Source organism: Dipteris shenzhenensis, chromosome 2, assembly GCF_047967505.1.
Source record: "Dipteris shenzhenensis isolate YYH24624 ecotype China chromosome 2, Dip_SZ_1.0, whole genome shotgun sequence".
Classification (NCBI taxonomy): Eukaryota; Viridiplantae; Streptophyta; class Polypodiopsida; order Gleicheniales; family Dipteridaceae; genus Dipteris; species Dipteris shenzhenensis.
The window spans coordinates 33677200-33740501 of record NC_141597.1 but is presented as its reverse complement, the minus strand read 5'-3'; the positions used below and the strand labels follow the sequence as shown (position 1 = coordinate 33740501).

At 40.8% G+C, this 63302-nt stretch overlaps 1 protein-coding gene across 4 annotated transcripts; it reads right to left on the bottom strand.

The window, feature by feature from the left end:
- Positions 1-24749: 24749 nt before the first annotated feature.
- Positions 24750-48701, bottom strand: LOC147904657 (Cysteine proteinases superfamily protein). Of its 4 annotated transcripts, none has more exons than XM_087395087.1 (8): positions 48359-48701; positions 43235-43394; positions 43052-43139; positions 42746-42809; positions 28411-28516; positions 28169-28240; positions 28025-28078; positions 24750-25420 (listed from the first exon to the last, which is right to left on the bottom strand). In XM_087395087.1, the coding sequence occupies exons 1-8, from the start codon at positions 48381-48383 to the stop codon at positions 25378-25380; spliced, it is 612 nt and encodes a 203-aa protein (XP_087251213.1). In that variant the 5' UTR covers positions 48384-48701; the 3' UTR covers positions 24750-25377. The 4 variants fall into 4 exon arrangements, with proteins under 4 accessions (XP_087251213.1, XP_087251220.1, XP_087251207.1 ...); XM_087395094.1 differs by having other exon boundaries at positions 28203-28240; XM_087395081.1 differs by lacking the exon at positions 48359-48701 and adding an exon at positions 48064-48236 and having other exon boundaries at positions 28186-28240.
- Positions 48702-63302: the final 14601 nt, after the last annotated feature.

The window sequence follows — 63302 nt, the reverse complement described above, 5'->3', positions numbered from 1 at the left end:
TGGGCAGTGGAAATCGTTGAAACTCTTGCTCCTAGATTTCTAGGAGGATGCCACCGTACTTTCATCTACACTGGGAGAAATCAGCTTTAGTCGGAGATCAAACGATGCTCTTCAAGATATACCCTTGGGAATTCACGTGTGAGAAAAATCAGCATGTCTTATTGTTGATACACCAGACACTCTACTTACAATTGTTTGGTGAATTAAACATGCCAAATCAGGCAATAGAAGACACAGGTACCTTGGGAAGATGCCAAGGGAAGGTCAAGGTGAGGGGGAGAGGGTGATTCGAGGTGAGGGGAGGGTGCAACAGCTTGCCCTCCCCTCTCCCACAACACATTGGCTTGGTGCTCCCTCCTTACCTTTCTCTCTCCCCTAGGCTCCTCTCTCTATCCTCCCTATTCCCCTTCCCTCGCTCGCTCTTACGTTTTGCTCTTTCTTTTCTATCCCTCTCCTCTCCTCTCCTCTCCCACCCTCCTATCCTCTTCCTCCCCTTTCCCACTCCTACCCTCCTCTACCCTTTCCTCTTTATTATACAAAATAATAATTGTGATATTATTATATTTATTTGGAAATTAATTTAATTCATTTGGGAGAAAATTTAGTGATATCTAAAAAAAGAAAGTTTCATCTGATATTAATTTTAAACTAAATTCACTTGTAATTGTTGTAGGACATGGGAAATGAAACTCAAGAAATGGCAACTTTAATCAAGAAAAACATTGATCATGATTGGTGCGTACTTATGAATAAACACACAAGCGGTTTTTTATTGTGGTTAACATAGAGAAGGTTACAAGACCAAACTAACTACATAGTTTGGAGAGTTTAGAAATGCTGTGGGATCTTAAACACCAAGGTGCACTTTCAAGGTCACACCTTGATGGCATTTTATAAAAACGGCATGTTTGACATGCACTTGAGATTGAGAACCAATGATCCAAAGTTTATCTTTTACAACTACTTAAGGATCCAACAAGTTTTCCACAAACATCTAATAGCTTAAATGATCTCAAAACTATATGGAAGGTAGTTCCAAGAGGCAAAAGTAGTGAAAATGCATGAGGATTGCAAGTAGTAAGGCATTGAAAAGCTAGAGATGGGCAAGACGCAAGAGCAATGGAAGCATTAACTTCTGGAGGTTGAAGACAAGGGTCATCAAAGCAATATGGTTATCAAGTAGCTATACCTCGACCTAAGAAAATTTCCAAAAGATAGCAAGTTCTACAAGTATACCTAATTGTCAGAGAATTAAGGGAAGGCAAGGAGTTGGATAATGATCTCCTCTCTCTGGGGTCTTTGTGGGGGTAAAAGACTCAAAGGATGAGGGGACATATGGAACGTGCTCAATTTTCTATACCATTGGTGCTTATAGGTCGAGCTTCTTTGTTCACCAATCAAAGAAAGCATGATGAATAATTTTCTCAAATAAGTATATCTTCCTTTCAAATTTGAAACTCATTCTTCCCAACAAGTACATGGTGTGGCCATTATGGGATCATCGACAATATCAAATATGCGCCGGCCTCTTTACTAGGCAACCCTTGAAACTGCATGCACTATACTGTCTACATAAAGCAAGATGGGTACCACCATATCATGCCTTCCCTCCCCAATAAATTTTGTCTCAAAGACCTCATCTATGCAAAGCCTTAAAGAGTGTTGGCGAGAGAAAGGGTAGCCTTGCCTATACTGAAAAGATCTTTATTGCAATAAGGGCACATTAAGAAGGTATGTTAAAGAAAATTTTTTACCATTTAATTAGGCAAAGAGAAGGTGAAAATCTTGATGGCATCGAAGGTACCAACACAATGAATGGCACTTTCACTCTTTGCAGAAGGACTAAACCGTGTGGACGAGTTAGAGGAGGAGGAGGAGAAGCAACTATTGGGCCGAACATTCTAGTTGGATTGGCTTTTTGGTTTGGATGTCAATATAATTGTGGAAACTATACTAACCCAATCCCTATTCTCATGTTGCAACTTGAGCTCATTGATGTTTCATGTGGCCATGGGTCAAGGCTCCATGTCACTTGTGCTTGACGAATGGGATCAAGTGAGCATGCCCGTTTGCAAGTCACAACCACCCTCATGCATGCCCCGCATGGGGGACACATGCAACCAGGGCCACATTGATCATGTCAAGTGCCATATCACATCGTCATATCTATCGCACTTTGAGGCCAAACTAAGAAGGGGCACGGATCGACACGGCCAATCACCCTTGCTAGAACACTAGCCCTGCCAGAGTAGCCGATGCCCCCTAAAGGTACATATGTATGCCCTTGGAGACACACCATTGTTAGATCATCTTGATGCTCAGGTGACTCAATCCCTTCATAATAATGATACAGGCTTTTGTCCATTGGATCCTCATCACCTACTAGGCCACCTCCATCACCCCTTTCACCTTGCCCTCTATAGATGGCTACACTTCTTAAGCTGCTATAGTACCACCAACAGTGGCATAGATTGTGGTTGACTTCGCTATGGGGCAAATGTATTCTAATGATCGAATCCTTGACTTGTGAAAATCCTTTGTCCATGAGCCATGTCTTATACTTTTCCAATGATCCATCAGATTTGTACTTGGCTTTGTGTTGATGACCATGCATTTTTGTGGATGATTGATGAGAATGCATTTTTGAGGATGATCCACTAGGTCCCAAGTATTATTCTTAATGATGGAGCCATATTCCAACTACATGGCTTCCATCCAATTCAAATTATGTTAACCACCACGTCAGTTAACAGCGAATGTAGGAGAGAGCGTGAGGAGTAGTAGGTGATAATCTCCTTGGAGGCGAATGGGCCAAGGTGGTTGTAAAATGAGAGAAGAGAGATAAAGAGAGTGCGAGGATTAGCCCTCCCTTCAAAAGGTGGATATGTATATAAGGCCAAAAGTTTGACTTTGGTCTTCATTGTGTACTTTCAAAAAATTGGAATAGAAGCTCTCTCTTCTTCTCATTCTCTTGTATTGAGTCTTCTTATTCTTTTTGTGAGTTGTCTTGTGATTGCCACTGTTCTCCTACCCCCATCTCCTCTCCCCCATTCTCTCATTCCCCTCTCCCTCCCTTCTCCCCTCTCTTCCCTCCCCTCCCCTCGTGGAATCACTTGGACACAATTTGGTAGATGCTTGGGTGACACAAGTGGACGGTTTGTGCATATGGAGCTCCCATAGGGAGTTGTTCGAGAGTAGAGGCATCAACAGCATTCCCCCAAGATCCCCATGACACATCACCCATTGTCGGAGAGTTCACATTTTTGGTGTTGTTGTTAGGGAGTTCGAGGTATGCTTCTGTATTGCAAAAGCTTTCTATTGTTATCCATCCATTGCACAATGCCTCTAGCTTATCTAGAGGTGTTGCTAGTGGAGTATAAGTTGGTTTGGAAGGAGAAAAGTGTGATTTTGGAGTAGGAAAAGTAGAAGCTGCCATTTCCATCCATAGAGAATATTTTGCTCATTTGAGCTTGTTTTTGGATGTTTTTGTTTACCACATTATAGGAGTAACTAGTAGAGATGATTGCCTAGGTGTATATGGAGTCACATTTCACTTGCAAACACCAAAAAATGAGGTTGAATCAGTTCAAGTTGGCATGGGAGTGTGTTTCTAGCCCCCACCTTCACAAATCATCATTTTGATTCTTTGAAGTGGTTTTTTTTTGTTTTTTTTTAAATTGGAGTAGGTAGAATAGGTAGTGTAGCTTCCATTTGTGCTCACTAATCTTGAACAAAAACTTCAAAATTCTCTGAGAGTACCAAAAACTAGTCGGTCGAATATGCCAGATTGGGAGTCACTGTATAAAATTAACCTAGCGACTTAGTCAATCACTGCTATATAACGCAACGACGACTGCCGACATGTCATTGGCCACCCACCTCACCTAACACCACATGGCAATCAATGAACTCACAACTATGGCTTTAGAGGCCAAGCCCTGCTTTAAAGCTAATGCAATGATTGGTGACTCGTCACATTATATCTAATGTAATGACTTGTGACCCGTTGCTTTAATCAATCGTTGCTATAACCACCCAGTTTCTTTGATCAATCATTGCTATAACTACCTGCTGCTGCTTTAATCAGTTGTACTGCTATGATTAATCATTACTATAATCACACTACTTTATTGGTCACTGCTTTATTTACCCTTTGCGTTATTTAGCCTCACTGCCATATTGCTACCGTAGTGACAACTCCTGCTTTATTGTTAATGCAATGACTTAAAACATAGCAACTCACTGAATCATTGCTTTACGGTTAATGCAACGACTACTGATTTAAGGGTAAAAAAGACACAGAGATTGATTCTGACTGGGCAGCTAGGCAAAGTAGGCAACACATGCACCTGAGGTCTAGAAGGGTGATAGGGGTTGAACTCGAGCCAGATAATATCACTTCCAACAACATCCTAACCGGTCCATCTAGTGTTAGACTAATTTTGATTGGGCAGCAAGGTAGAGTAGGCACCACATGCACCTGAGGTGTGATAGGTGTTGAACCTGAGCTAGAGGATATCGCTTCCAACAACATCCTAACCGGTCCATCTAGTGCTGCACTGCCAGTTCCATTCGAGATCTTGACCTTGAGCTTGTATTCGGTACACAGTCCTGTTGGAAAGCTCGCCTCCCCATCTGTAAGACCCCAAATGAGGAGAGCATGGGGGAGGAAGACCTAGGGCAGAAGATGCCCAAAGAAGAGAGAGAGAGAGAGAGGGGACTGCCACATGGGTAGCACCTCACAAAAAAAGAAGACCTACTAGCAATCAACCCCCATCGCACCAATTCTTTGATGATAGACAATCCTATGGGGATGGATTTGGACCCGGATTCTCACAAGGTGTAGAGGAGTAACCTCTATGGCCAACAATTAAGACCCTCCACCTTGGAAGCCCTTATGGTTCCTCCTTGGCAACAAAATATGAGAGACATTACCTACTCAAAACTGTCCCTTATAGGCCTATGCATGCAGGGAACATACCACTCCCTAGAGCTAGTCCAACCTATTCAACCCAACCCAATCCAAGTCACAATGCAAATGGCTAGTGGGTCAAGGCCCCCGAATCCCAACTTTTTTTCGTCAAATCCGTGGACCCCTTCGTTAGGACCACAAATGTACAGCACAGGGCCCACCATTCCTCAACGTCCTATACCATAAACAGTTCTTATGGACAAAGCTATGAGAATCCTAGTGCAAACACTAGGAAGGGGGGCAATCGCTCCACCACCAAAGTTTCCAGGAAGTGATACCAATGCCTCAAGGAGTAAGACTTTCACAATCTCCAAGATAATCACCAAGTTCGTAGGAGAAGGAGACCTAGTCTCCCATGTTGAGAGATTTGAACAAATCTATGAGACCTTTGGTGATATCAGAGACCTAGACAAGGTCAATGCTTTTGGCTTGAGTCTTAATGGCAAGGCTAGACAATGGTTCATAGCATTAAACCCTAAGGAGAAAATAAATTGGGACACATTGCATAAATCTTTCATTGTGGGATTTGTCCCCAGTGGTCCCAAGTGGAGTCCAATTAACTAGCTTTCTGAGGTGAAGCAGAAGGAGATCGAGTCCTTAAGAGACTATATCGCCAGGATTAAACATCTAAAATCGTGATGTGAACCCCATGAGAGGATGAGTGATGCATAACTTCTACCACACTTCCTCATTATTGTGCCCATTGTGTTTGTTGGGGAAATCATGATACATCCCAATGTCGTTATCCTAGGGTGATTCCTCAATCCATGTATTAACAAAGGCTGCATCTAACATTACCTGCACTACCCAATCTAGCCAATTAGTCACAATTAGAAATACAAGGAGCCACATCATCCAATCAAGGGCAATTTAGGGCTCAAAATATTCCATTACCCCTACCGATATTGGGGCCTCAACCACCACCACCACCACGAATTACTCCCCTAAAATCAAGTATTGGTGGAAGAGCTACCTAGTCATTGGGGAGACCCCAAACCTACCTTTAGTGGAAAAAACTATCCCCAATATGGTGACAATGCAAATTGGTCTAGCATTATAAGTCACTATGTCAGGAAAGATGACCAGCTTATACAAGTGCCACCATTCCTTAAAAATGGGATAAAAAATGGGATATATGAATAACCTGGACAAGACACAACCCATTCAATGCCATATGTGTCAAGGGCCACACCCAACTGATGAGTGTCCATATAAGGGGAAATCTAATCAGCCAATCACGTGTGCACCAGCATCTAATACACCACCGCCATTGTGCACTAGGTGTGGTGTGGACCATCTTTTTAATAAGGATTGTTTGATGAGAAGGTCATCTAATTCCAAAAGCCTTAACTTATTAAGTGTTGAGAGAGGCCAAGTGTCATCAGTATCCTTGAATGTAATCAATGTTTCCTTAAATTGTCTCTGTGAGCAATTGGAAATCCACTTGTACCCTGGCAAGGGCAATGTGAGATCCTCCATGGGGTTTAACCCTTTCATAGGCACCTTATATCTTATTAACTTTGCATTCTTTGCTTTAGCTTATAGAGCCCTAGCTTCCTCTATCACATGCTATCGCTTCATTTACGAGCAACTTCCCTCTTCATCTCCTTTTCACGATGGATGGCCTATAATGTCTGGAAGGTCAAGGGGCCATAATAGCATTTAAGCTCAGTACCTTCTAGGGTCGCAATTCTACATGACCCTTGTCGTGTTATTTCCACGACCCGATAAGGACCCATTCCTTGATATTTCAATTTGTCCTTCATTTTTCTCATGCTATATAATAGCGTAAGATCACCTTCCTTTAAACCATTGTTTTGTAGATTGCAGTCAAACCACCTTTGTGGCATAATTTCTCAACTTCTATGCCATAGGCCACTCTTAACCTGGTTTCATCCAGCTTTTCAAGATCAATCAACCTTTTTGGAATTGCCTCTTCGGATAATCGATCTCTAAGTGCAACTCTGAGGCTTAGAACAATAAATTCCATTGGCATGAGCTTCTCCACCCCAAACTCTACGCAAAAGGGCATGTAGTTAGTGGCGACCTTATACGCCATATGATAAGCCCACAGTGCCACGGTTAGGTTATTCTCCTAGTCGTTATGTTTGGCCTCGACCATGTATGTCATTGTGCAGCTCAAGATTTTGTTTGAGCTCTCAGCTTGGCCATTTGCTATGGGGTAATAGGTGTGGACTTCCTATGAATGATCAGCAACTCGCTCATTAAAAAGTGGATAGTATCATTAATAAAATGTGTTACTCGATCACTTACTATTTCTACTGGAAGGCCGAAACACAATCCTAGCATGATATCATGTTCTCATACAAGAACTTGGCAGTTGTCCATGCATCCTCCTTGGTGCCTTGGGCTTTTCCCACTTGGTGAAGTAATATGTGGCCAAAACTATGTATCGAGCCTGAGTCCCTTTAGCTACTAGGTTGATTCATTCCATGAAATCAATAACTTTTTGACCACATACACTATGGCGAGCCCTTCTCACTCCATCATGGTATGAATCATTTTGGCATCGTTTAGTTGGAGGCTTGCAAAATATATTGGGTAGTCCAAGTTGAACTCATCTAGTTATGCCAAAATGCACCCTATTGCAGATTTCAAAGCATTGATATGGACATGAAAGATTTGATCCCACTTAGGTGCTTGCAAGATCGAGACAAGCTTGAGGGTTTTGTAGGAGGATTGGAACTCTTTTGTCCAATAGAAGATGAATAACAATTTGTACAATGGTTGCCATAGTTGTATATGAATCTACAATAGTAGCCCATTTGCTCACTAAGCCTTTGTATACCTTTGCATTGGTGGGGGAGGTAACTCCAAGATAAGTTTGATTTTATGATAATCTGTGGAGACCTTGTTGTTGGACACCACATGTCCTTTCTTTGATCCAAAACTAGCACTTCAAGGGATTGAGGGAAATCTGGTAGAGATGGCATCTTTCAAAAACCACTCTCAGGTACTTCAAGGGATTGAGGGAAATCTAGTACAGATGGCATCTTTCAAAAACCAATCTCAGGTACTTGAGATGGTCATCCCATTTGAAATGAGCACCCAAATCGTCTAGGAAAACCTCTATGAGGTCCCTCAGGTATTCCTTGAATGCCGTAATCATAAGCCTTTCGAATGTCATGAGGGCATTAGTGAGCCCAAAAAGAATCACCTTCATCTAGTTGGAGAGGTTTCTCTAGAGGACAGGATTCCCCTTCAATAGGGCTGCTACATGCATCCTAACCTCTGTGGACAAGAAGGCAGCAAGCTCTGCTACATCTCAAGGTTGGGTGTGTGTTCTCAACCTTTTGATTTCAATTCCTCAAAGCCATAAAAGGATATAGGGTCCTCTTCCACAGCTCAATGCCACCTAGTGTCCTCCTCAAACAGCTTATGCCTTAAGAGCAACTTCCCTACCGACGTATAGCCCTCTTCCTATACCTACTATAGTGTATGGGTTGATTTAGGAGCTTTGTTTTGGGTTTGGTGGCTTGGGTGTATGGTATCCCTTACCTTACCGATCTTGAGCCTCTCCTCAAATCTTTCCTAGCATTCATGGACCAGTTGTTGTGGCTCCTCAAAGCGTTGCTTCTCAGTTATAGCGTCGGGGTATTCAATGCACACCATTGAGCCTATGCTTCCCTACTCTTGTGGCTATCCCCCATTTACATTACCCTCATTCTTGGTCCAAGGGTTGGCTTAGCCTAGCATCAATCGGGTACCTCCACAACGAGGTGGAAGTGGATACAGTGGGCGGTGTCCTCATCGGACCCACTCTAGATGATAACCTTGTCTAGTCCCTTTTTGATATTGATGGCTCTTGAACAAATATTTCCCTTAGATTGAGTCAAACCTTATCTCTCTAACCCTATTTTTTGAGTTCCCTACTCATGACCCTCGCTTGTGTCCTAGTGATCATATTCAATGATATTGACGAGACTTGGCCCCTTTCAATACCCAGCATATTAATATTGGCTTTAGGGTTAAGATTTGCGTTTGGGGCTCACCTCATTGGGCAATCCTTAAAGAGGTGATCCGCCCCCATAGCCTGCGCATAACATAGCATTTGTGCTAGATGATGTTGTCGGGGGCAGGAGTTGATTGTCCTTATAAGGGAAGTCTTTGAGGAAGTGAGGTACCTAACACTTGAAATAGGAGATTGGCTAGTTGGCTTGATTCTTATAGAGACATTAGCTAGCCTGATGTGGGCCTTGGCATGTACAGCATTGTATGGCTTTCCTTCTCATTAAGGTGTTCATGTCTCCAGCCCATTAAGGGGTGGGAGTCGTAGGGTACACCGGAATGTACTGTTCATCCTGAAGGACACAGTGACTTATTTGGCCTTGTTGGCATGAGGACCCTTTGTATGGTCCATAATCACCTACCGATGGGGCATAGTCCCGTTCAATCCCACTTGCTCAAGGGTTCATCAATAATTACTTGGTTCATAGGGGTGATTCGAGGTGGTAGGGGTTGAGGACCTAAAACTGATGGTGGGAATGGGAGATTTTGGGCCCTATACTACCCTTTGTTGGTAGGAGGACTCTTGTATTCAAGTTGATCTTGGTTGAATTGGTTAGGTGGGGTGGTTAAGGCTAGGGGTTGCCTTTGCTGATACACCTACAGGTTGACCCTCAGATAATGACACTAGGAGGTCTCATAATTCCCCCATTTGGCATAATGGGCACAATCAAGCGACAGCCTCACCCTAAGGCATGGGCACTCATTCGTAGGGTGGTTGCCCATGCACAACCCACACCACATAATGTCCTTTTGAGGAAATGGGTGAGGATTTCTGGGACCTTCTCTTCCTAATCCTCCCATGAGTTGGGGGGCCACTCTATTCAAAATATTGGTGGCCACCTCATCTATGTTTGCACCCTTAGGACTAGGGGTTGTCTCCTTAGACTCTCTTGGGCTAGTTGCCTTGCTAGCACGAGACACTTCTGAAGGGGTGAAATGATACTTTACAAGTTGGTCCTTATCCTTCATATTGTCATCCAAGATGCAGCATTCTGAAATTACTGTTTTATGCCTATTTGAGCACGTTACAGTGTGTCAGAAGGTACAGTAACTGGAGGGAAATTTTTCTGTTTTGCTGCAGATTTTTTGACAGTAAAAACAGCACTATTGTGAGTGCTCCTGGCTCTTGATAGAGCAGGTTTTTTCTGAGAAATCAGAATTTTATTCAGTCCTTTTTGACTTACAGGGAGTCAGGTACTTTCCTTATCTAGGTTGTACTCGTGCTACTGGAGCACGATGCTGAAGCAGCTATCTTCGTCTGTCATACCTACGAGCCATCCATAGAATGATGGATATTTCGCATTGAGTCTTTGAGGGCGAATCCTCCCAAGCAGGTTGTCCCCTTATATATTATTTATATATATATATAGAGAGAGAGAGAGAGAGAGAGAGAGAGAGAGAGAGACACACACACACACACACACACAGAGAAAGGGGGGAGGGAGGTTAAACTAGGTTAAATTTTTACACACACACACACACACAGAGAAAGGGGGGAAGGGAGGTTAAACTAGGTTAAATTTTTACACACACACACACACACAGAGAAAGGGGGGAAGGGAGGTTAAACTATCTTAAATTTCTAGTGCAATTTTTTAATTTATGCTAGTATATATATAAAGGAGGAGGTTTTATAGGTGAGGGAGTCTAAGTCATGGAAAAGGGGGGGGGGACGTGAGTTTGGGAAGGACAAATAGGACCAGTCGGGGGAGGGGGGTTTTTTGTTTAGGGAGAATAACTAGGGAACCAGGCAAAGTTAGAAAATTAGGAAGAGAAAATTAGCAAAATTTTAGAAAATTTAAATTTTAGAGAAAAAAAAGGAAAAAATTAGGAGAAATTTAGCAACAATTAAGAGAAATTAGAGAAACTGGTGGTAAGGAGATAAACATAAGAGTAGGAAGAATCAATGGAAACTTTCTTGAGCTCCTTATCATGAACCAGGCTCTGATACCATGTGAAGATAGTGGGAGAGAAGGAAGGAGCCTCACTTGCGGCTTTCTCACACACAATGGGGGAATACACACAAAGGTGGAGGCTGAAAACAGTTTTCCTCATCTTAGTTGTGAAAGCCAAAAGAACTCTAGTACAAAGAAATAGAAGAACCCTATATGTGGGTCTCAAACCAAACTCAGCTAATTAAGGTGGCATACTAACTGAGCCATAAACTAGAGTAGATAAGGATAGCTGTCATCCAGCTATTATTCATGGGCGGTGTACCAACCGCATCTGCAGCTAATAAGTTGGTGACATAAATGCACAACGGTCACCTTGGCATATCACGAGTGGAGCTCGATATCTCAACAAAGGATGCATAATTGCCTTGTTGCAATTTTCTAGTCATGATGTCATTCTGCTTTTTAAAGCAGCTCTTAACCATATGATCCATTTTACCACAGTAGTGGCATTCAACATTGCTGTTTGCATTTTAGCCTCTGCCATCCACCACAATCTCTTTGGCTCCCCCTGCCTCTAAAGTTACCACGTCCTCCTCCATAGGATTGGTTTTCTTGAATTTGCTGCATATTGTAATTTCTGCCACGGCCTCCAAATCGGCCTGCTCTACCTTTGTCTCTACCTCTTTCAGCATTTGAGTAGAAGACAGCTTCTTTTGAAGTTCCTCTTGAAGAAGATGCACCACCATTTCTCTACTCTTCAAAAATTAGAAGAGCAATCAACTCCTTAAAATCAGGAAAATTCTCACGGACGGCAATGGATGTCCGAAATTGTGCATAATTTTTTCCTAGACATTCAAGGGCACAGAAACTAAATCATCATCTTTCACTCGCGAACCAATAGAAGCAAGTGTATCTGCAATCTTCTTTACCTTCATATGGTAGTCATTGATGCTCATATTTTCTCTTTGCACATTATGCAACTCTTGCTTGAGCTGCATTTTCTTGGCTTGCGTCCACGGCGAGAAAATGTCTAGTGCCCACACTGCTTGGCAAGTCATACAGCAAATGAATGCCCAGTCCTAAGAGCAAGGATCACTGCACAAGCAAATCCACCGCCACGGTTGTGGTGCCATATCTGTGTCGTCGGTGGCCATATATATATATATATATATATACTAGCATGAATTAGAAAATTGCACTAGAAATTTAACCCAGTTTAACCTCCCTCCGTCCTATATATATATATATATATATATATATATATATAGACTAGCATAAATTAGAAAATTGCACTAGAAATTTAACCTAGTTTAACCTCCCTCCCTCCTTTCTCTGTGTGTGTGTGTGTGTGTGTGTGCGCCTCTCTCTCTCTCTCTCTCTATATATATATATATATATATATATATATTCAGGTTGTACTCGTGCTTTTGGAGCACGATGCTGAAGCATCTATCTCCGTCTGTCATACCTATGAGCCATTCGCAGCATGATGGATATTCCGCATTGAGTCTCTGATGGGAGGGCGACCCCTCCCCAGGCAGGTTGTCCCCTTATTTATTTATATATATACATATATACACACATATACATATACATATACACACACACACACACATATATATGTATGTATGTATACATACACACACACACACGCACGCATGCACGCATGCATGCACGCGCGCGCATGAACGATTAGATTAGATTAGATTAGATTAGCATAGCACTCAACAACACCCCTGGCGCACCCTTTCCTTCATCCTTTGAGGCTTGTATTCCATATCTATTTGGGTACTTTGTCCCATAGGCTCGCGAGGTCTTCTCTCTCTCTCTCTCTCTCTCTCCCCCTGGTTAGCTTTTCTTATTCTTATTTTTGCTTTATTTATTTCTTTAGCTATTGAAGTTTTCGTTGTTTGTTTGGCTTTCGAAACTTAGATGGCAGCTTATGCTTAGGTATTGATGAGAACATAAGCTTAGCTTTGCTTACTAAAGTTTTTTTATTTCTTATTCTTCGTTTACTCATAATTTTGTCTAAAGTTGCTTACAGGCTCCTGCGCTTGCTGTTGCAACTGAATTTCGAATTGCTCAGTTAAAAAAATTCAGATCACTATCAACGGTCTTCTACAAAAACTTGAACGACATGGGGTTCAGGGTGAACAGCTGTTGTTGTCATGCAATTTTGCATCCCTTAAATGGAGAAGAATCGAGGCAAAAGCCATTCACCACACATTCTCTGATGAATGGTGCACAATGCCATTCAATAAGGTGCACAATGCCATTCAATAAGATGCACAATGCCATGAATAGCTAAATACGCTTTACAATGATGGCATGTGTGTGTGAAATCAAATAATGTGCTATCTGCCCACTGAACAATGTGCCAATACCACTGAATACTACTCATCACTGAACTGATGAACGTCAAGTTTTAGGTAATGTGATGATGTGAAATCGTATGTGAGCATAAGGACTGACTCCAAGTAGGAACTAGTCGAAAATTTTGGGCATGGCTTAGATTTGCAACTTGGAGAAATTCAAATCGTCTCCTCTATCTCTCTTTTGTAAAGGAATAGACACTACTATGTCATGATAAATGACATTGGTAAGCCCTTCCTATTTTCATAAAATCAGATCTGGGAGCTTACGCCGCCGCGAATGGTGATCGTATACTCACAGGTATGATACCTCCAACAAGTGGGATGAACACAACATTCCAACAACACAACAAATACTCTGGCCAGCTTGACACAGATTAGGTTTTATGATACACTAGCGACTTCTGGGATGATACGTAGTCTATGGGGGAAGGAGAGTGAGGCAGACGAAACGATGCAGCAAAAGCTTCAATCGTTTCTATCAAAGGAAGGAGGCCGAGCAGGAGGAGGAGGAAACCCAAATGGATGGAGTGATGCATTAGAGGAATCGACATTTCTGGCAAACAGGTTTGAGACAGAGCAGCTGCAAGGCCTGGATTCGTTCAACCTTATGTGTTTCAATTTTTGTTTCGCAACAAAAATTCGTATGTTTAATCTTGGCAATGTATTCCCATAGGATTTCATGCTCCTTTTACTTAGCCTCATATAACTGGTTGATCGGACTCCATTTTGGTCAACTGGGAGCAAATCTTACACAGGCCTTCCTTAACATTTCCTAGTTGATTTTTTCATTAGCTCCTAAGGCCTTGTACCACTAGCCCGCCTTATGGTCAAGGCTTAGCCCAAATGCATTCACTTTATCCAGGTCATCGATGTCTCCAAAGGTCTCACAAATCTACTCAAACCATTCCACATGGGAGACAAGATCTCCTCCTAGAAACTTAGTGATAAGCTTGGATATGGTAACTGAACAGATTCGTGAAGCATTAGTGTCTCTCCCCATAACTACTTGCAACATGGACCCCCTTCCCAGTGCTTGCACTAGGATCCTCATTGCCTCATCGGTGAGTACTATATGTGGCACAGGCAAAGGTGCTTGAGGGAGTTGCATAGTACCATAGTTGGGTGGTCCTTGGGGTGGATTATAGTAGTTCGTCAGATGATTAGAAATTTTGTTTGCTAGTCTTAGCCTCACGGGACCTGGAGCCAACACATGTGGTGGGCTTGGGTTTACTGGCCTCACCCCAGTATAGCCCTTTACATCAGTATGTTTATGTTAGGCACTGGCCTATAAGGTGTAGTCATGGGGAAGGGAGTACCTTCTGGAGCGCCTCCTCGAATCACGTTCAAATTAGAATGAGAGGCCATTGAATGAGGCAAGGTGCTCTCCCCAAAGTCCATTTGATCAATACCAGGCCCTTTCAGATGAAATTGTAAATACTATTGCTCCATCAACAATTGATGCTGAAACTGTCCCATTGGGGCTTCATGATCAAAGTCATGCACAAACTAAGGTTTCTGTCTTGAGCCCTTACTCTACTAGATTGATACATATGTTAAACTTGGTCAAGAGGAAGTTGGAGTGGTCTTGCATCATGGTAAGGCCAATATCAACTATGGAAATGGCAAATAATTTCATAGTTTTTAATTCTCTCCTTTTGGCACAAAAAAGAAGTCGGAACTAAATTATGAACTATCAAATAAACTTGTTGTAGCCAAATTATGAATGGCCGAATTTCTATAGAGCAATTAGGTTCAAGCACCTTTAATTTCCCTACCACTAATACATAATTTTTCTATCGAGTCACTTCAACATTGAAGTCCACATCTCAATAATCTCCCCCATTGACATTCATTGCCTAAGCAAGGCTTGGATCTAGAATGTCCTAAGATGAAATTGAATCATTGTGAGAATTTTCAAATAAATAATCCAATGAGACGAATAGTGGATTGATGAGTTGAAGAACAATTCTAAAATGTAGGATGCAAGTGGGTTCACCATTTGCAGGATGTGAATGAGTTGGATCGCTTGATTCTGCTAGCATTGAATCGTTTTGCCAAAGACATTATTGATGAGAATGTTGAAAGAGTATGGAGATTACCATTTAAATAGATGTACTATCTTGGCCACTTCAAACTTCTCCTCCCAAAACAAGCATGTTCCCCCCTTCATTATTGAACTATGACTTAGAAGTACTTCTATTCATGCTTTGACCTACCTCTTAGATCGTGAATTAAATGAGTATGATTTTCGAGCTTTGAACTTCAGTGGCCAAGGTATTTTAATGCTTCAATGAGTATGATTTCCCAGCTTTGAACTTCAATGGCTAAGGCATTTTAATGCTTCAACCATTCAATTCAATTCGACTGTCTCACTCAAAAAATCAATTATTAGTTCTCCAAGCAATGACAAACAAAACTTCATTGGCGATGCACGAATGCAAAGGCCTGAAGGAGCTTTAGAAAGATAGAAAGTTCGAAGTTTGTGAGCAGCCACAAAAGCTTGAAGGAGAAAGAGTAGACATGAATGGAAGAAGTTGGAGGAGAGAAGCAATTCCTTCCAAATTGCCACCAAGCCATGAATTTCGACAAGAAAGTGTCAGTGGATGCAGTGTGAGCAGAGGGGAAGGGGGAGGGAAGAAGGGGACACAAGAATTAAGGGTGAGATGAAGGGGAAGGGGAAAAGGAAAGAGCCAAGGGAAGAAACAAGAAGAAGAATGAGGAGAATTTTTGGCACAAAAAGCGATGCTACAGATGGAGGGAAGGAGATTTCTTGGCATTGCAGGGAAGGAGAAAGGAGGAAGGATGAGAGACAGAAGATTTTTTGCCAGGCAATCAACCTTGCGTAATTTTCATTCAAGGGTACTGGGAAGTCTAATCAATGGGATGTCCCCACTATTTAACATCTGGGGGACATGCAGTATAATCGATCCGGATTTGTGGTAAGGTGGAACAACTAATTAATGCGAATTTCTTAATTTTCAACATTTGTGGGGACACACTCAATATCTCCTACCTTCATTCTTTTTTCTCTTTTTTTTTGGTATCGAAATCGATAGTACCAATAGCGTTCCCATACATGGTGACCAAGATAAATCCCTAAGCTCCCCTAGGGCTTGAACTTAGGAATGAACATGCACATTGTTGGTACTTCCTTTCATGGTTGATTGCTTGGGCTTGGTTGTAGTAGAATTTTTTGTGATTCAACTATGACTTGATTGAATGAGTGGGTATGACTCTTCATCAATGCTCCTTCAACCACAATATCTATGGGGCTTCACCATTGAATCCTAATTCATTTGAATCAATATCATGTCCTTAGACCCTTATCATACACTTTGTGCTGGACTATGGCACCTATTGAGTACATACCCCTTGACATTAAACTAGTAATGCATGACTAGATTGGCCATAATTAAACCTTGGTTTGTCTATTGGGAGAAGTGGGGTGCTAGAATTCAAAACATCATCAAAGAAAATTAGAAGAACAATTATAGTCATGAGAAACACTGAAGGAAAATAAGTTTTCAAAACTCATATGTACGGTTCATATAATATGCCGACATTTTAAGTAGTAATGTTTTTCTCACAAGGAGGGTGCCCTTTGATATTGTTATATCCTGTATTTCCAATCACATGATTGCTTTGTCTATGTTTTTGTTTTCGGTAGAATATCTAGATAAAAATTTTCCTCACAAAAGGTACATATTGTTCTACATCTGATTTCATCTTGACTGGCAGCTAACGTTTATGATTTCAAATTTGTGTCACCAAATTATTGGTGTGGTGAATGTCTTTTTTACTGTTCTGCTTGCAAGTTATGCAATAGATCACATGATTGTTTTCATTAACTGAAGCCATTTTGTCGGGCATACATCATTGTCCTCGATCATGGGTGGATCTATTGTTTGGACTGGCAAGGCAACAACAAAGAAGCACTTATGTCATGGTTGTTGTTTGAAAAATAAAAGAAAATAGTTAGGTTTTTGGGTACAATTACGCATTAGGTAGCAATAGTTTGTATACCTTTATTTTTTGGGCGAATGGATCCACCATCTCTGGTCCATGTAGCTCATCTGCTAGATCAACTACTACTAATTTGGCTACCTTTTTTTTATTGTCAAATGGTTTTTATTGTAGGAGTGCCCATATCCAAACTCATCCATGAATTTATTTAAAATGTCAATTTTCATCCTCCAATCCAATGCTATCAAGCAATCAATATAGAGACATTGAACCCATAGTGCAACAACTCGATGCAATAGCAAGATATGCCATTTGCTTTGCTATCGAGTAACTCTCACGCTTTGCCTCGCAGCATGTATAAACTATGCTCACCGATATTTATGTCTAGCTACAAGTTGTGGAAATCATTTGATTACATAATTGTTAGTAAAGACTTGTTGTTGTTGATTTGGAATGATAGTTTTAAACATTACCATTCCCAAATTGCTCGGTGTCCTTTTGTGTGATTCGTTACTTGCATTGTTGCATAAATTCATTCAACTTCCCACATGAAACCTAATTCTGGTATGTATACATCTGGCTCCTCACCTGCATTGTTAGCCAACTTCATCTGTGGTGTCATTAAGTAGCACATTTTCTATTTGCTTGGTTTGCTTGCTTTGTACTAACTTGCGACTCATACATCTCTAATAGCTGTAAGAGTATACGTACTAGTTATTTGTCAATTGAAATCTCCAAAAGGTAATTTTATTGAATGAGATGCTACAAGAAGGATAATTCTCATTGCTTACCTGGTTGGGGTCCATGGCTGATGATGTAGGTGGTATCTCATGTCTAGATGGTCGTGTATGTATGGAATTAAAGCTAGAAATTTGTGAAAAATATATCCACTTCTTCTACATGAGATGCAATACCTTCTAGAAGTTGATGGGCTCAAAATCATCTGGTGTTAATTGTCCTAAAAACACAAAGGTTGCATCGTGTTGTGACTCTAGATAGCATAACATATGCTAGGCCAGGCGTGAACGCTTCTCAAACGGCCACCATGGCTTTTGTTGAGATTGTGCACCCTTGTGCCTGATGGCCTGTGAGATAGCATAGGCGAGTGTGATCGAAAATGTTGTCTTGTGGTACCATTGGCCATTGATGGGTTTTCTCCGGTGTCTACTTCTGCGTAGGATGATTGGCTGCTGCTGTGACGTTATCTCCATGATTGCATCGATAGCTATGATTAGAGTTCTCTTGGGTTCAATTGTTGTTTATTGGTATAGGGTGTGTAGATCATATGGTCACAACAAGAGGTTTCTTGAGTCTCTATCATAAAATCTAGATGAAGGAATTTATTATTCACACCTCAAGAGATGCTGCTAGGAGCCTCAAACTCCAACACACCATTAAAGCACGAAGTTGTTAGATGCAATATGCTTAATCTTTATATCGTTGAGCGTGAAAACAGCCACTAAAATTGGCGATGACATGTGCAAGTCTAAGCCATGACTAGAACTTGTTAGTCAAGCATAGTTTAAGGGATGATCATAGAAAGATCAAGAAAAAATTCAATCTGCACTTTATGGTATGTAGAATTTCAAGTTTTCTTTATTCAAAGAAAAGCGAGAATCTAGATGCAAAAAATTTAAGGCTTAGGCCTGATGTGAGATTTGCAAGCCATTTCAACTAAGTTCCTTTTAAGGAAAATCTAACGCCTATCGAGCAAAACTAAAATATGTGCCACCTTGGTGATGCAAATCACTATCTCTCTCTCGCGACTAATTCAAATATGATTGTTCTAAGCAACCGACAGTATAGTGTGACAATATTAAATTGAACGCGCGTGCTCAACAAAAGTGCAAATGATACTTGGTTTTATCGTGAAGATTACTGAATAAGTCTTACCTATTGAGAGCTGCTAGCAGGTCTGATGTAGTGATCGTGAAGGTTAGATATTGAGCTTTGATGCACAGCTTCAAGATTGTGGTAGTTCAGAGTTGTTCGTGAAGTGGTTTCCTTACGTTGTTTTAGAGCTAAATCTACGTTAGGAGCATTGCTTTTGGTTTTTTAAAGCACAATATTTTTGGAAGTTGCTTTACTGGATTTATGGATACCCAATTCAATCGTGACAAATGGCTCAATATCTGCTTAGATAGGCCAAAGTTGTTCTGGGCTGATCATGTAAAAAATAAAAATCTCTATTAATTAGTTGTGGAGAAAAGAGGAGCAGTGAAAAGAAAGAGGGCAAGGCCATGACTAAACTAAGGGATAAAGAGGGGAGGGGAGGAGTTTCGATTAAAGAATAATGGAGGGTAGCATTGATGAAAGAAGCTAGCATGAAATCATTCAAGATATAGGGGAGAATGAGGCCTATCGTGTAGCATTTAATTTATAAACCACCATTGCCGGATTACTGAAAACTTTTCCACTAAATTAATAGTATAATCTCTAGAAGAATAGAGTCACATTTATAGAAGGAGCTAAATGGAGCGATCATATGCATGCTTTTACACAAAGTGCTTGATGCCTAATGTTGAGATGATGGTCCTCTTCCAATGCACAAAGGGGGTCTCGTGCAACCTCTTGCATTACTCATAAGCCATAGCCAGTTATGAGACCATTCACATAAGAAATTGATCGAATGATGGAAGTGTAACAAATGCTTTCTATTGGTTGGCTGAGAAATATCCACGTTCAAATAGGGAGAGATTGAGGATAACTGGTCGTTTATCTCTCCTCGTGCAAAGAACAAGTTCAGTATCGTAATCACAAATCTTGAATCATCATCTGACTCTCACCACCTTTGAAACTCAACATTGTTGGTAAGCATTAGGAAAGAAGGGAACTCATTTTGGGGCCCTCTAAGAAATTCACTATTTACCTATTTTTGTTGCACTCAAAATATGGGAAATGCCATAAAATACGGAAACCTACTGCAAAAATGTCAATCTAGTACTTAGGCTTCACATTAAATGCATATATAAGATCCTTGATTTTATGTGCAGTATTTGATGATTCTGACATCACCAGCGCATCTGGAGTGGGCTAAAACTCCCAAATCGACCCTGGAGACACTAAAAGCCCATGCCCGGAGGCCTGAAAAAGGGCCAAAATGCCTAAAATGGGAGATTTGCAACAAAACGTAGTTCTTGCTGGCCAAAACACGTTTTTGTGCAAATCCCCCATTCCGGGCATTTTTGCCCTTTTTTGAGCCTCTGAGCGTCGACTTTTGGTGTCTCTAGGGTCGATTTGGGGGTTTTGGCCCGCTTCGAACGTGCTGGTGATGCCAGAATCATCAAATAATGCATAGAAAAACATCTTTTGAAGGTCACGTATGTCAATCATAATAAAAGAAAAAGATTTTGAATATGACTTATTTTACATTTTTACATTGTTTTTGGTATTTTTCCAATGTTACATTGGCCCTCTTCTAATTGGTCGAGAGTTTATTCTTCTAAACCCTAAAAGGCCCCAAAATGAGCTCCATTTTCTCCTAATGTTTGTGGTCCTAATCCCCCTCATGGTAGCACCTTGGTAATATATATAAAAATTAAAGGGGTATTGAGGCCCCCTTGATGCGCAAGTGACACGTGGATATAAGAAAGAAATCCCATATACAATGGGATCATGGAGGAGGCTATGTGTGGCTAGGAGGCAGGGGAGTGGGACACCCCCGTACTCGGCACATTCAATGGTAGGCTGCCATGTGGCAGCTACCCTACACTGGTATCGGAGCAAGCAACTGGCCTGCAGACTGTGGCATGAACACGTGGCATTTGTGTGATTATGGTGGTGCAACTAACACTGACTGTGTAAGACTACGATGGTGGCTTGATGGCGGTTGGCATGGGAAGTAATGACCTACGTCAGCCCACGTGTTGTGAATTGTGATCTGTCCAGCGATTTGAGGGTTGACCCGGCCCTGTGTGGGTGGTCGCCATTATTAGTCTAATCCATCCTATTCGGGGGCGATCAGAGTTTGTTGGTTGGTCAGGTTTATTCATGGGGGTTAGGCCCATGGGAGAGTGTTGGTAGGTGTGTGGTCCTAACCCCCCTCATGGTGGCACCTTGGTAATTTATGTAAAAATTAGAGGGGTATTGAGGCCCCGTTGATGAGTAGGTGACACGTGGATATTTAAAAAAAGCCCATAAACAATGGGATCATGAAGGAAGCTATGCATGGCTAGGAGTTGGGGGAGTGGGACACCCCCATACTCAGCGCATCCAATGGTAGGTTGCCATGTGGTAGCTACCCTACAAGCATCCATTGCATTTAATCGGGGAATGCCATGCTTTGGTCTTCTCAATCTCAAAGTAAAGTCAGCAAGCCTTTGCACACAAGAGATGACTGCAATCTCGGTTGAGACTTTTTGATTCTTTTTTAGCGTCACTTCACACACGTCGTCACTTTCAACACACATCTTGTATTTCATCATGAACATGTAGTCTTTCTTGATTGCAACCCACTCACGGACATGCCATTTCCCTTGGTCATCTCCTTTTCTTTGATGCTGCTTCTTTTCTTAACTGGAAACACAAACCATTACTCCTCTCATTCCCACCATGATCCAACAAAATCTGCAAGCAAGGGAACTTGTTTGTAGCATGCGATGTGATGTTTTGCTGCTACTGGCAATGCTTGGAAAACCTCGTCAAATTCCTCCACGATTTCCTCGCTTCATCCTATATAAATTGTTGCCTCTTGGGCTGCCTCAGTTCAGAACATGCCATCTTCTTGATTGGTTGGTTCTAGTACAAGCTCTCTCTCGATCATTGTCATTAGGCTTGTCACCATTCTTCATATGTACTCACTGTTGGAATCCCTCAAAAGAGTTGTAAGATTCATGCTCAAACTCAACTTCAAACTTAGAAAAAATTTAATCCTCTTAGAGCCATGATATCCGTAGTATATAATAGTAAGGCCTATTGCTTTAGTTTGAGCTCAATGATCAAATATCACTATACATTCATACGTCTTACAGCATATTCTATTATTGAAAGTCATTTTGAGCATAGATATTCCAATCCGATCCACAATGTTCATGCTTTTTGCTCGTTTTGGATTGTTTTTCAAAAACTCTAGGTAATTTGAGAAAAAAATCACTACATTTTGTAGAACCAAGGAAATGATCCAATAGCGTACGTGGTGCATTAAGTTAAAGGCGTCGAAGTTCACACTCCTATGCTCACTCCACTCTTGATACATGCCACTCTCTCACATTATCTCTATGAGACCTAAAAGTCAACACGATCATCTGTAATGAAGGGCGAGAATGCATGCAAAGTCTATGCATGTAGTTGATTTGGAAGGCACCTCTTCTCTTAGTGCTTTGCAAGAGAGGCCCCATTGCAAGATGGTGAGGTCAATGATTTCATGGGTACCACTTCTCTTGACAAGGATCAAGCTAAAGCCTCCAACTCCACTTTCAAGGGAAGGGTATTTCCCTCTTAATTGATGGTGGGACCCTTGTGGCCATCAAGACTAGCAATCTGAGGAGAATTGCAATGGCTAAAAAGAAAAATGGGGCCACCTAAAGAAACTCAAAAAGTTGTTCAAATTTGACTTGATGGTATTTAGAGTAACATACTAACTTTGGAGAGCAATCGCGCTCTTTTAAACATGGAAACCTATGTATCTAGAAGGCCCTTTGTTGCTTGGGATGAGAGTTCTTTTTGGTTAAATAATGTTTGAAGACCAACACAACGAAATGGTCACCTTTTTTCTTTTAGAGCTGAAATGGTCTTGCCCATACCTTGAAAACCTCCTTTGTCCAACAATGAGTTCCTTCTCGAATATTGCCTTGTTTGGATCTCTTGTAGAGTTCTCTTTTGGCCTAAATATTCCCTTAAATATCTTGCCAGGAATATGGGCCAAATACTTATTGTGCCAAAGTTTGCAAAACCCGAGGTGTTAAACAAAGGAATATGGGCCAAATCCTTATTGTGCCAAAGTTTGCAAAACCCGAGGTGTTAAACAAGCTTGGATTCTCTAAAACATAACCGAAGAAGTGCCCAGCATAATTGATGTTTGATTCTTATTCTCTACTTTGTACTCAAATTTTTTTGTTACGTGCCGTTCCAAGGCAATGACACTTCACATAAAATTACTAATGTAGAGGCGCAAAACAAACCAACCAAATGCATGATCAAGAGAATCCTTTAAGTTTACTAGAAAGACAAAGATATGAATGAAAAACATTTGTCTAACGCCAAGAATCCAAAGCAAGCCCACCTTGGAAAGATAGTGTCAAAGAAAATTTGAGAAATTCCGCCTTGAGTAAACATCCCATCTAATTGCAAAATGGAAGGAAAGAACAAACCAATAGAGGTCCAGGCTCACAAAGCGGTTCAACATTTACCACACAGGCAACTTCCATTAAAGTGCTACTAGGGACCACATTCAGCTTTTTGTTTTGCCTATTGACTGTCAAAAATCTAAAGGAGAATAGAGAAGGCGATAATCAATGCCGACATGTCTATGTATTCCTCTCAAGAGGTAGCTATAAAGCTACCCTTCTTGCTGATAACAAAACGATGCCTTCCACTCTTGCTATTGTCTGTCCTTTTGTTTGTCAATGTTCTCAGCCATTCAAGAACCAAAAAGCTTTAAGAAATAGCGAGTGAGAGGTCATGAAACTAGTGTCATTATTAGCATGAAAAGGGTTGTTCCAAGATATGCGACCTTGCTGAGGGTAAATGGGGAGTTTTGATCAAAGAAAATCAAACGGACTCTGGCTACGCGAGTTATCTATTTGAAACTAATAACAATTGTGCTTTTTGTGAAATAACAACATTCTAACAAAGTTCCACTCTTCTATTATACCCCAAAGTCTATACTTAACAAGCAAATCTTCCCCCTGGCCCTATCAAACGTAAAATGGAAGGCCCATCAAAGCCACCCAAATCCAGTTTCGCACCATGGAACTTCCCTCATGAAGCAATGACACTTGGCCTGAATGCCTGTGATTCCTGATGGCTCTTCCACTTGATCTATGCACTACACACATTGCAAACCTAGAGAGACTTTTAAGAGCAGAGAAGGCAGCAGAAGGGACCGAAACTACTGTAAACAACTACATACCAGTCAACACAAACCCTGGACTATAATTTTACAGAAGTATATGGATTTAAAATTATATGAAAAAGGCCTCCCTCTTGTATGCCTTGGATGTCATCCAACATTCAACGTGCAAACAGATGTCTCGCACAAGCATCCTACTGCTGCTTAAAACGTCAGAGGCTGTAAGTAACAGAACTTCCAGCAGTAGCTTGAAGCTTGTCTCAAAGTCATTAGCTCTCTTGGTTTCTTGCCTCCGGTTAGCTACTAACTAAACCATGTCAAACCAGCAACATCTTTTCCTTTAACATCAGAATATAGCACGTGGAAAATATAGCGAGCGTGCTCTAAGTGTAGACCATATATTAATTATATATAAGGTGGTCACTCAGGGCAAAACATAGAAGCTGCCGATCAATGGAGAGGACAAGCTGACAGTAAGGAGCACATCACAGCTTCCGATGTTGACTGCATAAATAAGGTTTTTAGAACCTGCAATGGCATCCATGTGGACCTCTTCTTCCTCGCTTTCATTTTAAGACTTTCAAAGTTCAAACCATTAGATCTGTATACCCTCAACCAATGAATGATAAATTATGTATTGGTAAACAGATTGACCAGGTGTTTTGAAGTGGTTACAAACATAAGACTCCAAATGAGATGAAGGGAAACTGCTCCAAAAGCAATGTGTTCTCCTGGCCCAACATGGCTGCTACCACAAGAACTATGAACCTCATAGAAGTACAAATTATGTATGTGCATGAACAAGTTTCATAACATTGTAAGCTTGGTATAAGATCCAGGTGATCAGCTGATATCTTGGTCTCATGTATCAATCAACGCACATGCTAAGCTATACAACATCTACCTAGATGAATCCAGGAACATGCCCAAACTCATCCTCTAAAAACACGACATAGTGCAGTTTCAATCCATTAAAATTTGTACCGCTCAACCCTAGAGATCACAAGGTGTACATTACACTTCTTTTAGATTAGACCAGCAAATCATAGTGGCTACTCCCACTGTAAAGCAATCTGACTGGCTTGCGAGCCTGGCATTCTTTTGTAGCCTTCAAAAATTCGTATCCATACTCAGCTATTGGAACAAATCCAGTGCCCCATCTGCCTCCTCTTTTTGCCTGTTTACATCAAGGTATTCAGTCAATAAAACGAGGGGAACACAAAAAATTCAGTGAACAAAAGAGTGACTTCTGTAGTTGCACGTGTCCAAATACAATGTCTTTAAGTCTTGATATTCACCGTTCATTTTGCAAACTTTAGTCCAAAAGAAAATATATGACCTGAAACTACAGTTGGTGGTGTTGCTTGGTTCAAGGGACGGCCTCGGATTGACTATAATAAAGGTATTTGATGCAAGAGGTTCAGATAGTTGAGTCTCTTGGATTGACTCCATGTACTCAATGGAGTATACTTATTGTACAAGTAATATATTGCGATATCAATTTTCCAAGGTGCAATCAGAACAGAACTATGTTGGCAAAAAAAACTTTCGACATTATCGGCTAGAAAGAGGTGCTAAGAATTCATTGACAACCTACACCATAGGAAATACAAGAAAATATGGGCTAGAAAAATGACGCTAAGAGTCAACTAACAACCAACAACAGAAGATATTAAAAAACCATCATTCCATGAAGCTTTTCAGAAATCGAATGAGATCAGCCCTTGGCCATCCCTCTTTTTCTTCCAGAGAAAAGAACCATTTATTAGAAAACGATACAGATCAGCAACCCATGACCCTTGACCAATCAGAAAGACAACTAGCTGCCATGCAGCCTGCTTCTCACGATCCTAGCTCATTGCCTAGATATCCCAAAAAAATGCTAACAACCAGGGTGGAGGTCTATACCACCAGCAGATTCCTTGATCCGTGAGAGTGATGCCTTGCATATATACTCCTGCCTTTCAATGGTGTCCTGGACCCCTCTGCACTCCCAAGTTGTTCAATTGTTGACGAGAGTGGCTGTAGGTCAAGTCTAAACCCCCCTCCCCATCATCACTATGATGCTGGTGACCGTCTCCCGAATGCCATCCTCTAGAGAGAACTCCGGTTATTGTCAAGGGAGTGGGACCAAGTCCAATGAGGACCTGGCTGGAGTTGCCTACATAAAGAGCGGAGATCCCCCACACACACTCGTTCAAAAAACATAATCTAAGCATACAGTGCCCTCCAGGAAAGTTCAATCCAAGCCTTCTTGAAACCCATCAAGAGGACAATGAGAGCCTGGACCTCCTCCCGTGCCCAATCTATGGCCTCCTGAAAAGTGAAGATGTCTAGAATGCTCCTCTCCCTTAATCTGGGTCTCATGGATGATGTTAGGGAGGTGGGGACAAAGCCGCAAGCTAAAGACCTTGTCTAAGATGTTGTAGCTTGTGGCAATTCCGGGTCTCTTCACACACGCTTAGCATCGAGAGCGGCAAAGCAAAGCAACTACCCAGGGAGCGGCGCATATGCACACTATGTGACATACAGGAGGTTGAGACAAAGGAGCATATCATCTTCAGGTGTCCCGTGTACTATGAGATCCGAGGACGTTTCCACTGACTCTTCAGAGATAGTTATGGGATTTTAGCCCATTTCCTCTCCTACCCAGACCAGCGATGTTTGGCAGGTTTCATTCATGAGGCACTTAGACACCGCGAGAGGATACTCCGAGCATAGAGACAGGAGCAAACTTCTTCCTCGGTTGATCCCTCTCAGAGCTCTATCACGGAGTTCTTTCAGCTAGATCACATGGACCCCAACGAGATGAGGCCTCGACATGACGGTGACCCAGAGCCCGTGACTCGACAGCTCAGACAAAGGGTCGACACACAGACCACACTTGGAGACATCCCCTCCTTGTTTAGAGTTGGAGCCCGACCGACGGGGGTCACAGTAGCCCTAGTTAGACGCAGAGCTACGACCAGGAGACGTGCCAGGACCGCACCTCTGAGTGGCCGACAGCACTCTATTGCCGACTTCATGCCTCCACTGCCTCATCCATCTTGATATCTTGCTATTGCTGGGGATGATGATGATATTGATGATGACGCTGAGATTGATATATAGTCGACCATCGACATGACTATGTTGTACTTAGGACTTAGCACTGCCATTCTGCATTTTTGCATTTTTTGCATTTTGCATTTTGCATTGGTATGGACGCTCGTTTAGTAGCTCCACTACCACAACTCGTTGTATCAGGATTTTCACAGTCTCATAGACCCATCGGTCTTCCGAAGACTTTAATAAACTTTCTTTCTTTCTTTCTTTCTTATTCCTGTAGGATGTTGGTTTCAAGACAATACACCTTGAATCAAACCATGATAGCCATTAGCAACCTCAAAAAGTGTTGATGCACCAGTTACTTTAGGCACTATGACAAATGTCTCGTTGCCCCACTGGATCCCTGAGTTTATAATAGCACCTAGCACCTTAAAAATTTTAAGAGACATTGATGCCCTTAAATTTTCAAGAGGCATCAATGCCTACTCTAAATGATACACATAATGCAACCGTGCGACTTAATTTTACTTCCATGTTCTGGGACATTATGATGATTAAACTCTCAACTCAACTAACATGCCTGTTTTTCTTTTCTTCAAATGTCTCACCTTCCATGCATGAAATTACACATGCATATGCTGCATCAAAAATATCATTATATTGGTTATGTTGCAAACGTTCAAAAGCAAATTCCATTATCCTAGAGAGGTGTGCCCACTTGAGAAGGATATACCTCGGACTCGGGTATGTACACAATAATCGGTTGTGTGTACATCCTTGATAAGACCTGGCATAGATCCCATACACGTGATTAGAAATATGAAGCATGTCCCTTTTTCTGACCAACAAAAGTCATCTCACATGCAGCCCAAACAACCTTGAATGAAGGCTCACCAGAAGCTCAGACTCACCACCCCAGAAACTTGGATGTGTGATCCGTTTACAATACCTATGTTGCACAGAGAATGAGCATTGAGAACCTTATAGATGCTTGTTGACAGAAGTGAAACCTAATACAATCAAAATTCAATCCTTTAAAACTTATGTGAGCAATTGGTGTACTCCTTTGATGCATGGTGGGTTGGCCATTTAATCTCTGTTAGCATCAACAACACTCACCGATTTATGGACTCTTCAACTGTGATTGCAATAAGAGCTTCTTCATACATTCGGCGCTGTCTATCATTGTCACAAATAGCATTCATGACAGACACACGAAGCTCATCTAGAAAAAAATGCAAAACCTTATGAGAAAAAATCTTGATACATGTACCTTCACAGAACTAGAATATGTGCAATCTAAGAAATTGAGAAAACAAAGGTAAAAGAGGAGACACAAAGATTTTTAGGGCGAGCGGGAGTGGGGGGCGCCAGGTGGGCAGAAAAAAGAAAGAAAGATGTATTAACGTCTGCAAGAGGCCTCGCAGGCCTATGAGACAAAATGCAAAACCAAAAGGTAGCTCATACAAGCCACCAAGGGCTGAAGCAAAGGGCTCACTAAGGCCCTTGCTGAAAGCTAAAGCGCTAAGCTAGTGAACAAAATAGTAGAGTAGCAAAATATCAAAAGAGTATCGAGTGCTGAGAGCTAACACTCCAAGTACATGTCCAGGTTCCATATATCCAGGTAACGTAGTGGCTCTCTGATGAGATGTGAGGAGCTCTTGTATCTGTGTCTGTCGAGCTGTCTCCGGATGTGGTGAAGGGCGTGGTCTCCTCGATCTCTGTATCCGATGGGCTACGCCTAGGGTGACGCCTCGTCTCTGACGGTCACCTCTGAATAGACCGGACCTCGATCGTGCATGCCCTGGTCCCACTCCGTGTCGCATGTGGAGTGTGTCTCTCGTCTGGCAACATCATGGCAGAGACTCCCACTGTCAATCCATGATGCTCTCATCTCATCAAGCTCCTTTACCTCAGCCTCATCGGCAGCTGACTCACATGCATAGAAATCTGTAACAAGTGTCTGCTCTGTCCATGTCGGTGCCCTGTGGCATCAGTCCCTGCCGCTCTTTGGTCTGTCTCATCAGTATATCTCTCTGTCTTCGCACCTCAATCAGATAGAGCCCAACACAAACCTGATCGAGAAAATGGATCAGCCATGTAACTGGACCAAAGCCATGCCCCTCCTGAAAGAGGCTGTGATATCGCCCCCGGATCTCATAGTAGACTAGGCAGACACATAGAAAGTGCTCCTCTCTCTCGATCTCCCCCATCTGGCAAAGTGTGCAGATGCTCTCTGGGTATGCCTGCACCTTTCCCTGCCTCAATCCTCAGTTGATGTGAAGAGACTCGCGAGTCACAGCTAACCGATGGCGATCCTCAATGCATGTGAGACTGACGAGACCATGCTCCGAGACCCTCAAGAAGTGGCCATGGTAAAGCCTGATCTTGGTGGGGAACTCCTCTACCTCCCAAGCCCTCGCTGTATGGATCTGGAAGAGGTCCAACTGTATGACACGATTGATCTCATCTCGTGGGATCATCTTGGGTGGTGCATCCACGCTGCAATAAAGGTGAGAAGTCTGACCATCTGAATGCCGTGACTACCAAACCATGTGGATATCCGTGCGTACCATGCTGCATCAACACCGCTCTCTGCAAGTCGCCTAGAAGACTCCAATGCTAGCCTCGGTAGTCTCCACTGGGGTAAGGCCCAAACTCTTTGGAGGAAAGTCACTGTCTGAAAGATGGCATCAACTTGGAGAGGGGTCATGGCAAACTCTTCCTATATAATCTGATGGGGGACTGAGGGCTTGCTTCGAATCATCCTCAATCCCATAATCACTTGTAGCCTCTCAAATCTCTTCCACTCTATCATTGAAATATCACTCCCCGATTGCAGACAGGCGAGGATGATTTGGATGGGGGTGGCCAGGATTTTCAGTCACTTTGCCCAATCTCCATTTTTTATGACATGGGGCTCAGTGGCTTGTCTTTCTCTTACAGGACCTCAGGTTTTCTATGAGAGATTTGACTCCTCTCAGGCCATTTCGGTTCGACGTCAACGGACTGAGTCCTGTTCGTTGGATGTGGTACCACACCTTCCTTTTACAGCTGTACATGCCTCTGTGGATACTTCTTGGGAGATTCTAGCGAGCATAGCATCCTGGCATATCTGGAGAGCCAGATGCACTGAGGCTTTGGAGGGTACTCAAGTTCATCCCTCGCACACATTGGCTAGTATCTGGACAGACACCCTACATACTTTGATGGCCGTATGGACGGGTATGCAGGGAGACTCCCGTGCAGCCTCAGCTAGGAGGGCTTCTTTCTTCAGGGAATGGAAGGATTCTCCTTTCTTCTCTGAGACTACTACAGGGTTGAGGTGGCACTTTCAGCCTCAACCTTGGTTGTTTTCCACCTCACTCTGAGGGGATTTTTTATTTATCCTCATGATTTCATGATGTATTCCGCTTTGAGCTTGCTCTCGCGGGTTTTTTCTCTTACTTAATAGAAGTCTCTTTCTTGGAAAAAAAAAAGTATCACTCCCCCAGAAAGGTGTTGCATACATGGCAATCAGTCACCAGTACGTCAAAAAACCAACCCTTCATCGAAGGGTTTTGGAAGTGTGCCTGGAAGCACCATCTCTCTAGTCAGACCAGAGCACCCTGTCCTCGTGTGAGTCGTGCCATACCTACATGGGTCATCATGAAACTTGATCCTGTGAACACTACCCCAAATATGTGTAAGACTGCATTATCTCCACTGGTTCGTTTCGGTATGTGAAACTATGGCGACCGGACATTGCTCGCGAGGTGTTGGAAGATCATAACCTTGGTTTTCCCAAGGTTGACTCTCAAGTCTCTCTCTCTCTGCTAAACACCTCCACAGCCTCTAGATAATTCTGCAATCCCTCTACTGAGGATGATATGAGAACTATGTCATTTGCAAACGGCAGTATCTGCACCATCAGGTCAGCCAAGAGTGAACCCTCTCCACCTAGGCGATCTACAAAGGAAGTGATCTCATCAATATAGAGTCAGAAGAGAGTCGGTGAGAGGCCTTGTTTCACTCTGATAGTGCTCTCAATCCAGTTTGATAGACCTCTTGGGACACGTACCCTCCCTCTGACGGACTCATATAGACTCATGACCCCCCAAATCATGATCTCCGGGAGTTGCAACTCCTGTAAACTCCTGATCAAGCGAGAGCGTGGGACAATATCAAATGCCTTACGAAATCCTACGAAGCAAGTGTAGACTTTCTGATGTCTTGATTTCGCCTCCTCAATGATAGCCCTCAAGGTGAAAATGTGGTCTAGGGTGGAGTGTTGCCTTCGAAAACCTGTCTGCCCAAGAGCCCGCTGCCCGTGATCCTCTGTGTGGCTGCTTTGTGTGTGTGTGTGTGTGTGTGTGTGTGTGTGTGTGTGTGTTTGATATTGATAATGCATGGGATTCTTTTGCTTCCAAAATGCAAGTTGTAATTAGAGGTTATGGCAAGTCTTACATGAAGACTATGAGGGAAACTGTTGCTCAGGCTAAATTGACTTGCCAAGATCTCACTGAACTCAGTCAACTTCGTCCTTTGTTCTTGCATGAGCAAACAACACTATGCCAAGCTAAACATTGTCTCCAAATCAATGATCATAGGAAACTTGCCAAATGGGAGACCAAAGCAAGACAAAGACCTTTCATCGATAAAGGCTGTTCTTCCAAAAAAAAATTTAAAAGCTTGCATCAGAAGAGATTAAACACAAACATTTGCAGGGTGATTATGCCGGATGGTTCATGGACTACATCACGGTCACAGCTTGCTTCTGTTTGTATACATCATTTTTCTCAGCAGTTTGGTTATGCAGATCCTCCTTCACAGCAAGTTTTGTCTGCAAGAAATTTGCTTCTACAGCATGTTTCTCCTATTATCTCCACTACTCAGGCTTTGGAATTGGAGGAACCTTTTACTGAAAGGGAATTGTCAGATGCAATTAAATCATGTGGTAGATGGAAATCTCCAGGATGGGATGGTCTTACAGTTGAGTTTTTCTTAGAATATTGGCCTCTTTTGAAGCATACTTTGCTGCATATGGTGAATTCTGCTTGGCAAAATCAGAAAATGCCAAACACATGGAAGAGAGGTCTTGTTAAACTCCTTCAAAAAAGCAAATCTCTGAATCTTTGGATGACTGGAGACCTATCACACTTATGCCAGTTATTTACAAATTTACTACTAAAATGATAGTTGATCGCATAAAAGGTTTATGTGCATGATGGGTTGCATCCTGCGCAATATGGTTTAATTCCTCGTAGGCATATCACAGACAACATTGCTAATGCTTATGTTGGAATAGAATATGCCAAATATATGCAACAGGATGTTCTGCTATTGCAAGTTGCTATTGCCAAAGCTTTTGACACTGTTCAGTGGGACTTTATTTCACAAACAATGCAGGCCTTGGGATTTAGCAAAAAAATGCAGCATGTTATCAATTGGTTATATCAAGAAAGTAAAGCTACCTGCATACTTTCAGGGGATATTTCTACAACCTCGACTCTTGGTTTTTCTGTTCGGCAAGGCTGTGCCCTTAGTGCTTTACTATTTGCCATAGCCACTCATCCAATGCTTCAATATATGGACCATCTTTTGGACAATGGCATGTTGTATGGATGGAAATTCTTGGCAGTCACAGCATGATCGCTCAGGCATATGCTGATGATTCTTTCTTTACCCCAAAAAATGCTCAGAGTGATCTCTCCTTGATTATGTAGGCTCTTTGCACATATGGCTTGGCTGCTGGTTTTCATGTGAATTTTCAGAAATCCAAGCTCTTGCCGTTGCATGCTAAAGACTGGCATAGTCTTTTGTGGCCTGGGGAAATTGTTCCACCTTCTCAATTGATTCAACATCTTGGCTATCCTCTAGGTTGGGGGCTCGCTCATTCTCAACAAACTGATTGGGTGCTCACAAAGCTGAGGAAAAAACTTGAATATTGGAAGCTTGCAACTTGGCCATTACATGTTCGTTTGCGAATAACGCAATCCATTTTAGCATACATACAATTCTATCTACCCCTCATTATGTTTACTAAGGCAGATTTGGCTTCCTTTATGTATGCTATCATGGAGATTTTTTGGCGTTCAAAAAATGGCAAGAAAAGTCTCAGATTACTCTCTACGCATCGTCTCTGTTCTCCAAAAATGCACACGGGTTTGAACATACTCAATATTCAAGTGCATATACTTGCTCACAGAGGGAAAATGATGTTGCAGTTAATGCAAGGGGATCAACCTTGGGCTTTCATGATCTGCTCTCTTTTGTTACATATTGATACTTCTGCTTTTGGGCATTGGCAGCCTACACAGTGGGATTTTCTACTTGGCTCTATTCAAGGCAAGATCAGAGGGCTGCCCTTTTGTCTCTCGTTTGCTTCTTGATTGGAAGCATATTCTATCCCACTTAGAATGGAATGGCAAGGATTCTTTGTTGGGAAATTCCTTGAGGGCTGAGAATAGTTATTGGTCCAAAGTATTCCACCCTCCTTTGGCTATACAAGAACCCAGGCGTTCTTATTTTATATCTTTCAAAGGTATTGCTTCTCTAGTGGATGTACTTCAGGATGATGGCACTCTTTTATCTTTTTCTGCAGCTGCTAGCAAGTATGGTTTGGGAGCTCATTATCGTCCTTTATGGCACAAAATTTCAGAAATGCTTCAACCTTTCTCACTAGTACCTCGTTTGGAACTTCAAGATAGGCTTGAGGATTGGACTCTCCATTCTTCCTCTTCTTCAGCCCGTCCTTTGAAGTTGTCGCATATCACAATGCCTTCTCCGTATAAAGTGTTGTTACCTCCGTCTTGGGTTTCTGACAGTGCCAAATCTGTTTGGCATATGGATCGCCCATCAAAGTGGTGGAGAAAGCGGATGTGTCTCCTTTGGCATTATAAAGTCCCTCTTCGGCAACAGGTTTTCCTCTAGCGAGTCCTACTTGCATTTTTCCATCTAGGTAGTTACTCGCGCATAGACATATTGCCTCGGCTGTTTGCCACTGATGTCTACATTTTGCTGAATCTGTGCCTCATATTTTCTGGCACTGTCCACATACTTGTGATTTCCTCGCTCTCATTCGTCAGGGGCTTCGAGCGAGATTTCCTACTGTTACTTTTGGCAGGTTCTTCTCGTTATTTGATTTTCATCCAGCTAGAAAAGGTTTTGATTTATTTTTTGTTTGGGTGCACTACTGGGCACTTTGGACTCTGGACGGACAAAAATCAAAGTCTTTGGTGATCCTACTTTTCCATCTTTTGTTTTTTTCAAACAATCTCTACGGCAATCGTTTTATGATTGCTTTCAGACTCATCTGATTGACCATGATGTATATATGCCTTATACTGAGATTTTCGGTTGAGTACTAGTTACTCTATTTTTGGAGTACCTATGAATGTAATTATTTCATAGCAATAAAATTTTCTTCTCACAAAAAAAAAAAGAGTGTGTGTGTGTGTGTGTGTGTGTGTGTGTGTGTGTGTGTGTGTGTGTGAGAGAGACAGAGAGCTTTATTAAAGCCTGGTAAATAGCTCAAGGATCTATTAAACTCAAAAAGACGTACATGGAGAAACAAAAAAGGTAAGGAGTGCTAGACAACACAGCTCCCAAATGAGAAGACAAAATATACATGTGCGTTATATAACCATCACTCTGCCATTTGATGCATAAACACAGTTTTAAGTATCAAGGAGTGTAGCTCTTCAGCACTGGGGGTTCAAAGGACAAAAAAAAGAGCGTCAAAAGAGTTCGCATCATTAGATAACATGAAACAAAAACTAGGAAAGAGACATACCCTATAAGCAAAAAGATACACTTATGCTCTCATTAGCACTTGAGCATAAGCTGCCGTATGCTTACTACGATACAAAAAGAAAACAGGGGAGGGGGGAGGATGGGGGGGGTGGGGATTCTCTCTGACCAAATACACAACCCAAAGCCCAACACTCAAGGAGAATGTTTTGTCTTCGGCACCTGTGTCATGACAAGAGAAATCACTAATCCATGATTAGTAGACATTGAAAACATTAACGACAATCGTGTAACATGTATTTGTATTTATGATGGACACCGACCGATTTGTTATGGTGGTGGATCATCTCAGTAGATAGGACTAGTCGAGCTAGAGCCACTGCTTCAGACGGCATTGAATTTGGACGTGATACTTATTCTATTAATAAAAATGTGCACACACGTGTCTAGGTCCTAGGGGCAATAGGAAGGGAAGGGTGCATTGAATGGTAGATGCATTCATAGGCTAAGGGTAGGTGTAAATGGGAAGATGGAACTTGAGTGATCTCAAGGGACATTTATGAAAGGGTATCACCCTTTCATTGTGAATCTCACCTAGCATTCTTCATTCACATTGCATTCATCCACCATCTCTCTCCCACCTTGCATGTAGGTCGAAATAGAACCAAGTACTCTCACGAGGGCGCTCTTCCCCATTGGAGGGCCAATTGGCATTCAAATTCTACATGCATAGCACACATTTGCATTCTTGAGAAAGCTGGTTCTTCACATTTGGTATCAGAGCTGTGACAATCCATGGCCGAGACAGAAGAGTGTGCGGGACAGAGGTACGAACAGCAGGCACGAGCGTACTAGAAGGCTGGCTGCTGCAGGGAAGAGGGTCGTAAAAGGAGGCGACGCGCAAAAAAAACTGCACGCAAGGCACAGGTCAAGAGAGCAGCAGGAAGGCCACGTGCGGGTGGAAGAAAGGGCACGCGAAGCAGTGGGCCTACGTGGGCGCGGAAAGGTACGAGAGCCCGCAAATCTGTGTGCGAAACAGGCCTCCCACAAGCACCCATGTGGAAAATATGTTCGCGAAGAAGGCCTCCACACGGACCTTGTGCAACAAAATAGGCTTTTGCGAAGGCCTTCGCAAGGACCCCGTGCTGCAGTCCTGGAACCCATGATTCCTCAACTTTGGAAGCCCTAAGGCAAGGACTTTCTCTTATTTTTATGGTCTTTGGACAAGGAACGGGGTGACTCCCCCCCTGTGCGAATAGACCCTTAAAACCCTTAAACCGTGAGGAAAAGAGACCCCCCCCCCCCCCGTTCTCCCCAACAGAAAGTCGGATTGGAACAAGATTTTAAGGGGGTGATCCACCCATCAAGTACCCCCTATAACGGTATCTAGAGCACCATTCCACTCAAAACAAGAAGCCCAAATAGAGTATACCAGTTTACAGCATAAAAAGAAGGAAGAAAGACTAAAAGAGAAGGAAGAAGAGGTCAAATGAAGTAGTTTTTCGACACAAGCGAAGCGGGAGTCGGATAAGTACCACCAACTCTACAACACTTGACTTTTGTTGTAAAATAAACCCCTTTTCTGAAATTACAGCAAGCCATTTTCTCTTGTATTACTAAAAGGAAAGAATGGCAGGAGGAGGGATATTTAATAATGAACTTGTCCTTTTTCCTCCACTACCAAAAGGACATAGGGAGAGAACACCATCACCTCCTCCTGAAGAGGATAATGTAGATGAGAGTTACACACATATTGAGTATGATAACCCACGTATAGAATTACTTCATCTCTCCTTCAAAATCTCTTGATAGGGAGTTTTCCTTCAGAAATGAAAGGAGAAACGAGTTCATCCAAGAGCAAGGCATTGAGTTTACGCCTTTAATTCAAAATCCCATACACATGGATTATAATCCAAGTGCAAAAGGGAGAGAGGAGTCTCCCGTTGATAAGCCGGTTTCTCAGCTTAGCCGTATGATTGAACGGTCCATTATGACAAAATTAGGGACTAAGAGAGTGCTGAATTTTGGGGATGATGATTTAAGTACCCCCTCAAAGAGAGCTGAATTCCAACCTCGAGAGAGAATAGAATTCCCAAAGTATGATGGAGCAAGAGAGGCGGATAAAATCCTCAATTGGATTCGCTATTTTGAGCTATATTTTGCCCATGAAGATAAGACTGACCACGAGAAGCTTGCTCTTGCCACACTGCATCTACAGAAGGATGCTTTGATGTGGTGGTCCTTCTTACAAACGGAAAAGAGCCTATTCTTCGATGGTCCAAATTTGCAGAGCAACTTAAGGCCACTTTCATGCCTCCAAGGCATGAAGAAGAATTGACCTTCTGCTGGGAAAGGTTCACGCAATTCAAAAACAAGAGTAACACTGAATTTACAGCTAGGTTCTGGAAACTCTCTTTAGAGTTACCTGAGAAGAGTGAGGATGATAAAAGGGAGAAGTATTTAGCAACCCTAACCCTGAAAGTGAGGTGTGAGATTGAAATGTTCAACCCAACCACCTTGAAAGACCTCACTAAATTGGCTGAGATTGCTGAGAGGAAATTGAATCCTCGTAAACCGTTCAACAAAGGAAAGGAGAAAGCTATTGTACAAAATGTTAATAGCCAATCACGTCTTGGATGGATACCATTTCCTTCCATGACTGATGATGAGAAGAAAAAGCTAATTAAGGAGGGTAAATGTTTCGGATGTAAGAAACATAAGCCAGGGCATCCATGGCATAAATGTCCTACTCTATTAGCCAAAATTGTCAAAACCAATTCTGTAAAAGGGAAAGGCAAAGCATCCAAGCAGGAGGGTGAGGCTTCTACCTCCTCGTTCCAAGACTCTACAATGAACATAGAACCAAGAGTAAATGCTATCCATTCAGCCAACACTGGTGTATGGATGTGTGAACTGAATAGAGAGTAGGCATATTCATTGTAGAGGATGGACAGAGAATAAATATTTTTCTCCTCCGTGTAGGGCATCTGATAGGATAAATAGGGGAGTTGGAAAAAGAGATTGAAGGTCTATAGTTTCTATAGACTAAGTAACTCTCCATCGCAAAATCATCCATAGCCAAGGTCTACCTAGTTCAATGAAACATTTGGGTGAGAGAATCGTTTTAATACTGACCAGTTTGTTGAGAATGTGTTTCAGCTTATTGAGCAGAATACTGTAAAGGGATTTCAGCAGCTAAGTATTCAGAAGAGGATTCTGAGCTTGAAGAGATACTGAAGAGGCACTGCAGTGGTACTTCTGCATTTTGAATATTCAGCATCAAGAGGAATCAGAACTTGAAGATGGGATTTAAGTTCTGATTCAGAAGAGATAGTGTACTACCAAGAGAAGATTATTTGCAGATTATGACGAGGAGATGCAAATACAGAAGTAAAAGAGAAAAGCATACGCAAGAGAAAGAGACAAGAGAGGATCCAGAACAGGACTTCTGCCCATTCAAGCAGGAGGGAGTGTCATGACAAGAGAAATCGCTAATCTGTGATTAGTAGACATTGAAAAGATTATTATATATTATGCGCCAATGGTGTAACATGTATTTTGGACACCGACCGATTTGTTATGGCGATGGATCATCTCAGTAGATAGGACTAGTCGAGCTCGAGCCACTGCTTCAAACGGCATTGAATTTGGACATGATACTTATTCTATTAATAAAAATGTGCACACACAAGTCTAGGTCCTAGGGGCAATAGGAAGGGAAGGGTGCATTAAGGTGCATTGAATGGTAGATGCATGGGTCATAGGCTAAGGGTAGGTGTAAATGGGAAGATGGAACTTGAGTGATCTCGAGGAACATTAATGAAAGGGTATCACCCTTTCATTGTGAATCTCACGTAGCATTCTTCATTCACATTGCATTCATCCGCCATCTCTCTCCCACCTTGCATGTAGGTCGAAATAGAACCAAGTACTCTCACGAGGGCGCTCTTCCCCATTGGAGGGCCAATTGGCATTCAAATTCTGCATGCATTGCACACATTTGCATTCTTGAGAAGGCTGGTTCTTCACAACCTGATGGGTCCATAAAGTGCACAATTGGTGCATGTGTACCCCCTTGTGTCTTTAGAGTATGGCACCCGCTATCCAACAAACGTATTCGCGCCAACCCATCATGCAGGGAGGAGTTTGAGCATCAGCAACTTATCTGGCATCCAGAGGTCTGAGATGCGGAAGGACGTATGTTAGGTTAGAGGACGCACATCAGTTGGGCTTGGTGAGACAGTGGCCTAGCGAGATTGTTCAGAGCTTGGCAACGGCTTCCATGCGGTGAGACGGCTAGGACACAGGCGCTTGCTCATTTGAGAGGGGTAGGCACTAGGATGACAGAGATCGAGGCAACGATACCAGCTTCTTGGTGGGAGGGCCTGACATCACCCTGGACCCACATTGCTGGGATGGCCAGTTCTTTGCGGATAGGGTACCCCTTAGGGTTCGCTTCTACAGGGACACTCTCTTCTCTTTCTGCCATTGTTTCTACAAGGTGGGACCAAGTGGCCAGCTACAGGCGGAGTCGGAGAGTGATGGCGGGAGTGAGTGTGACTTGTGGGGGTTGGAGTCGCATTGATTTTCAGTCTAGGCAAGGCCTGGCACACCTTCTTTTCACACCCTGATTTTCAGCTTGATTGCGTATATTCTCAAAAGCATACTAGACTCGTTTTCAAGCCGCATATCTCTAAATGGAGCATTTCTTTTAATGACAAAGGGACTTCTAAGCCCAAATATTTGCAAGTGCCACTATCGCCGCTACTTTGTCCTTGTAAATGAGCATCGGTAGGTGAAACCCCCTTCTTGTTTTAAGCAGCCTTAGTTTAGTTTCATCTACATTGCCTATCAGCCGAATGTGTGCACAACAGGGCTTCAAATTTTACATTGGTTTGCGGGCATCCTCAATTGAGAGCAAAGAGCAAGATCACATCATCTGCTTGATGCAAGAGCAAGATGACCCTCAATCTGTTCCTGGACAGCATATTGCATAATCATTTTTTTCAATATATCAATGGATGCATGAAAGAGACAATGAGATACAAGGCAAGATGAAAAACTCCATAGGCCTAACAGAATATGTGAGAAGGCCAATCAACCAAAGAGTCCAGTTAGAGACTAGCCACGGGATAGAGTTAATCATCAAAAATCTCATGGTGAAATCAAAAGTCAAATTGGAGTGGTGTTGACCAGTTAGACAGCATATTTATGTTCAGCCAATTTAAAGAGTTGAGAAATCTCAGTCCTTCATTACAGCACATCATTATTTCAACTTCTACCACATGTTACATGCCAAGTGACATAACTGACACATGCCATCAGTGCCTTGTGGCAAGACATGTGGCCAGCTTAGGTTCACATGACAACCCTTATGACAAATGGCATGGCAACACACACGTGGCATCATATGACATGCCACACTACACATGGTAGCATGCCACATAGACTCCCATCCTTTGGCAAAGCCAATTGGCACATGGCACCCTTCGTCACCTTTGGGACCATGTGTCCATCTACCCACAAAGTATTAAGGGAATTCACCACAACTCTCTAATTGGGAAAGGCAAGTTTCCCAAAGCCATAGCCCACCACAATCAGGTCATAGTTCTAAACTAGAGGCCAGCGTGTGTATGTATGTATCTACACCCCCCCCCCCCCCCTTCACAAGACTAGAATATACCCATAATTACTGTTCCCATGACAGATCTAGAAGTACCTTCATATGGAATGAACCTCAAAAAAAGAGTTTTGAAAAATTAAAAATAGTTGTAGCTATCTTAAAGGTAATGGATCCGAATGACCCATTCGTGGTTGCAACAGATACCAGTAATTTTGCTATTGGGGTAGTACTTTTAGAAAAGGGTCGATTGGTAGCTTTTGAAAAAAAAAAGTTAGATTATGTTGAATGACATTGCTCGGCATATGATAATGAACTCTATGCTATAGTTTATGCTTTAAAAAAATGGAGGCACTATTTATATGGTGCTAAATTTGTGAATATGAATATGCTTTCTTGGATTTGTAATCGGCCAAAGCTTAGAGGTAGAAAAGCTAGGTGGGTTGAATTAATGCAAGAAACTGATATTCAATTGACATGTCCAAAGGGGAAATTGAATGTGGTAGCAAATTCCCTAAGTCGAATGCCAATGGTTGATAATTGAGTATTACTGAATTCCAAAATGATTTCCTTGAGTCCCTTAAAGGAAAATGTGAGTTTGAACCTCACTTTTCTGAAATATTATAAGGAGGGATCCAAAAGGTTGAGGAGCTTTCATTGAGGGGTCACATGGTAGTGGTGACACACCATAGGTTGGTGATAAGGGACTTAAGTGAAAAAATATAGTATTGAATATAGCCACTTGTTCTACGAAGATAGAGCATGTATCCTGGATAGTAATGACATTAAGCGCCAAATTCTTTTTGAGTGTAATGATCACCTCGGTGTAGGAGACCCAAGAATTCAAAAGACGTATGCACTTCTAAAAAGAAAATTGTTTTTTCCTGGAATAGATAAGGATGTCCAAGATTATGCATTAAAATGCAAAAAGTGCCATGTCAATAAAGCTGAACATCTTAAGGTAGGCGGTCTGCTACATCCTTTTGAGATCTCGTCTAGCAAAGTATCTCCATGGATTTTGTTGTTGGATTACCTAGGACACAAAGGGTCACAACTCTTGTGTGGATTATCTTGGATCGGTTAACTAAGACGGCTCAATTTATTCAAATCAGTGAAGAGATTAAAATTCATGAATTAGCAAAGCTATTTGTAGACTTTGTATGGGCTACCAACCATTATTGCTAATGATTGGGATTTTAAATTCGACAATCATTTTTTGAGGCTGTTTTATGAAGTTGGAAACTACTTTAAATGTGAGCATTGCGGATCATCCACAAAGTGATGATCACAAACTGAAAGGGTCTATCAGATCATTCAGGATATGCTTCAAGCATATGTAAGCAAAAGGCAAACTAATTATAAAATTGTCCATATTAGAATTTGCATATACTAGTACCAAACATTTAACCACGGGTTTTAGTCCATTCACAATGATTTATGGATTTCAACCTGTTGCAGTGGGGTTCGAAACCGAGAAGATTCAAGCAGCCAAAGACGTTCTTAAATATAAGAATTAAATGCTTAAATTAGCTAAGGAAAACATTAGAAAGGCTCGAGATAGAGCAAGAAGTTATGCAAACCCACACTGTAGAAAGGTGAGTCTGAAGAAAAAAAAGAGTCTGTTTTAGGGCGCCAAAATCTCCAAAAACCCTAAGATGGGTATATGTCCAACGTTACCTCCTAGGTATTGTGGACCATTCCTAATAGTTAAGAGAACTTGACATCCAGTTCTTTCATGTAAGTGGGGCCTAGGCTCAAAAGGAAATTAGGAGATGATGACAATCTCATTGGAAATGAAATCCTATTGAACCTGCATCTCTACCACATGAACCAGGAAAGATTTTAGACAAACAAATAAAAAGAGCAAGACATACAATATATCAAGAACCTATTTTTTAGAACGTTTCACTTTTCAGTGTGTATGTTTTACTCACGATGTGTACATCCTCAAAACTCATGTCATCCGTTAACATAGGATACTAAGTCATAGCGCACACATTTTTATATTTAATGGCATACAACCCTAGTTTCAAGGACTAAGACTATCATTTCTGTAAACATTCAGAAAATTGTGAAGAGCTAGCTGCTCAAGAGGAGACCCACCCGCTTTCTTCTGCTCTTCTCTTGGACTCAATATCAAGCCTTCATTGGTAGCCATTCCAAGTGCCTGTCAAAACTTCCTTCATATGAAAAACAAGATTTCTGGTAAAAGATCACACACTGACCAATAAAGCCTCTACATGGCACATGCTTTCAATGCAAAGAATGATCATGCTTAATAAAATGACTACTTTATAAGGATACCAGCTTTTAGGAAACCAAAGACCAGTTTCTGCATTGCAGTTGCTAATGCAAAACATCATAGACGTCCATGAGCAGCACATTATTTTCTACCATGCTTCACCTTACCAAAGCACGAAACATGCACCGGCCATCTCCAGTGACCTTGTGAACTGTAAAATGCTCTAATTTTTTCACAGCCGGTGAAGTTCCCTGCCTGCAAATACAGATTAGAAAACAAAGATGAGCCACAATAAACCTTGTGCGCTTCAAACCATTCAGCAGGATGAGTAGAGACATAACAATACATACTGTGCTGAGGCAATTCTTGCAAAGCATTGATCACTTCGCTTTGATTTCCCCAAAAAGGTCAGTGATGTAGAGGCAAAGGGTGTAGCAATCTTTTTCCCCTCATTTTGGTCTACCAGCTCAAAAGTTGCACTGCCAGTGGCAAGTTCTTGCATAAGCTTTTCTGCATGACAAAACCTTTCGAAATTGGATATTGCCTGACTTGAAACTTGATTTTAAGGGGAAAGGCACTGCCAGCATGGGTAACAAGAACATTAAAAATAAACAAATAGCATCCTCTATCCAGCCAGTGGCTAACACACATACAAATTACCATCGGTGAGGGACCATCCAAACCGCAGAACAAGAAAACTTAAGCATTGTCATCTAATGTTACTCTGGCATTGCAAGGCCTGGATTTACATTCTCCAAAATATATATAGGGAGGCATCCTCGTAGCTTGCTAGTAAGTCATGCCCTCTAGCAAGAAATTTAAGATATTTGTACACAAAATACAATGTTGCAGTTCTAAATTGTCAATAGATATCCCACCATTCTCTATTGTATCAGCAGGAGCCTTACTTGGAGAACCGACCGGAGCCAGAGATAGGCTGTTTGGAAGGATTTTTTGCTTGCTTTGAAGGCTGGTAAGAGACTCGTATTTGCTCCATTAACTTGAATATCCAATCTATGATTCTAGCATTTATCATTCTGTAATTTTTGCAAGCATCAAACTCCCCTAAGATACTTCAAGACAAACCTGACATTAAGGGCTTTTGTGATGCATAGATAAACATGTAATCCATGTTTAGAATAATCGGAACAGATTTAAAAGTTCAAAAGAATTCTTAATCGTCCTTCATTATTGAATTTCATCGGTGAAAGAACCCAAAGCTCAACCATTACCTTTACCTGTGGTACCAAAACTTTAAGGTACACTAGATGAAATATTGTGAATGCTTTCTGCATATCCTATTCACAGTACTTGTTACAAAGAGGTGCACACTCACACAGAGAAATGCTAATGTTATCCTTTCACATCTCAGTGCAATACATACAATAGAGCTAAACATTAATGGCTGGAAAGATGTTCAACGACTTCCTTGCCAGCCTATTTTCCTGTTGGAAATGAAGCTAAACATGCTCATGCCATAGGTAAATAGTTGTACAGAGAGAGTCAATCAAACGCTTGAAGATATGCTATGCATACATCTAAACAAGAGAGTCTGATTGATTGAGCAACATTGTCTATAGAGCTGACCAATGGAAGTACGAGCCGCCAAGGACTTTCTTGAAATGACATTTGGCACCCCAGATCCGTGACTCGGAGGTTATAAGCATATCAGCTGGAACAACGCGACAGTTGCCAGCCCAGGGGAGCAGGACACAAGACTGAGGATGATAAGCAGCCATCCAAGAGGCGTGGCAGGAGAACTACAGCATGCAGACGAGGACCCTAGGACTGGAGAGTGGTCTTGTGTACTGCAGTCTAGGGGAGGGTGTTGTGCACGCCCCATCCTGCACCAAGATATCAAAGATGGCCATTCTCTCAATATGGTACAATGGTAGAGGATCAAAGTTGATGGGCAGTGGGGCAAGCTATCGAACCTCAGCCAGATAGACTGCAGGATCAGGCACATTAGCAACTCTAGTTGTGGAAAGGTCACCCTTTTCAGAAGGTGCAATGGGCTCCTAAAGAGTACCTGCATAGACTTGGCAAACTACACTAGTGCCCTTCTTTACCTACACCACTTTAGCGAGTTGGGGAATGTTTTTTGGCTCACGGAGAGCTGGCATGCTGGCCAGATTGAGGACTTACTGAATGAGTGCCACCCTAGTCCAGTAAGTGCCACCCTAGTAGCCAAGTAGCGCCCAGCTTGCGAGGGGATAGTTGTGGCCAGAAACAACACATGGCATATCTGGGCTCTGCAGTGCAGAGATAGTACTAAAAGACTCCAGATAGAACTGAGTTGTGGATCCATATATGAGGAAAGATGAGTTTGAAGTAGTTGCGATATTACTTAAAAATACACGAGTCTTACCAAACCCTAAAGATGTTTAAGTATTCTAAGCTATCTCCCAAGTATCGTGGACCATCCAACATCAATTTAGAGACGTAGGTGAGCTTGCTTGTAACTTAGCATTTCCCAGAGCAATGTAAAGTACACCATAATTTTCCTATAAGCTAACTAAAAAAGGGGTTGGTCCAAAGTCACAATTTGATAGAGGATCAGATCCTGTGTCAAGTTAATGGTACCACATACTCTTCCTCTTGAAGTTTGAACCAAAAGAATCCTGTTGCAAGGAAAGGGCAAAAACCATATAGTGAGGGTAGAATACCTCATTGAATAAAAGGACAAACTGAAATAAAATGTGTAAAACAAGCTCAAGAAAAGAATTCTGAATATAGTTTCTAAAGATACAGACAAATTAATGTGAAAGTCACTTACAATGTGGTAAGGTTTTGAATGACTCCTTAGTAAGAAAGCCATGTCCAAGAGAGGGTATCTGAGAACAATGACAATGAAGAAAGCCCCTGGCTGAGGGCATAGGGTTCACGGCCCAGTCCATAGGGTAAGCCTAGAATGCAATAACCTTAGAGTGAGTTGTTAAGAGTAAGGGATGCTTACTGTCATGCTAGAACAAAGCACATTGAGGTGAATTATCACTATGTGCGGGAGAAGGTTTTACTAGGTCTTATTGATCTAGTTTATGTCAGCACAGAGGATCAGGTAGCTGACATATTCACAAAAGCATTGGGCGCAGAGAAGCTGCGCAAGTTCAGAGACCTGCTTGGTGTGCAGGAATTGGGATTTAGCTCGAGGGGGAGTGTTGAGATATCGAGCTCCACCCGAGATATGCCAAGGTGACTGTTGTGCATTTATGTCACCTACTTGTTAGCTGGAGATGCGGTTGGTACACCGCCCACGAATAATAGCTGGATGACAGCTATCCTTATCTACTCTAGTTTGTGGCTCAGTTAGTATGCCACCTTAGTTAGTTGAGTTTGGTTTGAGACCCACATATAGGGTTCTTCTATTTTCTTTGTACTAGAGTTCTTTTGGCTTTCACAACTAAGAAGAGGAAAATTGTTTTTAGCCTCCACCTTTGTGTGTATTCCCCCATTGTGCATGTGAGAAAGCCGCAAGTGAGACTCATTTTCTCTCTCCCACTATTTCCACACTATCTCCATCTAGTTTATGCATGGAGGCAATGTGAAGCTTAAGTGAGACAAGAAACAATCAAGAAAGACACAAAATCTTCGTGCTAAAGTGTCCATGGGTGGAGGAAAGGCAAGGAGGTTCTTGTCCAACCACAATGCTGATAAAGAAAAACATACATTGGCTCAAAGCACCCTAGGTTGGGAGTACTGGAAAGCTTTGTGTGAGTGCACTACAAATCAAGCTTCACATCCACAAATTGCTACTTTGAGAGCAAAACTGTGGACAAAGCTTGTCATCCAGCAGAAGCATCACTTCAACCCTCTCCAAGCCTCACTCAGATAGTGCAAAGGTAAGCTGAAAATTCAACCAACAAGAAACTGAAATGGACTGCAAAGAATGAAGGCAAAGAAACTCAGATTATACTTCCACAAAAATGTGGGGAAAACCTGCCAAGAAATGGCTATACTTCCAGCAATGGAGGCTGGGATAAATACAGCCAATAGAAGGCTGAATGAACTGTGCTTTAGGGCTGCTTCCTCACTCTTCCTGCCTGGGTTTGGGTGCCTTCCATGGGGCGAAATGAGAAGGGTAAGGCCCTGCTTGTCCAGTCTATGGATGACCAAGAACGGGCCAATCAGCCTGATGGTCTGGCCTACCAGGGGCCAACCAGTCTGCCAATTGTTCCGTGCCTTTTTTATACGTCGACAGACCCTCCCTTTGATGACCGACCGGTTCAAGGGTCCTATATTAGGGCCCTTTGCTGGCCCTAAAATCCTGCTGCAAAACAGGCAGCCTGGGCCTCAAATATATGCAGCTCTATTGATACTGCTGTTCTCACTCTTAGATCAGAGTTTCTTCTCCCGTTTCCTGCCCAGTGTCTCTACCCGAGGTGCACTGCCCCTATGTCCTCCCCATATGGGGGCTCACCGGTGGGCAGTGACATCCCAACCTGGGTGCCTCTAGCCTTGCATTGGGCTTGGAGCATTAGGCTTGGTGGCATAAGGTGGCCGCTCCCTATGGCTTAAAGAACCAGACCAAAACATTCAATTGTCCTAGCCCACCAAGACGAAAGGAGTCTCTTCTCTAATGTATTGCTGACGTACTCACTTAAGAAGCGGCCATCAGAACTAAGCGGTGTAATGTGGGAAACGTTGCACAACATGCCAATGTTTCTCTTGAAACCTCGAACCAACCCCATATACCCATGGTGTCAAGTAACCTAGCACGTGAAACAAACAGATGATGTTATGGTACTTGAAGATTACCATGTTTTTTAGGACAGTTGTAAATGTGGCACCTTCCCTCATTGTTTAAGAAAAAAGTGTCAAATTTCAGGAGTACATTATGAGCACCAGAATCTGGACACTTAACCTCCATTGGACAACATTTACGTGTGACTGTAAAAAAATTTTGTGTAAAAAGGGCAACTATGATGGGATAAAACTTCACGTGTGTCCAATACTCCAGATCATGGTTAACGTGAGTTTGTAAAGCTGATTTTGATATTCCTTTATATGTTCCCACAATGAACAAATTTCAACCAACTGCAAAAGCCGACGTAAACGATTAAAATCCACCTGAGTTGATTAGCTCTTAATACTGCCCTCCAAATACAGCATAGAGGGCCGTCTCAGCGCGTACCCCGAACCAGATTAAGCGTAAGGCGCTAGCCTCTAAAGTTGCTCTCACCTCGGAACCGTAATGGCGCGCAATGTTCATAGGCGGGAATAGCTGTCAAACCAAACTGATGTCCACTACCAGCTAAATGCTTTGTAAGTTAAAGAACGAACGTTGTTTGTAGTTCACCCAAATGTCTGCAGTCTACATGCTAAGAATGCGAACGGAAAAGGGATCTAAGGATCTTCGGTTCAACTTAAGCCACTACTTGGGTAGTTCAATATGTGTAAGAACTTGTACAGATATCAATACCACGAAAATCACAAAAGCAAAGCAAGAATTTCGTTTCTAATGGGTAAGGGCGTACCAGTTTGAGACAACCCAACTGACATGGCTGTGAAACTACTGGGCTTCAGCTAAGATTACGGCCTGCATGGAAAGGCTATCAAATATGTGGATTGTACAGTTGCCCTTTCTCTTATGCTTTTGAGAGGAATCACACCTCCCTTAGTGATGTCTTGCCCTTTCTCTTTTACTTTTGAGATGAATCACACCTCCCCTTGGAGGCTTTCTTTCTCGTCCCTTTTGAGAAGAATCCCCCCTCTCACTCACCAAGGTTTCAACCTTGGAAGAGCTTCACCAAGGTCTTAGCTCGTGTGTTCGTAGCTCCTCCTTTCCATTAGCTACACTCTTTGAATTATCTTTTTGGGATTGTGCCACTTACACACGCAATGACAAGTGATCATCCAAGATCACAACGCTCGAACATGGTGCTCTTTAACTTGGCCAATTCTCCCGTGCTCATTGTAAAGAGCACCCATGACAAGCATATTGTTGTCCTCTTTAGAGATGTATATTGTTGTCTCTCACTACAAGCATATTACTATTGTTCTTAAGCACTACATATGTATATACTAGCCATCTTCCTCCAACTTCTCAAGTGGCTATTGAAGATACTGGTCTTGTTATACTAGAAGAAAGGCTTGCTATGGAGGATGATGCATCCCAAGGAGTACAAGAAGTACAAAGTCAACAAAGCTAAATCTTAAAGTTTCAACAAACACCTCACAAAAATACACAATGCATCAATCATGTGCAAAGAAACATCCATAACAACAATAAATTCTTATTTAAAATTATTGCATCATATGTTTTACCAAAATCTTGAGGGCATACTCTTATGCGGCAGTGTCTATCTGGTTCACCCTTAATGGACAAAAAGGTGCCATATGTATGCATGCCATGAGTGCCCTTTGGGGGCCCTTAAGAGTATACACCCACTCAATCTTTCAAATGACTTAGAGTTCCCATTAGTAAGGAGCCCACACTTGGTAGCAGGGTAAGTTTGTAGTAGCAATATCATTCTTTATTATTTTTCAATTTAATAAGGATATACCTCATTTCAATATCTTACCTTTACAACTTTGGAGCATTTCACTTTATTACATTTTGGACCATTAGAATACCTTACCTTTACAACTTTGGACCATTTGACTTTTATTGGTTATGAGTAGCACCATTTTGACTTTCAGCCTAGCATCTTAATCTATTTCACATGTATTACCATATGAGCACAAGAAACATCCCTTAAATACATAAATCTTGCCCACAACTTTCATGCTAGCTTCATGGCATCTTGCATAAAATTTATCACGATAATGATTAAGATGATTGGTATACGCACTAAAAGTCAATTATTTAAAAGTAGGCATTCATTGAAATTGTTCAACAACCTAGGCGCCGTATAGCTATTTATCAATTGTGTTGCTTCCTCAGCTTTGATTGTGTAGATGTATTGAATAAGCTTGTAGGAACTTTCTACCAGCAGCAAGCCACACCCATGTTATGTTCTTTCATGGGATTCCCCTATCAAGAGGAGTAGTTAAAAATATATTATCCCATGATAGAATGTTTTAATAAGATCTAAAACAAGTACTCTATGTACATTCATATAGGCAATTTATGAAACCGTTATCTCATATTTAAAATACACGGGCAATCAACACAATCTAAGATAGTTATATTTTGTTTGGTTCAACAAACGATAAAATTTACAAGGATGTTACTTAGCCATATTATACATTCTACCTATGCTATTGTAGTATAAATCCCCACCCCATTGGTAGGACCTTACTATAAATAATATGTGGATTGTTGAAGATTATATTTAAAAAGGGGAAGTGTAAGAAAATACAATTTCTATGCATAACATAAACAAGTGGATTTTTGTAGATGAGAGAGAGAGAGAGAGAGAGAGAGAGAGAGAGAGAGAGAGAGAGAGAGAGAATACATGGAGAATATGAAAATTTTGTTAACGCAAATATTTATAAAAGATAGTAGCCACTTTCTAGTCATGTACTCTGGTGAAGAAGCTTCAACTCAGTCCAATGGTTGTCACCTCCATGGATACCGAATGCATCCAATCGTCACTAGAGGAGAAGAACAGGGGAAAGAGGAGGGAGAAGTGAGCAAAAGAGGGAGTGGATGGAGGGGGTGAGCATGAGCATGGTGGAGGGGGAAGACAATGTGGGGCATAGAATAACAAAAGGAAGGAGGTAGCAAACACAACACCAATTCATGCACAAAATGGGAGAGAAGGAGAGAGCTTACATTCCTTGTAGTGCATAATGAGCTCAAATCCCAAAATTTTGTCTTTATAACCCTTGAAGGGAGGTATAACTCTAACCCCAACCCTAATTTTCCACTAAACTTAGATACAAACACTTAAGCCAATGTGACCTAGTGGATCCATTCTATGCTACTACTAGTGGAGAAAACAAGCTATATGGCTCGTCTTATAAATGATAGTACATATCTTTCTTGCAAATATAAGATATTACAAGTGTTTTCCACAAGCATGAGCCATAGGCATTTACTGTTAACGAAATCGGTAAGCACCTTAGTGAATGCTCTTCATCTTATAAAAAGTCATTGGGTAGAGATATCAGAGGCCTTACCTGACAGAGTAGACTTACCAAATGAGCCACATGCCTTACTGTTAACCAAATTGGTTAGCACCTTAGTGAATGCTCTCCATCTTATAAAGAGTCATTCAGTAGAGGTGTCAGAGACCTTACCTGACATTGATTATAAGAGGTTCCATAGACCTACCATGACTAGAAGCTACCTACGTCAAAATCCTACCATCAAATCTGATTACTTCCTTCAAATAAAATGAATCTTATCTTTGAGTCTAGATCCTCACTAGGAGGATCTTGCACATGCAAGCTAGATCTTTAGGTATTCACCAAAGCTTAGCTGGTAGATTTTTGTGTGTGTGACTTATAATGGTAGCCTATGTAGGAGGTTCCTATGCACTTGTGGAGGGGGTCCCCACCAACCTTGGAGAGCCTATGCCTGAAACCAAAATGGGATTTTCTGAATGCTCACAAAACACCACTTGAAAGAACTAGATTAATCAAGGCACAAAATTGAGATATTTGACAACCAACTGGGTACAACCTTCACCCCCTAGATGAGTGGCTCACGCTTCCTCATATATAATATTTATAATATTTCATTGAGGTTCAAGGAGCCAAAATTATCCTTCGCAAAAGTAAGGGGTTATATTGAATGCCTTTACAAAGCCTCTTTGGGCTCAATTTACGAAAAATGGACCACGTTCCATTCTTTCTACAAAGCCACGTTGGGCTTGCTTTCTTCAATAATAGTTTATACCTTATTTCTCAAATAGTATCCAATATTTAATATCCATGAAATACAAAATTGGTCCACGGCCACATGCTATGCACCGTGCGAAGCATCAATCAGTACCCTCACACTAATTCGAGTACTCGACACTTGTTCCATCACCTGTACTCAAGCCACTAGTTACATTAGTTGTTAACAATCAATTCAACGAATCACCAAATCAATCAATCCCAATATATTTGCGCTCAAAGAACAATAATCAAACATAACACCAATAACAATAGCAACATCAGTATTAACATGGAATCACCCATAATAATGGCCATCTAGCATGGTAATTCACAGGCTAGTTAGGCATTCCCAATTAAACCACACAAAGCATCCACTAAGACCCCTGCCACGTTCGATGCACTCCTATGGAATACTTTGCCATAGTCACACTTGACTAAAATAAAATAATGTCCATAGCAAGAAATATCAGAAATAAAACTTTTGTAACATCCCTCTTGCTTGGATTGCAGTAGCTAACCTTAGTTGCATGTTTGATTATAGGAATGGATGAGGTCTAGAAAATCTTGAAAGAGCCACTCAAGTATCCACTAAGCATCATCTCTCAGATGGTTCTTAAACTTGAGTAAATATTTGACATAAACATATCCTTTTTGGGTTGTGATTTGTTAATGATCAACAATGCATTCAGATTCAAAGTATCCCTCTTCATCAACAATCAATGAATCCTCTTCGTAAATAGGATGTGTAGGTAAAAAGGTCCTTTGAATGGCTTCAAAAGGCTAATGTGAAAGGCATTATGGATTTTTCATTCATCAGGTAATTCAAACCTATATATATATATATATATATATATAATATTCAAGTCTAAATGCAAGGTCCTTCATTTTTTGAATCACTTAAATGGTCCATAGAAACATGTTCATTTTGATGATTGGCCATTTTTCAACACTCTTTAATCTTCTTTTCTCAATTTGCAAAAGAACATACTCACCTTCTTTGAAAATCATATGTTTCCTTTTCTTATTGGCTTGTTTAGAATATTATCTTGAGCAATAGTAGTGGCTTCTTTAACCTCTTTGAGAATATTTGGATAAGTATGAGTAAATGCATCAAATGCTTCAATTCTATGGGTCGATCTAGTGATAAGTATAGGTAGAACTTTCCCATAGATTATCTCAAAGGGTGCTCTTCCAATTGTTGAATGAGGTGTATTATTGTAGGCAAACTGTAAGAGATGTTTCTTTATCAAATTGTCTAAAAATGTCCCATTGTTGCCTAGCTTTTGCCTTGAAATGTGTTGGAAGAAAATCTTTCTTGATAAGCCTTTGAAAAGACTTCAAGGTGTCTGTGCTTAGTGGCATTCCACCAGAGTATAGAATTCTCAATGAAATGATTAGTAGCACATTTGATGTTTTATTTCTTAAAGAATTTATCCCTTGAAAAATAATCGTCGAGCTAACTAATCCATGAAAAATAGTGTGTGCATCTTTCTTTTTATCAAAATTTTAAAATGTGGAAGCTTTTCTACTTATTTTATTTCCTTGCTTCAAACTCTGTGCTTTAATGGTGCCTTTGACTATTTTTAGAATGTGATCATCGTTGGAGTTAGAGTCAGATGACTCATTATTGAATGAATGGATTTCCTCTTCTTACTCTTGACTTTCCTTTCCAATCTTTCCCTATGGTCACACTCATGTACTAATTGTGCTTAAAGTGCATCTAATTTCTCACGGAGCCTAAGTGGATATGGGTGATCGCCCATGATGATGCAATGAGTAAAGCGAGTAATGATACTAAGTGTATGAAAATATAAATGGATGAAAGGTGTATATGCAATTCAAGTGTATGATCAAAGAACGGATGATAATATGTGTATGATCAAAGAACGGATAGTGAATGATAATATGTATATGAGATATAAAAACAAAAATAAAACCACTTATGTCACTCTTGAACGGATGGAATGTGGACTAGAGTAGGAGATATGTTGTCAGTTCATGTAGCTTGAATCGCTTTTGTGCCCAAGTGCTTTCCAATTCATTGCTTGGCAGCTTTGTCCCTCCAAATTCCCTTTTTCATCCTAGTCATTAAATCAAATTGTCCTTTTTGCCTTTGTCGAGAAAAAATATGTTGATGGAGTGGCCTCATACTTTACGTGATGCTGAGTCGTCTTTGCGGGAGCCTTCTTGGAATTTTTTTATTTAAAGGGGACCCTTATTTTCCCCTTTATGAACCTTTGGACTAAGGTTCTTCTTTTAGAGGGCTATTAAAGACCTTTGGGCCTTTGACTTTGAATTCGTTTAAAAAAAAGGGTCAATGTTGTATGGGTATAGCCATTTTGGGTGAGGCTCACAGCACATTTTTTGTATATAGGTATCTTGAATGACCCATAACTTATGCATTGCTCAACAGAATTTGAGAAACTTTGTCTTTAAGTTGTATTAAACATTTTAATCTTGAACATGAGACCAAAAAAATATGGAATAAATATTTGGAATGAGACCATTAAAGCATTACAAGTGCTATGTTTCATGTGAAGCATGCAACCTGAAGACTATAGGATGTACCAACTTATTCAAAAAATTAAAAATTTTGTTATGCACATTCATGCAACCAAGTAATTATTCAAAAGTACACTACATGAGCTTCTTTTCAACCCAAGGACACACCTAATTGAGAACTTTAGGTAAGATTTAAGGGGCCTCCAATGTTGTGCTAAAATTATGCACACCCATTCGAGGGCAGGCTCCATAGCTTTTTCTTGATTTGTTGAAAACCAAAATGGATTGAAAATTTGGAATCCAAACTAGTGGCACTACTACATGGTGGTCTTAAAACTTTGATAGTTGGTGATATTGGTATCTAGAAGCACCCTAGATTGGAAGAACTTGAAAATGTGCAATTTGTTCATGTGCAAAGATATTTTAATAAATCCAACACTATTTACAATTTTCCATTAGTTCTTTTTCCATGCAATTGCTTGCTATATGGCTCATAAGCATGCCAAAGGTCATTGCATTCATTATACATATCATCAAACCTGATAGCATGCCCTTTGGCCTATTTGTATTTTGAAGCATCTAGGCCACATTTCACTTGCTTGGGATATCCAATTTTGCTGATGTGGATTGCCAGAGGGGGAAACATATGCAGCTAAAATTTTTGCTACTCTAGCAAAATTTGAATTTTCATGCCTCCCACCTGCAAATCTATGAATACCGCAACTTGCACCAACCTGCAACATGCACTCTGTAATCCCTGCTCATCAATCTTGCCCTTGAACATGCACCCAAAACTCCCTCCCCCTAAGGAGAATTGGTATTGAGATGTTGAATGATGAGACGGCTCTTGCAGCCAAGAGGATGTGTAGCAGTAGTGGGCGGTTCATAAAAACGTTGAGGTTGGATGACTCAGGTAAGTTGTCTTCTATTCTTTGCTCATTTCACAAGCTAGCTGGTCTCTATCATGGAGGTTCTATTCTAGTGGTTCACTAATCTTGGCCATGGCATCAATGGCAAGATGTAGCTCATCATGGCTTACAAGAGAAGTAGATAGAGGCTACGAGATAGGAAAGATGAAAATCTTGGTCAAGGCACAAGGAAGAGCTTGTAGGTCAAGGAAAGCGATGGCATGGTATCAAAACGGCAACATAAGACACTTTTGCAATGTTTGCAGATGGAGAAACAAAAAGAAGAAAGAAGACTTCTTACAGAGCAGCAATAGGAAGCAGTTGTAGTTGATGCCATCTAATGAGGGGTAATTTCACCACCTTGCCAGTTCATCATCCCGAGATGGACTAAGATAGAATAGAACATTCTGATACGTTATCTTGTGTAGTAGTCGGTTATAATAGCTAGCAAGCCACTACTTTGGATTTTGTCCCAACAATGATGTTGTCAGGTCCAACTGTTATCAGACTGTTGTAATGTCTCTTGCTAAGTTCAATAAGGATTTTCTTGTAGTTTCCAAGACAAATAATGAAAGAGAAGTTTTGTATGCAGCAGTTGTTGTAGCTCTTGACTCTCAAAATATGTGTAGAGTTGCTCTTCCATTGTTCTTTTGTATTTTGATTATGTTCCAATTGTATATTCAGTTCTCAAGTTCCTATTGATTTCTGTGCATGATATTATTGAAGTGTTCTGCATTGTGCATACTAAGAACACATTTGGTGATCCCACTACATGTTGAGCCCCAGAAAGACAAGGAATTGAAGCTGAAAGGTGACCAGACACAATACGACACCTTTCTGACTAAAAGACCAACACAGTGACTCAAGGCAACAAGTTGCCAACACAAAGGAATCAAAGACAACGAGTGAAGAGCTCAAGGTGAAGAAACAAGAAAACGCGGATGTGACAAAAGAAACATAGACATGATGAGCAACTATACTATTGCAACAACAAAAAGTCATCTTCAACAATAGAGGAGGAGATGATAATCGAATACAATAGAGGAGGAGATGATAATCGAATACAATTCAACTATACTGAATAAAAAGTCATCTTCAACAATAGAGGAGGAGATGATAATCGAATACAATTCAATCCACCTCCAAAGAACGACAAAGAATCACAAGAAGATTGCACCAATTGAACTTGTGGAGCCAAGAAGGAAGTCTGAAGTCAAAAATACCATGAAATAATCCGACAACACTCTGATAATGCTCCAACAATCATTTTTTATAGCAGTTGGTGCATGACAATAAAAGAAAGATGCACAACCAGTACAAGAAGCAAGACTGAAGCTTGAGAATGTTGCCACAACGTACCCAATGCACAATGGACAAGGTGAAAGAGCTGCGAAGGTGCTAAGGAGTATCTTGGGCTAATGCCTCAAGAAAGAAGCAAAAAAAAAGGCCAAACAATGTCTGACTCAATAGTAGTCAACGCCAATAGTAAAGAAGCTCTAAAGAAGATCAAGATAGCAGCTTCACACCAAAGATTGGTGGACAAAGACGATAGCACTCATAAATATTCTACTTCTGCAATTCGGCTATGGTATGCAACTAGCATCGGCATCTATGCTATAGACTCAAGTTAGCAACATTCTGACACACTCAATCTATTTCATGGAGGCAATGTCAGAAGAAACTGAGAACCCACCATCATCAAACCAAGTTGGCTCACTATACTTCACAACAAATAGGGCAAGAGTTGAAGCTAAAAGTCAGACAGATGGTGATAGCATCTTCAAGGATCCTAACTACATACCAAGAGGAGAAAGTTCATCAACAAATTCAGTTCATAGCTCGAAAATCCAAGAAGCAACAAATGAGCTTGGAGTGTTGAGTGCTTCAACACCTATTGAAACTTTCCTACAAACTACACTTAGCACACATTTTGTAGGCTTATACATTACTACTCAAAGACAAATGAACTTCAATCCCTTGCCTCCCCAACTTAAAAGAAGAGCACATATTCCACCACCTGTCAGGATGCATAACCCATTAGTCAAAGCAGCAAAAATTGTTGGGAAGAAAGGATAAGACCCAGACAGCCGTGTTGGGTAGTTCAAGAACCATTGGATTGTTAGTAGATTTGGGGCAATACCTGATGCAGTGAAGAAAGAATAATTTGCAGCTACCTTTGAATGTAAGGCAATGAGTTAGCTTATGCAGTACGGTCTTGCTCATTTTGCAGATTATGATGCCTTGAAAAACTCATTCTTGAGTAAATTCAAAAAAGAAAAAAACTCCAAAATCAATGCTTAAGAAGCTTTGAAATATGAAGCAAAAAGACCTATTAGTGTAGGACTATGCACAAAAGTTCAGGAATATGAACCAAAGGCTAGATGGTCCACAAAGGCCTTCTAAAGAACAACTTGGTGACTACTTTTGCAAAAGACTAAACAAACAAATGAAGACTGCAGTAGCAAGAAGAGACCAGTTAGCAGGGGCAAATGACTTCAACAACTTTGTGGAAGCAGCCAAAAGAGCTGAGAGGAGATTTGGATCTAATAGAAATTCAAAAAGAGGAAAGAGGAAAAATGCCCATGACTCTACCATAGATTCAGATACAGAAACTAATTCCAATGCAGAGGGTGAGGACAATGAAGACTCGGAGTCAGATAGCTCTGATGAAGAATATAGCAAAAGCAAAAAGAAGAAAAATGACAAGAGTCAAATACTAAGGATAAGGCAAAGAACAAAAAGAAAGAGGATAGGAGCTCAAAAGGACACTCTAGATTGAAACAAATGATAAAAGGGCAATTGCAGAATCTAAGGTTGTCACCAAACAAGGACAATATTTCTTGTGAGTTCTGTGCCAAAGACAATCATGACAAAGATGTTAGTACAACCCAAACTTCAGAGGGAGGGTACCTCACCACATTCAAGTAGCAAACAATGCACTCCCACCACAATCAGATTGGAGTGGGAGGACAAATGCAACAAAGGTTCAATAATATTGCACCAAGAAGACAGAACAACCAGAATTGGGTAGCTCAACAAAGACCCAACATGAATCAAGCTTGTACATATTGTGGTGTGGATGGTCATAGACAAGGTCCACAATGTGAAATATGGTGTAAGCATAGGGAGGAAAGAGGCATTCCCATTGTTTAGTACAATAGAAGAGGAAACCCAAATCCCCCAGCACAGCCATCAATAGGAGTTAATATGGTGTTCCTAATTAGCATTGAAGAGTTTAAAGAGACTATGCATCAAGAGACTATTCAGACTGTTAAAATAGTCCGAGGTAGTCGATAGAGCGAGCGAGGAAAAGCGAGCGGGCCCAAAAAAGCGAGCGAGCTTTTCTGCAATTTTCTTATCGAGGTACTCAACATAGCTTTGTGGAAACCACTATTTGGGAAGATTCTCGAAAATAAAACTTATGTTACTATGTGTAACTATACCAATATTGCGAATTATAGTCTACCTTAACTTTCAATTGGAGCCATACTCACATTATGCAACAATAATATGTGGGTTTGAAAGAAACCGAATTTCCACTCCAAAGCGGATTCCATTATTGATACAATAAATCTTTTGCATTTGAAATGGGTCTTATTATCAAACTCCTTCAATAATCAAAACAAATGTGTTGCTTGATATGTTGAACTTAGTAACGTAAACATCACTTCACCCATATGCGGGGAAAAAAAACTATCTGTAGACTTCATAGCATGGGATTGCATTAACACTTATAACATTCAAAATGGTTCTTCTTATTAAAAGTGTTATCAACCATGAAAGAAAATGTTTAAAAATAGTTCACCCATATGTTGAAAAACCCAAGTGTCATTTATGACATTCAAAATTGTTCTTGCAACCATCCTGTAGTTCCTAGAGATTTTGCCCATACTTCCAACCCCTTCCCTTCAACCACTAAGAGGTATATAATAGTTTTATAGAACACTTGAGATATCATCACCTCCTAATACAAAACCATTATTACTATTTGTAGAACACTTGAGATATCATCACCTCTTAATACAAGACCATTCTTACTATTTGTAGAACACTTGAGATATCATCACTCCTTCCCTTTAGCCACTAAGAGGTACCTAATACTTTTGTAGAACACTTAAACCATTCTTACTATTTGTAGAACACTTGAGATATCATCACCTTTTAATACAAAACCATTATTACGGTTTGTATAACACTTGAGATATCATCATCTCTTAATATAAGACCATTCTTAGTATTTGTAGATCACTTTAGATATCATCGCCTCTTAATACAAGACCATTCTTACTATTTGAGAGATTAATGGATTAAAGGTTTGAAGCTCATAGGAGACGAAGGAAGAGAAAGTCAGTTTCAACATGAGGACAATAAAACTAATTGGAATATTTTGACTTATGTATTATACCTTTTTGAAGACTATGAATTTAAGTCAGTTTCAACATTAGGATGATAAAACTAATTAGAATATTTTGACTTATGTAATATATATTTTTGAAGACTATGAATTTTAATGAGGAGAGGCACGCACACTACTTATAAATGCTTTAGTACTACTACTAGCCTACGACTATTAAGCCTAGTAGCACCAGTGTGATTTTGAGCCTTGTATCAACCTTTTGATAATTTTCTTTCATCGTTAGTGCAATAGAAATTATTCCTTCTATCAGAAGAATCTTGCCAAATTTATTCAAAGTGATTATTTTGTAGTCTACATCCACTATCCTCTGACTCTCAAAAATATATTAAATGTGAGCAGTCATTTATCTTGTATGATCAACCCTAGACTATGTTGCGATAGGACATTACTAGAACAAAAAAAATATGAATTGATATGGTGATATTCGGTGTGAAATAACCAAATTAAGGATTTAATAAGAAAGAAAACAATCAGAATCAATAGGCTATTCAATGGCTCAAATCCACACAGAAATTATAATGTGCCTCCCAACTCTTATGCATTCTAGCTCCTCATGTTTGACAAGAATGCAAACAATAATGAAATCACATTATCTTTAGTTTCAAAGTAAGCAAAGCACCAAAAATAAATGCAAACATATTGGATGAGGAATAAATAGGTATAGATATAGATAGACCTATATATATGCATTCATAGATATAATGATGATTAAAGTTGGATGGTCATAATAATATTATGTGTACTATCATTGGGATTAGGACTACTATTGGTAATATTGTATGTAGTAGTAGGAGAACTAGCATTAAGGAACACTCAAATAAAATTACTAATGGTGGTGATAAAACTACCACTAGTAGTTTGGTAATTACCCCTAACATCTACAACAAATATTTGATGGGTAGCTAGTATTAGGTCAAAAGGCCCCAATTGTGCTATAATAATGGACCAAAAAAGGGAGTGCTATAGCATCACCTAAGGGTCACTTTTTATCCATGAAAGAAACAAGTCGGTGCAACCTAGGTCATACAGATCTAGGTCATGTGGAGTGGTTCGCGTCTCTTTCCTTGACAAAAAAGTTACACTACCTTTGATAGTAACTACAAAGATTGCTACCATAGTGCCGTAGAGTAGCCCCTAGGTTGCACCATCATCCTTTTTTGCTTTTGAGCCATTAAGTTTGATCCACTGATTTTATGTAGAATTATTCTACTATATGTTCACATGTCCTTAATAGGATCTTGATATAATCCCTTCCATTGTAAGTACTTTTACTTTAAGTTTCACATATCCTTAACAAACCACTAGGCTTCAACCTTGCTTCAACACAGATTCATTCTTATGTTTCAAGCCTCAAAATCAAACACCCTTGTAAAAGGGATAATGTATTAAAGCTACATTCAATCCATCAAATCTTTGAATAACAGTTCTATTGAAAATTCATGGATCATCAATAGGATTTCATCCATTATATGTTCATTTGTCTTTAATAGTATGTCTAAATCATGTATCTTCAATATTATTTCTCTCATGTGTTCCAATATCTTCAAAAGGATACCTTTATTTATGTCCAAACTTGAGCATTGATTTGTATTTATCAAACACAATTTCACTCCACCTATTCTTTAGAATGAAATTTTTTCGCCAAAAGTGGGCCAAATGTAAGGTCTTTCCACATATTCTTAAGAATGAAAATTTTGGCCTTATGTTGGCAAGTCTATGGAATGAGGGTAAGGCCAAAGTCTCTGATACGGTGCATTAGGTCTTGATTAATTCTTCTTTAGGCTTGAATATTTAATGCATTAACTTCACGACTATTATCTATGCTTGAACTTGTAATGTATTAATTTCATGAGTTAGGATTTTATTAAGTTATATCTAACATGTCCCAAATTTAATGAAAATTAATATCCTACATAACACAACAAAGTATCATCATATCCCTTCCAAAATCAATGCTACCTAGCAACTCTCCTGGCATTTTCACTGCCTTGCATTTGAGTTAGCTATGATGAAGAATGTTGCCTGCCTTTGGAACCTCTTAGAGTTACCGTTAGCATGATCTAATTTCATGTACCCCAAAACTTGAGACTTGGAGATTCCCATATCACACCAGCGGTAGCTATCTTGTCCACTCTCAATGCTAGTAAGAGCTAGGCCCCATAGACTAGTAAAAGAAGTCTTTTTGGAGGTTCAATTTTTTCCCTCCGTCTTCTGCAGGCCCCATGATAAAATAGGATATATTCATCACCCTACATTTAATGCAAGAATTGACACAACTTTTTTGGACTTGACTATGTAGTTTACATTTCAAACTTGGTGCTAAAATTGCAGACTGGGAGATTCCCATATCACACCAACGGTAGCTGTCTTGTCCACTCTCAACACTAGTAAGAGCCGGTCCCCATAGACCGGTAAAAGAAGTCTTTTTGGAGGTTCGATTTTTTGCCTCCGTCTTCTCTGGCCCCATGACAGAATAGGATATATTCACCACCCTACATTTAATGCAAGAATTGACAACTTTTTTTCGACATGACTATGCAGCTTACATCCCAAAATTGGTGCTAAAGTTGCATACCGGGCATCTCCGTTTGCGGGGGGGTGTCCCTAGCAACCCCTTGGGACTTGCTCTATTTGTCTAGTTGTGTCTCTCCACAAAAATCGGAGTGGGGCCTATTTTCCCCATCTAGTAAAACTATATGCATCAATATGTATGTATGTATGTATGTATGTATGCATGCATGCATGCATCCATGTATGTATGTACACACACACACACATGTATGTATGTATGTGGACTAAAACTACTAAAACTATATGCATCAAATAATGTTGTTGATCAATTTTTGGCATAGCCAACCAAAATCAAGACCCCCATTGCAAAGAAATGTAAGGAACACAAGTGCTTGTTCTTATGCTCATGAAACAACAAAATGCATGACATAGGCAACCAATGGGGTCTTACTTTTGATGTTTGTATGTATGTATGTATATATGTATGTACATACATACATGCATACATATATATATATATGTGTGTATATATATATATATGTATGTATGTATGTATGCATGTATGTGTGTGTGTGTGTATGTATGTATGTATGTATGTATATATATGTGTATATGTATATGTTGATGCATATATGTATATATTGATGCATACAATTTTGATATATGGAGAAAATGGACATGAAAACCATCTAAATTGGTTCTTGTCGTTCGATTTGATATATGACATGATCCTATTTGGATTTGTAAGTCTAAATATATGGGGTCCTACTTTTAGGGCTTTAATGCCTGAAATAGGCAGCGTGTTAACACGCTGCCTATTTCATGCATTTAGGCCTCAAAAGTAGGACCCCATTGGCAACACAATGGGGTCCTAGTTTTGAGGCCTAAATGCATGAAATAGACAGCGTGTTAACGCGCTGCCTATTTTAGGCATTCAGGCCCTAAAAGTAGTACCCCGTATCTTTGGACTTGCATATCCAAATGGGGTAATGTCATATATCAAATCGAACGGAAAGATCCAATTTAGATGGTTTTCATGTCCATTTTCTCCATCAACCAAAACTATATTCATCAAATAATGTTGTTGATCAATTTTTGGCATACCCCCCGAAAATCAAGACCCCCATTGCAAAGAAAGGTAAAGAACACAAGTGCTTGTTCTTATGCTCATGAGGCAACAAAATGCATTCATGACATGGGAAACCAATGGGGTCTTACTTTTGATGTTTGTATGTATGTATGCATGTATATATATGCATGTACATACATACATACATATATATATATATATATATATATATATATATATAT

Excerpts from the sequence above, each read along its gene's own strand:
- LOC147904657 (XM_087395075.1), bottom strand. The coding sequence starts at position 48,383 with ATGTCAGTTGGGTTGTCTCAAACTG. Across the intron at positions 43,140-43,234 it reads GCAAGAATTGCCTCAGCACA|GCAGGGAACTTCACCGGCTG; the intron begins GTATGTATTGTT and ends CTGTATTTGCAG. Across the intron at positions 28,079-28,185 it reads GTGGTGAGTCTGAGCTTCTG|GTCTTATCAAGGATGTACAC; the intron begins GTGAGCCTTCAT and ends GATCTATGCCAG.